General features: G+C 36.4%; 9 protein-coding genes across 16 annotated transcripts; 7 read left to right on the plus strand and 2 right to left on the minus strand.

The window, feature by feature from the left end:
* The first annotated feature begins 1,225 nt into the window (after positions 1–1,225).
* On the plus strand, positions 1,226–7,128 carry ATH9 (ABC2 homolog 9). Its single transcript, XM_059603032.2, has 12 exons — positions 1,226–1,489; positions 1,651–1,805; positions 2,081–2,206; positions 2,449–2,544; positions 2,877–2,977; positions 3,269–3,305; positions 3,813–4,031; positions 4,203–4,314; positions 5,359–5,450; positions 5,549–5,728; positions 6,020–6,133; positions 6,611–7,128. Exons 1-12 carry the CDS (start codon positions 1,306–1,308, stop codon positions 6,806–6,808), a joined length of 1,614 nt encoding a protein of 537 aa, XP_059459015.2. The 5' UTR covers positions 1,226–1,305; the 3' UTR covers positions 6,809–7,128.
* Positions 7,129–10,371: 3,243 nt separating this feature from the next.
* On the plus strand, positions 10,372–13,302 carry LOC132186824 (SGNH hydrolase-type esterase superfamily protein). Of its 2 annotated transcripts, none has more exons than XM_059600912.2 (6): positions 10,372–10,656; positions 11,589–11,706; positions 11,889–12,029; positions 12,481–12,557; positions 12,644–12,793; positions 12,889–13,302. In XM_059600912.2, exons 1-6 carry the CDS (start codon positions 10,613–10,615, stop codon positions 13,100–13,102), a joined length of 744 nt encoding a protein of 247 aa, XP_059456895.1. In that variant the 5' UTR covers positions 10,372–10,612; the 3' UTR covers positions 13,103–13,302. The 2 variants fall into 2 exon arrangements, with proteins under 2 accessions (XP_059456895.1, XP_059456894.1); XM_059600911.2 differs by having other exon boundaries at positions 10,377–10,656; positions 11,589–11,666.
* A 1,485-nt stretch (positions 13,303–14,787) lies between these two features.
* Positions 14,788–17,379, plus strand: LOC132187788 (DNA replication complex GINS protein PSF3). 5 transcript variants are annotated; one of them, XM_088517818.1, is made up of 8 exons: positions 14,788–14,877; positions 14,969–15,020; positions 15,649–15,815; positions 15,914–15,982; positions 16,064–16,164; positions 16,609–16,701; positions 16,829–16,968; positions 17,082–17,379. In XM_088517818.1, the coding sequence occupies exons 3-8, from the start codon at positions 15,771–15,773 to the stop codon at positions 17,189–17,191; spliced, it is 558 nt and encodes a 185-aa protein (XP_088373944.1). In that variant the 5' UTR covers positions 14,788–14,877; positions 14,969–15,020; positions 15,649–15,770; the 3' UTR covers positions 17,192–17,379. The 5 variants fall into 5 exon arrangements, with proteins under 5 accessions (XP_088373944.1, XP_059458209.1, XP_059458208.1 ...); XM_059602226.2 differs by having other exon boundaries at positions 15,697–15,815; XM_059602225.2 differs by lacking the exon at positions 14,969–15,020 and having other exon boundaries at positions 15,697–15,815.
* Positions 17,380–17,882: 503 nt separating this feature from the next.
* Positions 17,883–19,067, plus strand: ELF4 (EARLY FLOWERING-like protein (DUF1313)). 3 transcript variants are annotated; one of them, XR_015912658.1, is made up of 3 exons: positions 17,883–18,405; positions 18,662–18,703; positions 18,777–19,067. XR_015912658.1 is itself a non-coding variant. In XM_059601767.2 (2 exons), the coding sequence occupies exon 1, from the start codon at positions 18,033–18,035 to the stop codon at positions 18,378–18,380; it is 348 nt and encodes a 115-aa protein (XP_059457750.1). In that variant the 5' UTR covers positions 17,883–18,032; the 3' UTR covers positions 18,381–18,405; positions 18,662–19,067. The 3 variants fall into 3 exon arrangements, 1 of the variants encoding a protein (XP_059457750.1); XR_015912657.1 differs by having other exon boundaries at positions 17,885–18,405; positions 18,651–18,703; XM_059601767.2 differs by having other exon boundaries at positions 18,662–19,067.
* A 314-nt stretch (positions 19,068–19,381) lies between these two features.
* Positions 19,382–23,014, minus strand: LOC132187450 (peptidyl-prolyl cis-trans isomerase CYP19-4). Its single transcript, XM_059601765.2, has 8 exons — positions 22,884–23,014; positions 22,727–22,789; positions 22,532–22,610; positions 21,728–21,775; positions 21,603–21,626; positions 20,554–20,736; positions 20,331–20,406; positions 19,382–19,709 (listed from the first exon to the last, which is right to left on the minus strand). Exons 1-8 carry the CDS (start codon positions 22,959–22,961, stop codon positions 19,571–19,573), a joined length of 690 nt encoding a protein of 229 aa, XP_059457748.2. The 5' UTR covers positions 22,962–23,014; the 3' UTR covers positions 19,382–19,570.
* Positions 23,015–25,507: 2,493 nt separating this feature from the next.
* LOC132187449 (phosphoinositide phospholipase C 6) lies at positions 25,508–29,465 on the plus strand. Its single transcript, XM_059601763.2, has 9 exons — positions 25,508–26,057; positions 26,557–26,753; positions 26,958–27,093; positions 27,188–27,436; positions 27,525–27,754; positions 27,866–27,983; positions 28,601–28,753; positions 28,833–28,919; positions 29,039–29,465. The coding sequence occupies exons 1-9, from the start codon at positions 25,752–25,754 to the stop codon at positions 29,327–29,329; spliced, it is 1,767 nt and encodes a 588-aa protein (XP_059457746.2). The 5' UTR covers positions 25,508–25,751; the 3' UTR covers positions 29,330–29,465.
* Positions 29,466–31,795: 2,330 nt separating this feature from the next.
* Positions 31,796–37,914, plus strand: LOC132186727 (phosphoinositide phospholipase C 2). Its single transcript, XM_059600751.2, has 9 exons — positions 31,796–32,324; positions 33,293–33,489; positions 34,112–34,247; positions 34,322–34,567; positions 34,663–34,895; positions 36,071–36,188; positions 36,672–36,824; positions 36,962–37,048; positions 37,324–37,914. The coding sequence occupies exons 1-9, from the start codon at positions 32,019–32,021 to the stop codon at positions 37,615–37,617; spliced, it is 1,770 nt and encodes a 589-aa protein (XP_059456734.2). The 5' UTR covers positions 31,796–32,018; the 3' UTR covers positions 37,618–37,914.
* A 2,649-nt stretch (positions 37,915–40,563) lies between these two features.
* Positions 40,564–47,323, plus strand: NFXL2 (NF-X1-type zinc finger protein NFXL2). The gene is made up of 13 exons (XM_059603087.2): positions 40,564–41,874; positions 41,950–42,063; positions 42,177–42,232; positions 42,545–42,611; positions 43,414–43,506; positions 43,938–44,023; positions 44,126–44,288; positions 44,424–44,597; positions 44,776–44,966; positions 45,163–45,244; positions 45,449–45,652; positions 46,369–46,458; positions 46,546–47,323. Exons 1-13 carry the CDS (start codon positions 40,729–40,731, stop codon positions 46,702–46,704), a joined length of 2,625 nt encoding a protein of 874 aa, XP_059459070.2. The 5' UTR covers positions 40,564–40,728; the 3' UTR covers positions 46,705–47,323.
* Positions 47,324–49,821: 2,498 nt separating this feature from the next.
* Positions 49,822–52,567, minus strand: CCR3 (CRINKLY4 related 3). Its single transcript, XM_059601214.2, has one exon. The coding sequence runs from the start codon at positions 52,385–52,387 to the stop codon at positions 49,994–49,996; it is 2,394 nt and encodes a 797-aa protein (XP_059457197.1). The 5' UTR covers positions 52,388–52,567; the 3' UTR covers positions 49,822–49,993.
* Positions 52,568–60,403: the final 7,836 nt, after the last annotated feature.

Consider the following 60,403-nt stretch of genomic DNA (forward strand, 5'->3'; position numbering starts at 1 on the left):
CCACGGAGAGATGTGTACATCGTCACCCTTGTAACTGAAGGTGCATAGGGTGATCACACTATTATAAGTGTGGTCATCCTCACACCAGATTGTATAATATATACAGGAAGGTAGTATAATTTTCCGTGTAAGTAACCGGTCAAGCGACACAACTCTTGGTGAAGAGTTGAGTTAGGACTCTATAAATAGAGTCCCAGGAGAACACAAATACAATTCCTACAATCTCAATATACGTACGTTAGTTTTACGTACGTGAGATTTGGGTGTTCTTCAAGTTATCTTGATCTCCACAGGATTTTCACCTTAACGGGAGAAATCATTCCTGAGATTAATTATACAAGATCCTACGATCCTTCAGAATCCAACAGTAACATGCATGAATTGAAAGTTACCACTATATATCTATGAAAATTATAGAATGTAGGGATATATGTATGATTAGTATGAACACCTTTAATTATTAAATTATTATGTTGTTATCACCCATTTACACCATCAAAACCTAACTCAATATATATACATTGAGGATCATTTTAGCATAAGCCTTGTATATAATGCATTAAAACTATATATATATTATTGAAACATTTGTCATGTTTTTTCTTTACTAAGAGTGTGTTTAACTTTGCGATTTCAAAAGTATGGTTAACCATGCATTTTTAAATCAAATCGCAAAAAGTGTTTCGTTTGAGAGTATGTTCGAAATATAAATCATGGGTTGAAAATGTTAAAGAATCACTTCTTTTTTTTGCACAACATGCAGAAGGGGGTATGTTTTAAAAATCACGTTTTGAAATTGCTATTTTTTTAAACCGTATATTTTGAAACCGCTGACTCAATTTTCATGACGATGAATAATAGTTATATCATGCACAATTTTAAAAAATAAAATAAAAACTCTAGTAAATGTATGGGAACCGCATGCTCGCATGGAAAGAGATTAGTCAATTGAATAACTTACATTTATATAAGAACCAATTGTTGTATGTGACAGTAGGTGGTGCTTTATTAATCTTATTTCATTTAATTATCCATAAAAATGTGTTTAAACACATTCAAAATTGGGAAAAGAAAAAAAAATGGACAACTCAACTAAGGAACCATCGATTTCTGCTAGCCCAAACCCGGCCCAAAATGCATCAGATATCCCAAGCTGAGTTTGGCCCGAACCCACCCAATGCCGGACGGCCTGCGTTAATGCCTTAAACGGCAATATCCAAGCTCGGCTCCCGAAGCGCTAAGCCCAGCGAGCAAAGAGACTCACGCGCTCGTTTCTCCTAGGAAGAGACTCCAGAGCTCAGGAGCATGGCCACGCGATTCTTGTGGCGCACGGGAAAGAAGCTCGCGGTGGTCTCCGCTGCAGTGTGCGTCGGCGGCGCCGCGGCCACTGTCGCCACCTCGGACGATCCGGAAACGGCGCTGAAGCTCTTCACCGCCGTCCCTCTCCGCCTTGCTCGCGGCTCCGTCACTGCCGCCTCCATCGTATTCGGTAGGCTGAGTTCCGCGTTAGGGTTAGGGTTTGTCAATTCATGAATAATTTGGCTTTCCCTTCAATTATAGATTTATCATACTATTTTGGTGAAGTGGAAACTATAGCATTTCAATTTTTTATGCAAATTGTTTTTGTGTTTTTTTTGGCGGTGTTGTTAGATTATGAATATGCATTGTGGGGACTACCTGAAGGAAGTATTGAGAGGGCAAAAGTTAAGCACGAAGTTCACCTAAGGTCTGCGCGTAAGCTTCAAGAACTGTGTTTCAGAAATGGAGGAATATATATTAAGCTTGGTCAACATATTGGGCAGCTGGTATGCTCTTAATCTGCTAATGCTTCCTTAGGTATCTATGGCGAAAGTTGGACTGGGAGTTCTCTCTATACTGTTAGAGTAGGTATTGGGTTTTTGTAATCATTGAAAAAAAGAAAAGAAAAGAAAGAACAAGAGAATAAGTTCTGGGATTGATAAGTAATTTATTGGTTAAATTAATATTTCTCAGTTGTGGGATTGATAAGTAATTTATTGGTTAAAGTAATATTTCTCAGTTGCATTGAACACCAATTCTTTCTTCTTCGGTTTTTATACAGGAATACTTGGTACCTCAGGAGTATGTCCAGACAATGAGGGAGTCTATGTTGAATAGATGTCCGGTTTCTTCATATGATCAAGTATGCCGAGTGTTCCAGAAAGAGCTTGGAGAGACACCGGATAAAGTATGTTTTATTGTTTAGGTTTATTTTTTGGAAGTTTCTTTATAGGAGTACTGTATGCGTGTAAGTGGGTCAATATGCTCTTTTTGAAAGATTATTCCATTGCACATAAATATTTTAACGTTTCTGGTGCATATGGATTTTTACATGGCTCTTAATCATCAGACTACTTTTATCAATTGTAGTAATTATTTTGTATAAATCGCGCAATATCAGCCCAGTTAATTAAGCCTTCTCATCTACAGATATTCTCCGAATTTGATCCTGCTCCAATAGCAAGCGCTTCCCTTGCACAAGTTCATGTTGCTCGCACGCATGATGGCCAGAAAGTTGCTGTGAAGGTTTCATTTGTTGTGACATTTACCTTGAATAGAAATTATTAATGATAGGTGGAGCCAAGTTTTCATTTGGATTTGTTTGAGTAGTAATGCTACTCTTTACACCAATTTATCACACTCATTTTACACCGTTTGACGTGATGTATTTTATGTGGCTTTTTTGTGTTTTTTTTTTAAGTAACTGACATGGGAAGCCACTTAGAATACGTCACGTTAGTTGATATGAAATGAGTGTGATAAATGGGTGTGAAGAGTAGCATTACTCTTGTTTGAGAGGCAAGTTGTGTTTTTTATGAGGATTATGTGCCCATATCCAAATAATTTCTCATATGCAGGTTCAGCACACTCACATGACCGATACTGCGGCTGCAGATCATGCCACTGTGGATTTTGTTGTGACCACCTTACATAGGTTTTTTCCTTCTTTTGATTACAGGTACTATTGTGGTTGCTTTTGTGCCTGCTGGTTATCCTGACATTATTCTAGATTATGAGAAAATTAGGTAGAGATCATCTAGGTGTCAAGTGCCAAAGTCTGGTACAAAGTTATATAATCTTGGGCTGTAAATGGCCTTTAGGTAGAGATATCATATAGGTCTTCAGCATAAAGTTCTATATATATCAAGTGTATCAAACTTTTCTATTCATGTCTTTTTTAGTAGGAATTTGTCTGGTCTTGAATTGGTGGTTTTGACTGAAGTCTTCTTTTCTTGACTTTCCTATGCAGGTGGTTGCTTGATGAAATGAGCGAAAGTTTACCGAAGGCAAGTTGCTTTAACTGCTATTCTTTTCACTGTTCACTATATGCCTTTATCCCAAAAAGATAATGATTATACATATTTGTGGTTTCCTTATGTTTGTTATACTTTTATCTTCCTTCATAATTGAATTGTGACTACTCATCAAAAAAAATAATAATAATTGAATTGTGACCAAGGCATCTGACCTAACTCTCTCAGCTCATATTCTAAAATCGTTAGCCATATTTTCAAACTATGATTACGTAGTTTGTCTTTTTGAAGCCATCAAACAAGATGGCTTTTCCTCCTTATATTTGAGGTAACTTCAAACTTATGCCGAACATGACCAACATGTTTTGGTGCTAAATCTTTTTGCTGGAGACTTTTAATGTTGCATTGAGGAGAGTGGAACCTTATTGTCTTTTAAATCTAGACATTTATCTGTAGCTTCTCTTATATTAAAATTTGCGCTGTATATTTATTCTTTTGTAGCTGTATTGTCATTTGATCATTTGATATCATGGCCCTCAGGAACTGAATTTTTTGGTTGAGGCGAAGAACAGCGAGAAATGCTTGGATAACTTTCAGAAGCTATCTCCTCATATTGCGGACTATGTATATGTTCCAAAGGTGTATTGGAATTTAAGTACCTCAAAGTTGTTAACCATGGAATTTATGGATGGTCCACAAGTAAATGATGTGAAGACCATTCAAAAACTTGGAATTCAACCAAATGAAGTTGCAAAATTAGTAAGTTCATGGGTTTGATATGGACATAGACAGTATTTGGTTAGAGGTTAAAGACTGTACAAGTTGGGCTTTCCAATACCGAGAATGGCTTACATTTGTCTCATAGAGACATTGTTGAAATGCCAAAGCCACAAAGTAGAAATTAGTAAGTAATTCTTGCACTTGATGCAGGTTAGTCAAGCTTTTGCTGAGATGATGTTCAAACATGGGTTTGTCCATTGTGATCCCCATGCTGCCAACTTGCTAGTTCGCCCTTTGCCTTCAAGTAAAAGCAGTATTCTAGGTGAGGCTTCTCTTTATGTTAAATTACCCATTGAGGGATCTTTTTAGTTCTTAGCTATTTCTGATGATTATATATGTTAGCCATGGCAACTGCAAACCTGCCTAGACCAAACCCCAAGTCCATCTGGATGGGGCCATTGTGGCCCTGATTATTATAGTCACTATGGGCAGATCATCGCATTTGTATTATTATACTATAACAATGCTGTTGAAACTTGTGAGCAAGTAGAATTCTGCAGGAAATTGCTCTCAGCTGCAACTGTAATCCCTTAGAAAATTGATTTTTCAATAATATGATGTTTATAATGAGTTCATCGCATTTGTCTCATTATTATTATTTATTTATTAAAAAAAAAAGAGTTCTTCATTACTTGGTGTGCATGTTCTAGTCGTAAGTGTTAACAGTGAAACAAAATCCTCATAGATGTTACAGATAAATCTGAGAGGATTGGATTTATCATTGAGAGTTTGGATTTTAACATATGCTCTATTATCTAAAATTTGAAATCTCTACTAAATTGAAAGATGTAGAAATGTTATTTACTTGTTCTTAAATTCTTACAATTTTGAGGTGATATGCTGTGAGTAATGAACGCTCATCCCAGGTGATACTCATGTTGTAAAATTTTGCACGATTTGCTATCCTGTTTTTATTGCAGTGGAGAACACTGCCAGCATGTTTACTGCCGCCATTTCTAGTGCTTCTCTGCCACATGCTAGTTGTGGTCCCCATAGGATCTCTTATTACTCTTCATAGCAAACGATGTAACATTTGAATGGTTAGATTAAGCAAAAACTTGGAAAATATTCACAATATAAAGCTTTGCCAGTCAAAGTATTGACTTGCTTTTTTTAGTAATTGTCTCCTGCACCAATAACTGTTCCATACTGCATTTTATGACCCTTGATCTCATATACTTCACCCTACCCTGGTAGCACGTATTTTTCTCTTCACAAATTTTCATGTTTATTCCCTTTTTGTTTGTTGGTTTCAACAAATACTGCACATGGATTTCTTTATGGACTTCTCCCTTCTCATATCTAGGCAAGAAAAAACCACAGTTGATTATTCTAGACCATGGATTGTATAAAGAGCTCGACTTTCATACAAGAACCAATTATGCGGCACTTTGGAAGGTATACCGTTGCTTCCTTAAAAATTGTCTTCCAATCTTCAAGTATAGTTTCCTGTTTGAAGCAACTTTCTTTTTTCCTTGTTTACATATTTGTTGCAGGCACTAATATTTGCTGATGCTAACGCAATAAAGGAAAATAGTGTAAAATTGGGTGCTGGGGAGGATCTATATGCACTATTTGCAGGAATTCTTACTATGAGGCCATGGAATAGGGTTGTTGACTCGTCGGTTGATCATTTGGTCGTACAAGGCACTGATAGTGACCGTTCAGAGCTACAGGTGATCTTCTGTCCAAGGAATCTTTCCCTTCTAATTGTTTCCACCTATAAAAATTCATGCCAGATTTACGTGCTGATTAAATTGCATACTCTCTCTCTCTCTCTCTCTCTCTCTTCCCCCCTCAATGTTGCAATAATGTACCATATTGTTTTGGAGTACTGTTTTTTGACTGAAAGGAACCTGCTATGGTCTTGTGCTGCTCATTCTTAGATTGGGTAGATGGTCTTAATGTAATGATTGTTACTTATTGCTTGACCGTACCTGCCTTCTTTTTCTTTTTGTCTTTTCCAGATGTATGCTTCTCAGTATTTCTCTCAAATCTCAGAACTTCTGAGGAGACTGCCGCGTGTAATTCTGTTGATGCTGAAGACAAATGATTGTTTACGAACAGTTAACAATTCTCTGGTATGAAATATATTCTACCTCTTTGTTGCCCATTACTTAACTGAGGGATCTCTAGGTTCCACTGAAAGTAATTTCTGTTTGCTAGAAGAGCTATAAAATTCAATAGGTGAAGCCAAATCAAACAAAAAGAATGATTTCCAACACTCTTGTTTTGACTACATAAACCCTATTTTTAGTCCAGACTCAGGAACTTAGAGAACTTCTTGTTAATTAAAAATCTTCAAAAGATTTATCAAAAAAAAAAAAAAAAATCTTCAAAAGAAGTAACATTTTGTTTCCTCCTGTAAATGGGTACTTCAGTCATCTAAAAATGCCCTTGGCCATATATTATAGCTCTGTAAAATTCAGTCAAATTCGTGACATGCACAACCTTGAGCCAAAAATCTGCAGAATCAACAACTTAAATGCAATGTGAAAATTGTTTTAATTGTGAAGTAAATAGTGTGTTGCTTATCAATTGAATTGTTTCTTGAGCAGTTGCAGGGGTCGTCTCCACATACATTCCTCATCATTGGAAAGGTCTCATCTGAGGCACTCATTGAGGCAAGATTGTTACAACAGAAATCTCTGTTACGTTGGCTGAGTGTTTGGTTGGACGAAATCTTGTTGGAAGCTCGACTCTTTGGAATGCGGATAGCCTTGTGGCTTTTACAACTCAGGAAGGCTTTGTGTTAATGAAACCAAAGATGGCAAAAACTCTTTTTTTTTTTTTTTTTTTTTAAAAAGGACCCAGATATTCTTTTTCTTTAAATCCCCTCCACCCCAAAATAGGCTCACATATTCTTTGTCTCCGTGGTCAAATCTCAAGCATCCACTTACTGGGCTCTTGATTGCGGATTGACGGATTGAATTTTTTATAGAGAAAAAAGGACCAAATAAACATTTTTTTTTTCTTGGGCACAAATTATATTTCAATCCCATCAATGGGGCGAGTGATAGATTGTAAGGAGTACGATATTTACAAAGGAAATGGAATAATTCATGTATTTGTGTTATTTTGTGTAGCAATCACAGAAATTGAAACTTGTATTTATTCATTTTCACATTAAGGTGTTTATGAATTTAGAATGTTCAAATGAAGCTATCATGTAATGTAATCACAATTTCCTTGTATTGCAAAAAAGAAAAATAGACGTAAGCAATATTGAAGTCTGCCGAGGTGCCTATGGGGGATGTGGAACGGGTTTTGGGCCTTTACATTGCAAGCTTTGTGTTGGCCCAATTTTCCAACAACTAGTAGAAAAAGGAAAGGAAAATGCTCTTCAGACAGACAGAAAAGTGATGATTCAAGTGTCAGCTGTCTTAAAAGATTGTCCTTTGGGAATTGATGGCGATGAGATTAATTGGCATATGCCATACGTTTCGAAGTAAATGGCCTCTGAAGGCTCAGCTAGAGCTACTGCAGGCTTGACTGACTTTTAGTACATCCTATATAGCCTATAGCTACTGTGCGTACGCCCAATCGAACAGCCGGTGCCCGGAGACTTATTAGCTATGTTTACCTCCGGCCAAAGCTGGTACTGTAACCGAAACGTCACTGTTTTAGTTATTGTGCCATTTAATATAGACTTATTAGCTATGTTTACCTCCGGTCAAAGCTGGTACTGTAGCTGAAACGTCATTGTTTTAGTTACTGTGTCATTTAATATGTACAGTGTCAAAAATTGACTTTGTAATATTAATTAATTTTTTTTTTTAAAGCAAAATATTAAAAAAAAAAAAAATTTAATATTACAAAATAAATTTTTGACACTGTACATGTTAGATGGCACAGTAACTAAAACAGTGCCCTTCCAACGACAGTGTCGGCCCTGGCCAGAGGCAAATATAGCTATTTTACAATTTTACCCTTTTAAAAAGAGAATCAAATTGAAATCTCACATTATTAACTCTCGATATTTTTCTGAAAAAGAAAAGAAAAATCGAGGGACGCAAAATGGGATATGCAACAACAAGAAGCCATACAATGCCTCACAGGTCACATCATTTGACATAAAAAACAAAAGAGCGATGATCTCGAGGATTGTAGGAGTTGAGCGAGCGTCATCCGGCCGTTGAGTGTGTTGTTCGGCTTCATCATCATCATATTAATGGAGGGAGCGTTGGTTGGTTGGCAGTTGGCTACCAAACAATCAGGCTATTAGCCTTGCATTGTGTCGTCTCCTTTACCAGATACCCATCACATCTATTATCCGGCCCCGGCCCCTATCACTTTGCATCATTTTCGTAGAAGAATGTTTGATGTTTATACTATTTTACCCCTCTAAATTATGTCATTTTATTTAATAATACGTTAACATATGTTTCTCACATCTATATACTTCTTATTTAAAAAAAAAAGGAGAGACCCATAGCCTTTTTATTTTATTATTTATTTATAAGGGTTTAAAGCTTTTGATCAAAGCATGGAAGAATGCAACGGTACTTGTGACACTTTAGTTTTGTCATGCGAGGTCTTTCCTTTTCCATAAAGAGGCTAATTATATATGATGTCCCCCGAATTTATTCTACTTCACCCACTTCCTTTCCAATCATCTCTAATTATATAATAATAGCGCCAATATATCACGAACAACCCACATTTTTTTTTTTTACATAATTTCTCATAATATTGATGGTGAATTCTAATTATATATATATATATATATATATACAAATCCCCAATTACCAACCCTTTTGAAGAAAAAAGAAAAGAAAAGAAGAAGCATTATTTATGTGATTAAATAACCATTTTTTTATGTAACCAATATTTTTAGATAAGGCTCATCTAAATCAACAAAGTCACAATTTTATCCCAATTAAATTAATGTTGCTTGAGATTTATGCATGCCAATCAAGATATAAATAAGAGCAATGCCAAAAATTATATTTTTGTTTTATAATTATTTTATAATATTAATGTGAAAATCTCAATTGTTTTTTTTTTTTTAATAATAACTCATTCAAGGATTAGTTGAGACTATTACATCAATATTGTGAAATAGTTGTAGGATAAAATTATAAGTTTTAACATTACTCTATAAATAGTATAAAACTTATTGAGCTATGTATTTCAATTTTCACATGTTATACTCATAAATGTAATACTTTGTCAAGTAAATAATTTTATCAAAAGTTTGAAGCGCGTCTAGCGCAATTTTATTGGCTACATCTCATTAACAAAATTGTAGAAAGTGTTTCGATTTTTTGTTAATTTTTTTAATTTTATATTAATATTTGTTTAAAGAGAAATGCTTTAGTGTAATATAATGCCCATTTTTAGTAACATGGCAGATGGACAATCAGAATTGAAATTTGAAATTTGAAATTTTAATTTTAATTTTCTTTCTCACTAAATATGGGTCAAATGTGGACATTATATTGTGTAACATATCACTTGTTTAAATAGACATTTTTAAAACATGAAAAAAAAAAAAAAAATCACAAGCAATATAGTCCAGTTTTTAAAACCGTAATTTTAGGAGCTTTGATTGTATTTTAAAAAAAATATATTTCTATATTAATTATATTTTAAAATCGTTATTTTTCTCGCCAAAAAAACACAGCTCCGGTAATCTTGTAGTATTAGCTGTATTTGGTAATGGAATGGAAAAATTGAGTGTAGCAGATTTGATTGATATAAAAGAAAAAAATAAGAATGTTTTATATCAAAAAAATTTTAAAAAAAAATTGTTTTGTAGTAATTTTTTTTATTTGAATAATCATAAAAAATAATTAATGTAATGTAAAAAATAAGAATATTGAAATTAATTTTAAATTTTTTTTTTTAGGTTTTTGAGTTCGGCCCTTTTCCAAATGAGAAATGCTAAAGGTCCAACTTTTACCCTTTATTTTTTTTCTAAAAAAAACAAAATAAAAAATGGAAAAAATGTCTGAAGCAACCCTATCTATTTTTTGCCTTTCTTTTATTTAATATTTTTTTTAAAATGAAAAATAGTATTTTTCTTCATAATAATGACATTTTCTTGACAAAAATGACATTATTATGAAAAAAATACCAATTTTCATTTTTAAAAAAATACCACATAAAAGAAAGACAAAAAATAGATAGGGTTGCTTCAAACATTTTTTCCATTTTTTATTTTTATTTTATTTTTTAAAAATAAATAAGGCAAAAGTTAGACTTTTGTTTGGCAAAAAAGTTGGGTCCCTATCATTCCTCTTTCCAAATACAGCCTAGGAAACGGGAAGTTGCCGAGTTGTCGATACGGGACAGCAAGTACTACTGTTTCCAACTTTCTACTTGCATTATAAAAATTCAAAAGACCCCTGAAGCATTATAAATAGCGTCTTGTGGTAGTGTGTTCTTCACGAAAGACCGTTTCTTTGATCTCCGAGGAGAGGGAAAAAACTAGCAAAGGAAGGTGGCGGTGCTGGGTTTTTTTGGGTTGTAGACGCCGTTCTGGAGAGACATGGTGGGACCAGCGAGGCATCAGTTCGTTTTCTTTGGATCCTCCATTGTCCAACTCAGCTTCGGCCATGGCGGTTGGGGTGCCACTCTGGCTGACATCTACGCTCGCAAAGTACACTCTTTTGTTTGTGTTTGTGTTTGTGTGTGGTTTGATTCCGTGTTGGTTTCTTAGCCATGTGAATAGCAATGTGTTTACTTTTGAATTACGGATAACATGCCCTTAATCCATGCTGAATTTGCTGTTTATTTATTTTCTGTATGTTAATAATGATAATAATAAAAAGAACCCATTTTGGTTGAGGAACGGTTATGAGGACACTGATTTTATATTTTGTTTAAGAATTTGGGTTTGATGGGTGTTTGGTAAATTAGTATTTTACTGAACTTTTGGCCAAAACGGGTTCATGTAATTTGACTACTTGTATTTGGATAGGGCTTAGTCGAGTCGAATTTGATACATAGGGCTAATATTTCATAGATCTGGTTTGATCGCTTTTCTAATTGGAGATTCTGAACGAGTTCAGATTTATGCCTTTTCTTTTTTTTGTCATTAATAATCGAGATTTTCTCCTGAGGTCAGTGTAAGGAGTACTAGTTTGCACCATTCTTATAACATGTGAAGGAGGAAGACCCAGTAAGAAATTGAAGAGTGGCTGAGATCTTATTGACCTTTTTGTTTAATTTTGTATTTTCTCTTTTTGTTAGTACTGAAGATGAACAATAGTCTGCTGTTATATATGTAAACGATCCTTAATGCTTCTAAATAATCTAAGTATCTTCTATGTCTCCAAATTTCTGTCTTTTGGCCTACGCCGATTTTTGTTTGAATAAACTAGCTGGTATGAAAAAACAAGTTCAAATAAAGAAAGAATGTTAATATGAAGAATTTTATCAAAATCACCCTTTTATGTGCTCTGTTCTCATGTGAGCACACAATCAGTCTTATGTTTGTTTGTGCAATGGATTTACTATTAGTAATAACTTTATTTTTATGCATCCTAATTTTTTTTATGACAATCCTATTTTGTTCATGATTCCTTGTAGGCAGACATTGTGTTGCGAGGGTATTTTGGGTGGAACTCACGACGTGCGCTTGAGGTCCTTGATCAAGTTTTTCCAAAGGTACTATACTTCGAGCGGAAAATACCCTGTTGCCTTTAAGGTATTTAGGTGTTTATTGATGCCGAATTACTCTCTTCCGTTTTGCTCTGATGATAGCATTTCCTATGAACTTAAAAGAGGCAGTGTAAAATGGATTCTTGTTTGCATGCGTAGTTCATAGTTGATGGTATTTTCTTATTACAATGGTGCCCTGACTCCCAACATTACCTTTCTTGGTTCTAGGATGCTGCACTGCAGCCTTCTTTGGTGATAGTTTATTTTGGTGGTAATGATTCTATGGGGCCTCACTCATCTGGCCTAGGCCCTCATGTACCACTTCCCGAATATATTGCGAACATGAGAAAGATTGCGACTCATCTCCAGGTACTTTCTTCACAACACCAATTGATACAATGTTGCCATGTTCATGTGTTCAGCAAATGTATCTGCGTAGACTGTAGACCAATGAAAAAACCTGACACTGTGGCTTATTGGAAGGTTCAACAAACAACACTCTTGTCCAATTGATTCTTGGATTTTCTATTACAAGAATCCTGTATGGTTTCTAATCCTGGGGACCGTTGAAGATATTATATCGCCTCCAGGGAATTGCAAAGGGAAAAAGTGGTTTATTTTTAGTTTCACTCGTTGACGAAGTCTCTCGTGTAAAATGGCACTAAAAAATTCACATTTATGAAACGAATGAGATCAAATCTCTCTCTCTCTCTCTCTCTCTCTCTCTCTCGTGTTAATGTGGGTTTGAAGTATTGTGTATATGTTTTTGTTGAACATTCCCTCTATCTAATGCATGTTCTATTGCAAATTTGAAAATCAGAGCCTCTCGGAGAAAACACGCATCATTTTCTTAAGTTGTCCCCCTGTCAATGAGGCCAAGGTTCGCGGAAACACAAGGTGCTCTCGTGCGTATCTTGAGTGTGTTGTTTCCTGGGTTTTTACAGTAATGTCAATTCTAATACAGGTTTTCTTTCTTAAACCAGTAAAATTTTTAGCGAGCTAGTTAGAACAAATGAGTTATGCCAAAACTACTCAGAAGCTTGTATAAAGCTGTGCCAAGAAATGGGTGTGAAGGTCGTAGATCTTTTTACTGCACTTCAGAAAAGAGATGATTGGATGGATGCTTGTTTCACGTAAGTTTACTTGGCCAAAATTTCTGTATCTTATTTTCTGCCAACACCATCAAGTTCCACAGCTTAATTGTTTTTCTTCCTTCTTTTTTTTTCAGAGATGGGATTCATTTATCAGCTGAAGGGAGCAAGATAGTTGCTAGGGAGATACTAAAGGTGATCAAGGAAGCTGACTGGGAGCCATCTCTACACTGGAAGTCGATGCTGACCGAATTTCCGGAGGATTCTCAATATGATCTTGTTGCTGCTGATGGAGAGACAACATTAAACCCATCGGAGTGGACTTACTACTGGGAGAATCAGTGGGACTAGTTTGTCGAGATGTTGTAGAGCTCATGCAGAGCTGTCTGCTAGAAATTGAAGAATGAAGAAAGATAATTTGAACTTTGATTGTTTTCTTGATTTGTTCTTGTAAAGGTAGATCAAATTGGCAATGTTATATGGATAGAATATTGTGCCAAATCGACTGTAGCCCTTCATGGTATTATAGAATGGATAGAATCTTGTGCCAAGTCGACTCTATAGCCGCATATGGTTCTATACAACATTAAAATAATTACATATATTAAATACATAATATTTATACATATATATTAAAATTTAAATATATAAAGGAATGCGGACGCGGATGTATAATCCACTTGCCTTAAATCTGCCATCTGCATTAACGGATATTGATTTTTGCGGATGTATAATCCACATACCTTAAATCTGTCATCCGCATTTACGGATATTGATTTTTGCAGATGTATAATCCGCATACCTTAAATCTGCCATCCGCATTTACGGATATTGATTTTTGCTATCTACATCCGTATATATAGGATAGTGGATGAGGGTAGTTATTATTCGCTCGCATTTTCACTCTTACTATTAATCCCTTAAATGAAGCTATTTCTAAACCCTCGTTGTTACCCTTAAACTCAAGGGCGGACCTAGCAATAGCCTTGGATTGTCCTCCAAATTTTTAAAATTTCATCTAATTTATTTGTTTTTCATGAGATATATCCTTTATTTATAATAAATTTGTTACCACCTCAATTCTATTTGTTTTATTTTAATTTTGTCCCCAAACCTGAAGTCCTAGTTCTGCTCTTTCTTAAACTAACAGTCTAAAATAGGACTAAGATACATTTCAAAATTGTGGTTTTAGTTACTGTTTTCAAATTCAATTATTAAAACTTTATTATCATATAAATATTTATAACTTTTAAAATATAATAATTATCGCAATGATAATATGATAATCATTTAGTAAATTTTTTTTTACCTAACTTTCCTCTAAATTAGGTTGAAAAAATTAATATAACTTAATTTATTAAACTAAACATCTGTCTATTAATCACACACTAGAAAAAATGTCAATGTTTTTACCTATGTAGTTTAATAAACTGAAACCCATCTACGCATCGGTTTCCGGCAAGCACACAATCGGCTTTTCTTCCGACTGCTGTCATCCGCCTAGTGTGCTCATATTTTTAAATTTTTAGTTGTATTGCTTTGATTTTTCCTGTATTTTTCTTGTTTTTCTTGCTGCTTGTAATAAGGTCATATTCTCTTTCTTGATCTCTTCGCTTGTTATTTTGGTCCAGACCCTTGGGGTTGTGGATGTGAACGATATTCTAGCTTTCGGGTTCAGGAGGATGTGTGCCGGCATGGGGTCCTTTTGATCCCAGGGTTGAGGAATAAGAGCTACCTATGCATTAGTTTGTGTCTGCCTAGTGCAGATCTGTTATTCAAATTGAAGATTAGTTATAGGTTAGCGGATGTTTGACGTCTTTGATGTGTAATCTTTTAGCTACGACTTTGATCTTTTAGCTTCGGCTAAGATGTTTCAGAACGTTATGTTCTGTGATTGTAAGAGTTTTAATACTCTTGATTCCTCTATTAATGAGATAAGAATGATTTTCCTTTAAAAAAAAAAAAAAAAAAAAAAAAACTGAATTAGAGAGAATATAATAATTTCACATAAGGCGCCAAAATAAAAAGAAGTTCGAGAAATTTCATAATCTTTGAGTTTCCCTCCCCATCGCGCCTCTTACTCTCTCTCTCTCTCCGCAAAGCAAAAGAGGATCAAGAATTCTCAGGTAATTCTCTACTTTCTCTTTTTCAATTTCTTCCGAAACTACATTTTCTCAGTTCATTTTATATAAGTTGTTCTAATTTTCTTTGTCTCAGTCTCGGGGAGGTCCTTTCTTTTTGGTATTCTAGGGTTTCTTTCTCACTTCAAGTACGCGGTTTTATTGCTAAAGTTATTATTCTTTTTTCTTTTTTTGGTTCGATGATTTCTGTGGCTCGATTTGGTCGCTTGAACCCGATATATATAGCTGTGCCTATATTTTTCTTTGATATTTCTTGCATGGAACATGCTTCATAAAGTGTAAGTTCTTCTTCGATTGGAACATGGTAATTTGGCAAATTTCCAAATCTTGTGTACGAATTTGATCCAAAGAAGGTGATCTTTATATTCAGAGTACAAATTCATGGGTTTTTAGATCCATACCAATATCCATTTTGAAATTCAAATCGTGGACTTAAAAACAAAATACTTTGCCTTCTGCCTTTTTTTTTTTTGGGAGGGGAAGGGGGAGGGGGGGGGGGGGGGGGGGGGGGGTGGGTGGGTGTTGTGGGAGGAGATGCTGGGAGTTCTACGCAAGGATTGTGAAAATTGTAAGAGCTTTACAGGAGCAGAAAGTGGAAATGGCTTGAAACTGAATTTGGGTCCGAATGTTTTGAAACTCTGTACTAAAGCCTGGAATCTTACAAGTTTTAATCTTAATTTCAGAATGTATGTTAATGTTGGATTTTATGGTTATAATTTTTTCTATGACTTACCTTTGCTGTTTCTACTGATTCAGCAAAAGGGGGTTTCACAGTAACTATATGATTTTGTGCTCAAAAAACAGCAATTGGGTTCCTCATTAAGCTGTCTTTTATGAGTCGAGAGGAACTATAAGAGCAACAAGCAGAGGTTTCAAGAATGGCAAATTACTATGACATCGATGATATTATTACTCAGGAAGAGGTTAACACTTATGTCTTCAATTGCTGGATAGTTTTGCTTCCAACTCTTCTTAATTTCTCAATCTAATACTATTATGTATTTTGTTCATGTGCACACAGTTTGTCTCAGTCATATTCCAGAAGGCAGCAGGTGGAGTGGGAATTGATCCCAGTTCTGAAACTGACTCTGTAAGTTCTATTGAAACTGGAGCTGCACAGGAGTGGATGGTAAATTACAGTTTTTGATACTTTCTTGTGTGTGTTTTACAGGTTGAAGTGGGATCAAAGGTAGAGCTACCTTTCTGGCTTGCTCATGAATTACAACTGAGACAAGCTGTATCAATGAATGTCCCCGCTTGTTTCAATCAAAAGTAATGGTCCTAACAGATCTGAGTGACATTTCTAATTCCCATTTGAAAATTCTAATCTGAGAGGATTATGAGGATTGAGTTATAGGAGACTTATATTGCTTCTTGTATCTCGGCAAACTTGTAGAGGGAATGGAACCTTTGTTGCAAAAGTCTGGCCTATGGGTGCCGAAATTCAATCTGATATTATGCTCTGAGATCTCATTACTAGATCTTTTCTTGTCTGGATTGTTTTCTTTATCCATTGTTAATGAATTGAGTGTCTGGTGGTTCCAAATTATAACCATAACCAGATCATGTAACTATTTTCTGAGCCCCCATAGGACTGGTAGGATTAACCCAGTTGTATTGTTGCAAACACGTGCACTAGTTTCATGGACTGATTTAAACTTTTCGTGTTGAGAGGTGTCATATCTATTATTTACTTTTCTTTTTGTTCTATACCAGGACAAGGCTGGAAATCCAGGCTGATTCTGCATGTGTGGATCTGAGATCTCGAAGTCCATACTTCTATGAATTTGGATGCAAGATAGCACCACTGTGAGTCTCTCGCCGCACCTGTCTTTTCTTGCTTATATATATTTAACGGTTTAGTGTATTCTTTGTTTGCCTTATCAAAAATTGCCTTACAAGAATACAAGTTTTTTCTTTTCATTTTGATGGACAGGGTTGCTGATAGAACCATTGGACCTTTGCTCTTATCTGCATTTAAGAGCAGGTACAAGGAAGTCCTCACCAAGGCACACACTGCAGCATACCCAGCGGCTTCCAAACACTTGACAATTTTGACAAAAGAAGAAACCCATTGTGAGATTCTTTTTTCTTTTTTCTTTTTTCATATTTAAGCATATCTTCTATTCTCTTGACTTCACATGTATGTATTATTTACATTGATAGTCTTGTGGTTATGCATCTTTTAGTGTATGAGGCAGCTCAATCCTCAATGGCAGCCTTTAAGAAGTGGCGGATGGGTGGCCCCAGATTTCAGAGAGCTTCCATTCTAGGAAGGAAGAGAAAATCAAATGAGTAGTCGCTAAACTTTATGATTAATCTCCATCACAATGTAGGGCCTTGTCTGTAAGTGTACGAGATTGGTGCATAAAAGTAATGCCCCGTCTATGAAGTTTTGTATTGAGTATTAATTATGAAAACAGTCAAATTCAGTGTATCAATGCTTTATTAATTAACCAAAGAGCCTAAAGAAGTATTCACACACCATGATGATTGCAATCAAAAGTAGACAATAGCCATATATCTGTTCCAAATTCCAATGGGAATGTTAGCTTTTTGAAAAATGTATTTGATCTCCCATGGCTCTTGTTTATTGATCCTGAGCCCTTGAATCCGGATAAGGATTGAAAGAGGGGTTGGGCCCTGCTTCCACGCTGCATGGTGCATTTGGGCTCTGCAATTAAGTCCATATATCTGTTTAAACTATTCAATTTTTAATTTTTTTTTTACCAAAAAGAAAGGTCCTCTGAATTGTCCTGTCGTCACTCAGAACTAGAGCTGTTTTCGTTTTTGCCTTGAAGTCAAACGCAAAGTAACCACAGTAATATTGCTCAGAAGATATTTTCCGATACGGACAAAGGTCAAGGGATTGAGAGTTCACGCCGTGGCAAAATCAGTTTCCCTTTTCCCTTTTTTACCCCCAAGATATTTATTAAGAAACATGACCCTACTCGCACTCGACGCGCGTGCTTCTTTAGTAGGTACAACAATCCCCTGGTTTTGTTTCACACGCCATCTCTGATCGCGTAACCGACCATCACTTACGACACTAGTGACTTGACCTCTCTCAGAGGGAGAGATGAGATGAGAGAAGAACCAAAACAGAAAAAAATGTGTCTAATCTAGCTCTCTACGCGCACATGTCCACACCCGATTCCTCCCTCTCCGCCGCAGACTCGAGCATGGACCACGACAACAAGACTTTACCCACCAACGCCGGCGAGGAAGGCGGCGACGCCGAGATGTGGGGGACCTTCGACAAGAACTTTCGGCAGGTGCAGAGCGTGCTGGACCGGAACCGGGCGCTGATCCAGCAGGTGAACGAGAACCACCAGTCGAAGATCCCGGACAACATGGTGAAGAACGTGGCGCTCATCAAAGAGATCAACAGCAACATCTCCAAGGTCGTCTCACTCTACTCCGACCTCTCCTCCAACTTCTCCTCCCTGTTCCACCAACGCTCCTCCGCCAAATCCCCCAAGACCTAGAGTCCCGAGCCCTGAAATTCTCCTAGTAATTCCCCCTTCTCTTTATTCATATTGTATGGTCTGTATGATTGGTTTGGAAATTGAGGCCAAATGGGTCCGTCTTAAAAAAGTGTTTGTTCCATGTTTTTGTTGGTGAGAGTCTGTTTGGAATAAGCGACTCTGTTTATATGGGTGTCTCTGGTACTCTGCCGTTGATGTGCTCTAAAGCGGCCCATTCTGTGTTCAAATAAATCTGTAATGCTTATTCAGTGTTGTGTTCTGTTTTACAAGGAGGATTACAGTGGAACAACCTACTTTCCTGTTCAATTCACCAACCCAAAGAGGTATTTATGATCTGTTTGCTCACATGAATTCTTGCTTATGCGCTGTATGATGAGTAATTGCTCTTGTTTGAAGGTGGGGTTGCATGGTTTTGGATTTGATATCTCAAAGCAACAACCTCCGCTAAGAAGAGGTGTTCGAAAGATGCAATGTCGCTTCAAATTGGTTTGTTATATTGATTGAGCTCTTCTTTTGGTTGTTAAAAGCTTATCCATGGTAGATGGGAATTAGGGTTTTCTCAAGTACTGTACTGAGCACAATCACGCAATCATTGTGTGGTTTCACTCTCGTAATGTAATTAATAAGTAGTTCTTGTAATTGTCATCGTTTCAATTGAAATGGAAAAGAATTATTTTTTTGTCAAAATTTTGTTTTATTAAATCTAATGGTAAATGGTATTATGTCATTTAAAAATGATTTAATAATATATGCATCATTAGATGTATGAAGTCTAATCTATACTACGAAATCATTCCTCTATATTTTTAAAGAACTAATACCTATTAAATGGACGTTATACAAGAAAGTACTGGTTTGATTGTTTGCGGCTCAAGGTTGGGGTATTACAAAAACTTGATTATAATGCGTGTTGGAAAATGAGAGTTCCCTTCTCAGCATAAGATAAGCAGGCAATCCCTTCTCTAACAACATATGCACCATTAAAACTGTAAAATTTAATCTTTTACCATAATATAATTCATCTCTATTTTTAAAGAATCAATTCCTATTAAATGGACATTATACAAGAAAGTTTTGGTATTGTTTGCAGCTGAAGGTTGGGGGTGGGGTACTGCAGAAACTTGAATATAATGCGTTTTGGAAAATGAGAGTTCCCTTCTCACTAAGCATAAGATATGCAGGGCAGTCAGTCACATAGTAAGTTCACCGCTGTCTGAAATGACAACCTTGCGATTAGGCGCGCCGCTCCTGCTTCCTTCTGCTTCAATCTTGTAGACAACATCCATCCCAGAAAGCACCTTGCCAAATACAACATGGTGCCCATCCAACCTTTAAAGAAAACCAAATGCAGGAATGTAAGAAAAAATTCCAAGTTTGCATAAATATGGGCTAAGCAACCGATCTACAATGTGCAGAGCACTTACTGGCAAAGTTCAGATGACCATATTACCAAATTTATCTGGTTGAAAATGTCTCGGACAAGATATTCTTCAAAGGAGCTACAGTAATACTTATCAAGTCTGTAATGGGGTAATTTATGGTAGGTTCTTAAAGGGAACTTGAACCTCCTTCAAATCAAGTGTTTGAAAGAAACACTTCTCTCTATATTAATTTTATTCATAAAGTTGATTTAAATAGACTTACAACTGTAACAGTTGATTCCTACTCCAAAACAACTCAAAGACTCCTAAACTCTTATTGACTCAAAAGACCCAAAATATAAAACGACTTGCAATTAAAGGCTCCTACTTATAACTCAAATACTTGAGAGGCAGAGACGAATGACATCAAGTCCTAAGCATAGAGGGACTGTAACATATTGTCAACATAAGCAGCTTCACAACACTGACCTTGGACATTACCAACTTTGTTGGAAAACAAGAATCTGGGATCTCCTATAATGCTATTCTAGAAGTATGATATATAGATTGTCGCAAAAGAGATTATTACCATCCAGTTTTGACAGTGGTAATAAAAAATTGTGATCCATTGGTGTCTGGCCCAGCATTTGCCATTGACAGGTTTCCTGTTAAGAGTAAAAAAGTACCAGATAAATTAGCATTCTTTTCGGCTTACATTTTACAGTATACTTCAGAACCAATCACAATAAACTTTATGGAAGAAATTTTGCAAGGAAGAAACAATTCTGGTGTGAAGGAGGACTTAAGCTTGCCTGGCCCTGTGTGCTTTAGTTTAAAGTTCTCATCGGCAAACTTTGCACCATAGATTGACTCTCCACCTCGCCCATCGCCAAGAGTAAAATCACCCCCCTGGATCATAAAGCTGGGAATTATTCTATGGAATGTGCTCCCTTTGTAATGGAGAGGCTTCCTGCTCTTTCCCATTCCTTTCTCCCCTGAAATGAGAGGATTCATTCAACTTGAAATCTACAATGGCAGTAACTCTTATAGGATCATAGAAAGGCACAGTAAAGGGAACAAGTAGTTATATATAGGAAAAATATTATGTAAGCCCCTTGTGCTTTACCTGATTTTGACTTTTAAACCTCAATTTCTAAATTTGCAAATTAAAGGCCTGAGTTTAAAATCATTTTACACCCAAGACTTCATCCAATTTTATCCAAATAAATAACAAAAATGACATAAAAATATATTTAAGCCCTTCTCATAAAAAAAAAAGTAAAGCAAAAAAAGTAAAGAAAAAAGGAAGCCTGGGTCATTTCCAGCTACGATGGCCGGGCTAGGTGAGAGCCCAGTCACCTCGATTAAGCTCTCACCCAACCATCACCATGTCTAGGTTATCCAACCATGTCTCAGCTAGGCACGACCCAGCCATAATGGTTGGGCTCTCACCCAGCCACGACATCATTTCTAGCTATGGTGGCTAGGCTAGGTGAGAGCCCAGTCACCCCGACTGGCCTCCCACCCATCCATGTCTCAGTCAGGCACAACCCGGCCACACTAGTGGTTGGGCATGACTGTGTTGTGCCCAGCCACCACTGCGACTGGTCATTCCAAGCTTTATCTAGCCCCCCCTTTTTTCCTTCTCACTTTTGTTGTATATATATATATATATATATATGAGCATAATTTTTTTTTTGATGCTTATATATATGAGCATAATTGTATTTTCTTATCATTTTTGTTATTTATTTGATGGAAAAATGGGCGAAGGTCTCCATAATATTTTCCCTTACATATATAAGAAGTAGCCTCCATATGATTAAATATATAAGAAGGTAGATAAGAGTTACTTGGCTACCCGTGCAAAGAGCTCGAAAGTTTTCTGCACAAAGAAAATGTAAAGTCAGTAACTTACTTTAATGGTGAGAGATCTCAATGGAGACAAGTATAAGCAGCGGCTTCCATTATACTTGGGTACCATACCTGCAGTTTTAGGAACTGTATTACCAAATAGGCCTATGACTATGCGACCTGCAAGCAATGAAAATGATGGTTAATACAATGTTTAAAGAACATTCTTGCAAAACGTATAAGAATGTTGAGACTAAATTCATGCAGCCAATCAACAAAATGCTGTCTCTGAAATTCCATGGTAACAGCTTCTGACATGGAATTTCAGATAGCTCTATTTGTTTTACAGGACATTTCTTATAACCACGTTCATCCATAAAAATATAAAGAGTTTAGTCCAATTAAACTTATCAACTACTTAAATGTGTAAATTCATAAACATAACATAAAAACCATGGTCACAGCAGCATGGTATAAAGAATGATGTAAACATTTTCGTGAACAAATAAATACAAAATTGCCCTGGCCCATACACATTGTCTAAATGCTTCCCAAAGCACCCAAAAAACAGCAATGCTGCAACAAAATCTCTTCAAAGGCATCACAAAAGACCCGGACAATGACATTCTATATCATTTCATATGCAGAAGTCATTAACATATCCAATTCGCGGCTTTCATGGTGTAGATTTTTTGTGAATACAAGTTTTTTTTCTTCAAGGAAACAAAACCCTGCAACCAATGCAGTAACCATTTCCACTTCACCAAAGAATCAAATCTGACGATATAAATGCATCATATTTGCAGTATAAGGACAAAAACAGTAAAGGCTTACATATACATTTTTGCCCATGTGAAAAAGATTTGAAATTCCAATTCTGTGGTACTAAACAAAGCACAACAAATAGTCAAACACAGAGACCCACAAAGGCCATACCCATATCTTTTCCACCAATTTTAATATCGAAGAACACTTTGTTGGTCACTTCCTCCAGATCCTCCTCCAACTTGTTTTTCTGATTCACATACTCAAACCAAATAGATATCTTTAACCACCAAATAAAACCCAAAGTAGGAAAAAACAATTCATTAGGCTCTGTTTGTTTGAACAGCAAAAAGATAGCCTCCAAACCTCCTGGGGCTGACTTCTAATAACACTTTCCTCAGATAAGACACCGGCATCGCTTAATCTATTCTGAAATTTGATCCCAAAACAAACGTATAAAAACAAAAAAAATGACGGCTTTAGTTTCATTACACTGAAGATTTTGATAAAACGGTTGAAGTACCTGGATGATAGCTAGGGTTCCGAACAGAATCAGGACCCAGAAAAGAGCTAACGACACCAGCTTTGTTGCGGTGGCCATGTCTTCAGCTTCTTTTAGCTCCGAGCTCGCCTCAGATTCTGGTCCACTACGATATAGGACCGGGTTTTGGGCTTTTTCCTCGAGCTGTCAGATATTTTGCCACGTCAAAATCACATTGAGCTGTAATTTTGCCACGTAATACCAATCTTCGGTTTTTGTTTTTTAAACAGAAATATGAAGGTTTCATTAATTAAAGATCACGAACATAAAACTCTTATATAATAAAGTAAAAAACATAAAATTTTGTAAAAATATAGTCACATGCTATGAGATTATAAAGTCATATATACAAACAAAAATTCTTACAATTAAGTGCTATTTATGACTTCAATCTTTTGCAAACCTATGTACAAATACAGTTAAAGAACTGATCTGTTCCGAACAGACTAGATCTAAGACATGGGGAGTTAAATTTTCAAACAAAATTTATTTAAACTGGCCGTGAGAAATAACCCTCACACCTAATTATTCAGCATTGCTCATGAGGACAGATCGAGAGAAAATAAACCTCTTATTCAAAACAAAAAACACAAATAAACAACTAATAAGCAGCAGTAGCGACCAGAGAGGAGATGAACGGCACAACACAGTAAAAGGTGGACAGATGCATAGCGGAGAGACCGAAATTATTGATCTGGTCGGAGAACACCTACAAACATTAAAAAAAATAAAAATAAAAATAAAAACCAAAAGGAGATGAGAAGAGTAGGAGCAGGGAGTAGAAAGGGAAGGGGAGAGAAGGGAGCGGGGAGAATTTGCTCCCTCCTCCCAAAACAGTTTTATGAGAAAAAGGGCCTAGAGACTCCGGCTTTTTTTAGTAATGAAACATGCTTTAAGCAACCTTTTTTTTAAAAAAATAAAAATAATAATAATTATTATATAAAAAGTCCATATAAAATAAGAGTGATAAATGTAGGGAAATAATAGCTTTACCCAAGAAACTAATATGCCAAATGATTTGCAATATTTTCTTAGGTTTTTAAAAATTCCAATGGGGGTTTTAATTTATCAATATTTTCGACGGTTAACATTTTTTGTGAACTTAAATGGCTAATATGTAAAATTTTCGTTATATGTCCACAAAATATAACGAGGTCCTTGTATTAAAAAAAAATATATAAAAATCCAAATAAAAATTCAAAACTCCCACCTCAAGATATTCCTTACTTTTTGACAAGTGGGATGAAGTTGCATTGATCAAATCAGTTTTAATCTTAACCGAAAAAAAAAAATGAGGCTTTATTTTATGTGTGGACAAAAACTATACGAGTAAATGCTAGGTTTTATTTTTAATTAGGTTATTAAATAATGTGTTATCATCTCATTACTTTATCATTCTATTTACTAAAATATTAATTTTTAAAATAAAATTTGAAAAACCTAACATTTTTTTTAAAGTACACACCTTTTGGGACTTGTAAGAAAGTACCAAAATATTAAGTAAAAAAAAAAAAAACAATGACTCATGCCAATCTCACACGGTGGCGGTGAGCTTTTTTTTATTTTTTTATTTTTGTTGAGAATGTTAGACTTACAAATAAATTTTACAGAAAAATTTTTACAAACTGATGTGGCATAATATGATTAGATATAAAATAAAACCTAATAATATTCTGCCACATCAATTTATAAAATTTTTTCTGTAAAATTTATTGTTAGGCCTAGCATTCCCTTTTCTTTTTTTTTTTTCCTTACTTTCTTATATCGTAAAGGGATATTTTTTTTTGGTTACTTTTTGCTTTATTGGGTAGATTTCAAGAAAACATTTTAATGATGCTAAAAGGGACCCTCCTGGCCTCCACCGATAAAGTAGAACTCACATTACAAATTTTTCCTAATCATATTCTACACAAGATATTTATCAAAATTCAGCTTGTCACCTAACTTCCTTTATTGAGAATTTGAGATTGATCTTTTAGATATTTAATTTGTATTTAAAATATGCATGAAAAATATTTTATATATTATCTTAATATGTAAATTGTAATGATTGGTTTTTTTCTTTTTTTTGTTGAGTGTGTTGATGAATGTGCTTTTGAACATTATATTAATATTCTTAAGACTTTTCATTTCATTATATATATATATATATATATATATATATATATATATATATATATATTTGAAATGTCGTCATATGACTTTTCAAAATTTCCACCTTCAAATTAATTTAAGACTTATGATTAATGCCTTTACTAAGGTGACATTATTTGTAATTCTAAGTAGTTATAAATATCATTTTAAAATGTCAAATTATTGGCTTTATTAAAATGGGATTAAGATTTTTCAATTTCAAGTAAAATTAAGAGACAAATTAAATTTTACATATTTAATCATCTATATGTTACAAAAAAGTTCAATAATTTTAAACTTATTTAAGAAAAATTAAAAATAGTAATTTTAATTGGTATAATGGTCTCATATTTTGTTTCTCCAAGTCATTATAATAATAATGATAACAAAAAGTTTAAGTCTAATTAGTCAAATCACTCAAAGATTGTGCTAATCCACAATGCAATTAGTTAGAAGAAAGAACAAGACAGGATCAGAAGCCTACGAGAACGATGAATCGTCGTCTACTGTCGGTCACGTCCAACGATCCACCTTCAAACACTCCTATATTATAGGCCACCTCGTCACTCTCTCTATCTCTCTCTTCCCTTGGGCCTTGACCTTTACAAATTACAATCCTCGAAACCCCATTGACAAGCCAAGAAGACAGACAACCCACTGAAAAAACGAACAGAGAGAGAGAGTGGGTGAGTGAAAGAATTGTTGGGTTGGAAAGAAATGGCGAGCTACGAGTACAAGATGTTTGGGTTCAGCAGGAAGTTCAAGACGGGCGAGGTGGGTCCGCCGGCCGACGTGAAGGAAGCGTTCTCGAGGTTCGCCGGTGGTGGGGATCACATGTCGGTTGATCAGCTCCTTCGGTTCCTGGTGGAGCACCAGGGAGAGGTGGGCTGCACCGCGTCCGATGCGGGCCGGTTCGTAGAGCGGGTTCTGCATGAGCGTCACGACGCGAAGGAAGGCCTCTCCCTCGCTAATTTCTTCCATTTCCTGTTTCTCGATGATCTCAACGGTCCCATCAAATCTGAGGTTACCTCTCCCTCCTCTCTCTGTAACGCCATGTTTGTCCGTCTGGTCAACGAGAAAATATACGAGTGCTTGATTTTAATTACTTTACGGAAACAAAAACGTTGCATATTATGTGGTTGATCAATGGTCTGGTCTGGTTCAATGAGTTTCTTTTTTTCTTGGAAATATCGTTGCACGACGTTATTATTATAATCCTTTTTCTTGTTTTCCTCGTTTCTGTGTACTTTTCTTAGCAACAAAGTGGAAGCAAAATGATGTTTAGCAATACATATATCTTCGTACTTAGATTTATTTATTTATTTTTAATATAAAAACTGATTGAAGGGTTGATTCTCTATAGCGTAGTTTTTGGCATTATTCAAACAACTTTTTGTGCTGGTTCTCGGACATGAATTTATTGATACGAATATAATTATATATGATGCCCTTTGTCAGATTAGTCATTTGCAATATAGGGACTACTTCAGGTTCGTTTTTAACAGAGTATATGTGATTACAGGTTCACCATGATATGACTGCTCCATTGTCACACTATTTCATATATACAGGGCACAATTCCTACCTGACTGGGAATCAACTCAGCAGTGATTGTAGCGATGCTCCAATCATAAAGGCACTGCAGAGAGGTGTGAGAGTAATTGAACTTGATATATGGCCAAATTCTACAAAAGATGATGTTCTTGTCCTTCATGGAAGGTACAAGCTGATTCTCAAACCCACCTCTACTAGCAATGTGATCGTTTTTTTATGTCTAGACTGTGCTATAAGATCATTTGGTATCTGTATGGACCCAATTGCATTTGAAAGGAATACATTAAAGCACAACACATATAATAGTTTTCTATCTATGCATTATAATGTATCTCATCGATTCCCCATTGTGTGCATGAATCACTGTAGGACCCTGACCACTCCAGTGAAGCTCGTCAAATGTTTGAAGTCCATTAAAGAGTATGCTTTTGTCAAATCTCCCTACCCTGTCATCATAACTTTAGAAGACCACCTTACCCCTGACCTTCAGGCCAAAGTTGCGGAGGTTTGCCTTTTCTTTACCCTCTTTGATTCTTTCGCATTAATATTTGAATTATATGTGTTTCTTTTATGTAAACCTCAAATCATTTTGCATGTAGATGGTCACTCAAACATTTGGAGAAATGCTGTATTATCCCCAGGGAGAATACTTAGCTGAATTCCCTTCACCAGAGTCATTGAAACATCGAATTGTCATTTCTACTAAACCACCAAAAGAGTACCTTGAGGACTCTAAGCAAGTCAAAGATAAGGGCAGTGTTTCGAATAGTGGAAGGGAATCATTTGAAGAAGATGCATCAGGAAAGGAGACATCAGACCCTACGGATGAGCCAGAAGTGGAGGAGATAGTGAGCTAAAATATGATATATATATATATATTTGCATTTTGATTCCCAAAGCATGCCTATTTACATGAACTCTTTTGGTGGATGACAGAGCGACAGTGATGAAGATGATGAAGATGATGAAGACATTAATGTGTGTGATCCCAAATCAAGCAAGCGAGGGGCACCAGAATACAAACGCTTGATCACAATCCATGCTGGGAAACCAAAGGGTGGTCTAAGGGATGCATTTAAAATTGTAGCTAACAAAGTTAGACGCCTTAGTTTGAGTGAACAGACACTTGAGAAGGCCGCCTCAAATCATGGAACTGATGTTGTAAGGTATCTATTTAACTTAATTGGTGGTAGACAGTTGCAAGACATTTTAGCTGTCTTATTGTCTACATTCTCCCCTGGATGATTCATTCTGATATCGGCTCTCATACTTTCTAGATTCACACAAAAAAATGTGCTGAGAATATACCCTAAAGGGACACGTGTCACCTCCTCTAATTACAAGCCACATATTGGGTGGATGCATGGGGCTCAGATGGTTGCATTTAATATGCAGGTTAGGTTCAAATTTTGTATTCAAATGAAAGCATAATTTTTTGAAACATTTGTGTGAACTCTGCAATTTCTGCTGAATTTATATATATTAGCATGGATATGAGAACAAATATTCCGTCATAAGATTTCCCATTTTGTTAAATTTCCTTTATCACATTGCTTTTATGCTATATGAGGGGCCTTTTCTTTTCCTTCCCAATTGAGCTTTATTATCTATGCCAAGAATCAAATCAAGGCACAGCTGGGAAAAAATTGCTTCTCTTCTGTTTTGTTAAGTCATTTGTTGAAGTGAATGCTATTTTAAAAATGACATAAGAAAACTATCATGCAAAAGAGGAAAGATGGTAAAGAAGAGGAGAATAAATGTGTTTGATGTCTCATAAAGAAGGATTTGGAAGGGAAATTTTAAATCATGAAATGAGTGGTCACTGATCACCATTTTAAATTTCAAGTCCATACAAGTAAAAGATGCATCTTTGATCATGCATTGAGGGTGTTCCAATTCGTTGTCTACTTTTGCTTTAAAATGATGTTCAGCACGAAAGTATTCAATACGTTTGAGAATCATCTCATCTCCACTAGAAAATCCGTATAAACATGTGAGTTTTCCTTCACCAGGGATATGGCAAATTACTTTGGTTGATGCAAGGGATGTTTAGAGCCAATGGAGAGTGTGGATATGTGAAGAAACCTGATTTTCTGATGCAGAAGGGTCCATCCAATGAAGTATTTGATCCTAAAAGAACCTTGATAGTGAAGAAGACATTAAAGGTGAGAATATTATCTTAGCTTAGAAGTAAATGTGATTAGTTTGGTGTCCTCTTCTTAAAGCATCGATTTTGATTGTTAGGTGAATATATATATGGGAAATGGATGGCACTTGGATTTTAGCCGAACCCACTTCGACTCATACTCACCACCAGACTTCTATACAAAGGTTAGTTTGATTGTTTCAGTAAACATTGCCTCAATACAAATATCCATCTCCAATACATTTTAGGGTCCGTTTGGTTGCGTGAGTTCATGTATAGTGATAGTGACAGTTCTCTATGGCAGCTCCGCATTGTTGGGGTGCCAGCTGATGCTGCCAAGAAGAAAACGAAGGTTATTGAGGATGATTGGGCTCCTTTTTGGGATGAGGAATTCAAATTCCCTTTGACAGTTCCCGAGCTTGCTCTGCTTCAGATTCAGGTCCGAGAGTATGATAGGTCTGAGAAGGATGACTTCGGTGGGCAGACATGTTTGCCTGTCTCGGAGCTAAGACCTGGGATTCGTGCCGTCCCACTCTACGGCGAAAAGAGCCAGAAACTACATGTAAAGCTTCTAATGCGGTTTCAGTTTGTGTAGGCTTTAGGATAATATGTTCCTGCCACACTGTCCATATTGCATCTTTTACAATGTTTTGTGCTACAGCGGGTGCATACAGATGAACCAGTTGTAATTAGCTAAAAGATAATGGTTCCGTTTGTTAACGCTTTTTCAATGGCGTTTTTGTGTGAGAAAAAAAATGTTCTAATCATATATATATATATAAAAGTCGAAACCCCTCCCAAAAGTGTTTTAAAATTGCGACATGTGCGTGAACTCATTTTTTAAAAAAAACTAAACCGATTTTTTAAGATATAAATTTTTAACTGATTTTTTTAAGAGTGAACCAGTCATTAATTAGTATCATTAATTGTGTTAATTATATTTCAAGAGTTTCTCATACCTAAATTTCATTACAAGAGTTTTTAGGTCTCGAGCCGAGCCCTACTTGAGTACTTTGCTTGCTCAAGCTAGATTTATTTTTTCCAAAGGCAGTGTTTGGGTACTACCGGCCAACCCTCATGCTATGGACGCCCCCACCACATATGCTAGAGATAGCCATCACCCATCGCACATAAAACTGACTTGCCATGGTGCATATTCGTTTGGAATATGCCACCGACTGACCAAGGGTAGACTCTAGTGTTGACTTGGGAAATTTGAAGAAGATAATGGAACTTGCTGAAATAATTGAGCTATTGAATGAGTAATGACTTATGATCGATCATTATTAGATTTTAATTAAAAAATAATTTTAATAGCTACATTATTCTACTAAAACACAAATAAATCTTTAAAATTACTCCAAATTGCTCTCCTCATAAATTTCATTGATGTCTTTTCATGAAGGTTAGTTGGATGATCTTTTCTATTTAATTTGTAGGGTCTATTAATTAGTTATACAACATTTTTCTTAAAAAAATAATAATAAAAAAAGGGACAATAATCCTACGTTTTTCCATATTGATTTTGATACTCTTGCATTCTTTTTTTTTTATTAAAAAAAAAAAGAAAAAAAAAATGATAAGGTATACCACATTTCTTCATCAAAATATATGTGCCTTATCCAGTTTCGTGTAAGAAAATTTTTAAGGGTGCGATGCACGGGATTTAAGTTTATTCTGTAGAGTAGGTTTGAAGGGTTCTGTCTTATAGAAGTTCTCCAACATAATAATAATAATAATAATAATAAATAAAAATAAAAAAAGAAAAAAGAAAAGGTACCCTTCTGCTTATTCATTCCGACCCTTCACCCGCATTAACTTTTGGCCAGAGACAGCCCTACTGATATAAATCAACTCGCTCAAATAAAGACAAGAAAAAAAAAATGTAACTCACCAAGAGAAAATGTTAAGAGAGAGAGAGGAAGAGAAGAAACCGACCGACATCAATAAGTAATGATGTACGTTTTTGTCCCTATAATTATCCATTAAATTTGAACCTTTTTGCTTCCAATAAAATCAAAACCGTCTTTGTGAATAAAACAAAACGTCTAAATGGGAAACCTACCGTCAGCAACAGCTATAAGTATTCATCTACCTAAACGTCAGCATTTTTTATTTAAAAATAAAAAAAGAAAAATTCTAAACTATTATAAAATAGAATGATTATCTAAAATATATATATATATATATATATATATATATATATATATATATTAAAAAATGGTTAAATTGATTCCTATTGTTTGATCTTGTAATACACAAATTCCTTATAAATTATTGTAGTATACTTATATAATAAAATAATTCCTCCATACAAATTACAACACTTTTTCTAACAAAATTCATATAAACTTACAAATTATAAAAAAAAAAAAAAGAAATAGTTTGAGAAGGGGCTAGTAGGCCACTCACAACCCCCTAAGCCAATTGTTGGAGATGACCAAACAATCATATAACCATTGGATTAGTTCACCACCCAGGGGTAGTCAAGGCATGTGACAAAATACCATACGCTAATAACGGGGAAGAGTGACACCCAAATAAATTATTAGGTTAAATACTTTTACTCTCCTCAAATTATCACTCATTTATAAATTGTCCTCGTAAATTATTACTTGTCATACTCAGCTTCCTTTAATTACTATTTTCTTGCAACAAACCTTTGCTTTTAGTCAATCTCGGGCAAAATATGTGTTTTTTAAATGTAAAAAGACGTTAATACTATCAAATAAAAAATACAAAAACTTAAAACTAAACAAAATTAAAAAATTAAAAATACAAAATTATACGTGCTTGTCCTTCCTACTTAAGTATTTTCTTTAATAATATAAACAAAAGTAAAGTTATACTATAACCCTTTTAAAAACAAAAAAACAAAAAATAAAATGTACTACTCATGGGCCCATGGGCCATGATGAATAAGAGAAATTTATTCTTTTCTTGACACTGAAAACTTCACAAAATTATCGATAAATTAAAAATACAAAAACAATTATAAAAAATTATTTAATTAAAAAACAAAAACACGTTAACATATATCAAAATATGCAGATAATCAATGCAAGAAGCAACTTTTGTAGTTGCTCCAACCAGGGCCTCCCACACGATAAAAAAGTCTCTGACACGGGGCCCACAGCGTTTATCACCCATCTTCCCGGAATTATTAACCATCGGAGGCAGGGCTATATTCGCAATCCCGATCGAAATACAAGCCCTGGGACTTGGAGCTCTCACTCTGATCCACATTCACTGCTATTCCTGCTGACTAGGATTTCACTGACGCGATGTCCAAACAGACCTACAGAGTGTGCTTCTGCTTCCAGCGGCGGTTCAGGCTGGCCGCAGCGGAGGCGCCGGCGGAGATCAAGACGCTCTTCGAGCGGTACTCGGAGAATGGGATTGTGACCGTCGATCACTTCCGGAGGTTCCTGATCGAGGTCCAGAAGGAGGACAAGGCCACCACCGAGGATGCTCAGGCCATCCTCGACAGTCTCAGCCACCTCGGTATCTTCCACCGGAAGGGCCTTAATCTCGAAGGCTTCTTCAAGTACCTCTTCTCCGACTCTAACCCTCCTCTCTTGCCTCCAAAGGTAACAATGCTCTCTCTCTCTCTCTCTCTATATATATATATATGTGTGTGTGTGTGTGTGTGTGTGTGTGTGTTTATATGAGTATATTGAGCTCCTTTGGGAAGAAGATAAATGCGAAGTGAAAATTTGGAAATTTTGTAATATCGCAGTTAAAGACTATGTGTTGACTGTACGGACTTTTTTGATTGCCTTGTGTTGGGTTGCGAGGAAGTAGTGGAAAAGGAAAGAGAGGGAAATTGTTGGTGGGATTTGTGGTTCCTGCTCTGTTTGTTTTTGGAAAGAAAGGAACAGCTGGGATTTAGCTTAGTTCAGATTATTGCTATTGGGATTTGCCATTCTGTCACCGGTGGTAATGTGCTCATAATGGCGCGATAATTTCACTGGATGATAAAATTTCGGTTAATCCTTTTTCAGTGAAATTAATGCGAAAAAATAAAAATAAAAATCGTCAAATATGCTTTGAAAGATTAGTGATTGCAACAGCTGCAGAAGGAGCGGTTCCGGAAGAACTAGAAATAACCCGTCCCATAGGGTCCGGGTAGGGAAAAAGTACTCAAATTAGGAAACTTTTTTATCATCAATGTGTTGCTTGAAGAGGACTATTGTAGACCCTTTTACTGGATTTTTGTTTTTTTGACGTGATTATGTGCATGTGCATGTTTGTGGTGTGTGTTGGTATATTTGTTTTTCTTTCCCTGTCTGCTTAGAATTTCTTCCTAATGTATGGTGTGTCTATTGTCTATTCTACGCAAACGGTTACTAGCATATCCTTTAAAACATCTGTGTCTTTTGTGTTCGTCAAATTGATGGCTTTTCTTGATTTGGGATTACATTTTGGTTGTCTCACTTCCTTATAACTACTGGTGAAGCAGATTAAGTTCTCATGCAATTGTTAAGTAATTAAATTGCCACTGTAAATTTTAAACTACGTACAACGCTTTTAATGGTAACCATTTATTGTGATCCAGGTGCACCATGATATGACTGCACCGTTGTCTCATTATTTCATATTTACGGGTCACAATTCCTATCTGACTGGGAATCAACTCAGTAGTGACTGCAGCGATGTCCCCATCATACAGGCTCTGCTGGGAGGAGTGCGGGTTATTGAATTGGATATATGGCCAAACTCCACAAAAGATAATGTGGACGTTCTTCATGGAGGGTATGGTTTTAATGTGCAAATTGTTGTCTGCTTTATGATGGGAGCAAGCTACCTCTTATCTCTGTGAAAATGAGAATGAAATCATATTTCTTGAAGAACCTCTTGTTGGTGGTATCTGCTTTTTAAGTATGGACATCAATTGCCACCCATAAAGGAGAAAAGAAAAGGGATGCTAGTAATGTTGTTGATACTAGGAAAAGATGGTATCATTCTTCATTTCGAATTTTGATACAATCTTTGACCAAATGAGTTGAATTTGGATGACAGAAATTTTGAAAATTTCCTATAAGACTGTCCCTTATCTAACAATTAAAATTGAAGAACATTTGAATAGAAACCCAAAATGGAAAATATGAAAATCCCTCAATGCGACAATAATATGATTTTTCTAATAATTTCCAGTACCAGTTGGCTTTCCCCCCATTTGGATACAGTTTCACAAGTATCTTTGAAGTTCAAAATAAGAGTAGTTAAGCGTATTGCCTCAGATTGGGCTCATTGGAGAGAAAGGATTTATGTAGCTGACCCCACTTAGTTGGGATTAAGACTTATTTGAGTTGAGTTGGGCTTATTGTGTGCTACTCACTATATTCCTAGTTAAGGGATTGCTTTTCTCGTATAGGACACTGACTACTCCAGTGGAACTTCTCAAATGTTTGAAGTCTATAAAGGAGCATGCCTTTACTGCATCTGAATATCCAGTTGTGATAACTCTAGAAGACCACCTTACCCCAGATCTTCAGGCCAAAGCTGCTGAGGTGAGCATTTAATTTTATGTTAGTATTTCAGCACTCTTACTCCAATAATTTACAACCTTTTCACCAATTTCTAGATGGTCACTCAAACATTTGGAGACATACTCTATTCTCCTGGCCAAGAATACTTGAAGGAGTTTCCATCCCCAGAATACTTGAAGAAAAGGATTATCATATCAACCAAACCACCTAAGGAATACCTGGAGGCCAAAGAAATTAAGGAAAATGATAATGATTTGCAGAAGGGTAAAGCAATAGGTGATGAAGGAGCTTGGGGGAGAGAAATTTCAAACCTGAAAGGCTTAACTGTGGCAAATGACAAGGTGTGTGGAGATGTTATATATAGTTTGCTACTTAGCTGATTTGTTTAAGGTACTGACTTCTTATTTTCACTTGCTGACTTAACATTTTTTGGCAGAATGATTTGGATGAAGAAGTTAATATTGAAGAGGAAGTTCTTGATGATGGAGATCTTAAGCCGCAACAACTTGCTGCACCTCAATATAAACGTATAATTACCATTCATGCTGGTAAGCCTAAAGGTGGATTACATGAATGTTTCAAGGTGGATCCTGATAAAGTGAGACGTCTTAGCTTAAGTGAGCAACAACTTGAAAAGGCTGTAGTGACTCATGGAAAAGAAATTGTCAGGTATTAATACAATTTCCTTTTGTGTTTTGTGTTTTGTGCATTTTTTTTTTAAGGCCTTGCATAGGTTCCCTTTTTCTATTGTTACACGAATGTTGCCCATTTATTGGTATTCACACAAAAAGCATCATTCCGGCTGACTTTTTGACTTTTTGCTTTTGTACTGCTTAATGCAAAGAAGTTCAAAGTAATATAATATGCTACGCAGACCTTGAGAGATTAAATAACATTAGGGACCCATCTTCCTCTGAGATGCTCCTCATCTCTTCATGAGATGGATCTCCATCCACGAGACTTGGACATTCCCCTCAAATCTTCTCAACAACACCAATGAAGTCTTAGTGTTCTTTCTCTGATGTGTTTCTCATGTACAGTAAATCTTTGTCTAATAAAAGTTCACCAACATTTATTTAGAACCTTGCTATCATTTTTAGTTTAGGAATCCTTGCTCTCTTCAAAGTGGTAGATTACTTTTGTGGAATGCCAAGTAGACTACTATTAGAAGTCCTTTTAACTGTTAAATCATTATTTCCTGAGACAGGTTTTGGGCTTGACGTTAAATTGTGGCTCTTATTCTTTGACCCAGTTGCAGCCAATTATGTGCTGTAATTGGGTGGTCTCCTGCGACTACCATATATGTTTTCCACTATTAACATGCTTTGACATATGTCATTATTTATTTATTTATTTTGAACTTATCAAACAAAACATATGTCATAATGGTTTGTATCTTGATTGCTAAACAACAAAATTTCCATGTTCTGATAATTGGCTTGCTGTAGGTTTACCCAGCAAAATATTCTGAGGGTGTATCCAAAGGGTATACGTGTTGACTCATCAAATTACAATCCACTAATTGGGTGGACACGTGTTGTTTGTTCTAATAGACTACTATTAGAAGTCCTTTTAACTGTTAAATCATTATTTCCTGAGACAGGTTTTGGGCTTGACGTTAAATTGTGGCTCTTATTCTTTGACCCAGTTGCAGCCAATTATGTGCTGTAATTGGGTGGTCTCCTGCGACTACCATATATGTTTTCCACTATTAACATGCTTTGACATATGTCATTATTTATTTATTTATTTTGAACTTATCAAACAAAACATATGTCATAATGGTTTGTATCTTGATTGCTAAACAACAAAATTTCCATGTTCTGATAATTGGCTTGCTGTAGGTTTACCCAGCAAAATATTCTGAGGGTGTATCCAAAGGGTATACGTGTTGACTCATCAAATTACAATCCACTAATTGGGTGGACACATGGAGCTCAAATGGTTGCGTTTAATATGCAGGTTTGTTTGTTCTTTTTCAATCTTCTGCCAGACAGTTTCTGTTGCTATTACTGTTCCTTCTATAATTTGATTGGGGGGGGGGGGGGGGGGGGGGATGGTCTCAGTGAAGGAAAAGGTGTGAGGTAGCTTGAAACATTCTAATGTGTCATGGTTAGGCGTTAGGTTCCGAAGTTCCCATTAATAATAATTAATTAGATATTTGTAGTAATGTTTGCTTTTAGATTGAGCTATTAGATAAGAAATTTGCTCATGTGCGTGTATGAGTGTGCATTTTATTCCCCACATGGGACTACTATTCTGATAGAGAAGGAAGAGATGCCATTGGATTTGGGACTTTCTGTGATTAGTTGAGTGTCTCTGTGATGCTTGCTGATCAATAAGTTAAAGCAATTTTTTGGTTGTAATATTGTTCTCAGCTGGTGAAAGATGTTCTCACAAAGTGGTTGCCTCTGATACTTACTAAGAATGTTTTCCCTATGACAGGGACATGGAAGATCACTTTGGTTGATGAATGGAATGTTCAAAGCAAATGGTGGGTGCGGTTATGTTAAAAAACCAGATTTCTTATTGAAGAGTGGTCCACATGAAGAGGTCTTTGATCCTAAAGTTACATTACCAGTGAAAAAAACTTTGAAGGTAAGTGCTTTAGTACTGGGGCTTATGACTGGATTTTTAGTTTCCTCGAGTCTTTCAGGGAAGTGCCTTCTAAGATATATATTTATTCTTTATGTTTATGTGTCAACCGAGGTTATAGCTCTCTTGTTATTCAATAGGTCACTGTATACATGGGGGAAGGATGGTATTATGATTTTAATCACACGCACTTCGATTTGTATTCTCCACCAGATTTCTACGCAAGGGTAAGTTGATAGAATCTACAATTTGATTCATACAGCTTTATTCTGTTATAGTTTGATCTATGGTGGTGTAACTGCCCACCTCATCTGCTGTGATTGTTAACAATGACTTCAGTTAAGTTTCACCTTAACAGTGGCCTGTAGCCTTTGCAATATTTGTTGATCTATTTGCTGAACCCACTCATCCCCATTTCTTCCCAGGGTGCCCTTCAGCAAATCATAGTCTTTTTGAGAAGATTTTCTTCATTCAAAATATGAATTTATCAATCTGTATGTAGGTCGGAATTGCCGGTGTCCCTGCCGATTCCGTAATGAAGAAAACGAAGACATTAGAGGACAACTGGGTGCCAAACTGGAATGAGGAGTTTGAGTTCCCACTGACTGTCCCCGAACTGGCTTTGCTTCGGATCGAAGTTCACGAGTATGACATGTCCGAGAAGGACGACTTTGGAGGCCAAACATGCCTACCCGTTTTCGAACTAAGAAGCGGGATTCGAGCTGTTCCACTCCATGGTTATAAGGGAGAGAAGTACAAATCCGTGAAGCTTCTCATGCGCTTTGAATTTGTTTGAGATCATCGGTGGGTCCACTCTGTAATGTATAGCTTTTGAATGTGCTAAAATTCTTTCTAGCAAGAATTTTATGTAGAGGCGGTACATAGTTTTACTTGTTATTATTAAGGCCTGCTGTGTGATATATAAATACATATGTAATGTGTGCCCCTTTGTTCAGAGTTGTGGCGTGGGAAACTGGCACTGTGTTTTCATGAGATAAAAAGATTGGAATTCATTATATTTGTTACCATATGTGAATTTGTCTGTAAGTGAGCTTTTCCATAAATGATACCTCGGAAGATTCTTTGGGAGAAAGTGTTGACTATAATAGTAGTTTGTATTTATAATCGTGTTTGTTTGAGTTGTATGTGCTTATCAAAAGACGAAAAGAAGAAGAAGAAGAAGAAGAAGAAAAATGCCTTATTTGTAGGGATCAAGATCTGCTCCGTTTCAAGTGAAAACAAATTGAATGATGTTGTTGTTTATGCTGTCACAAAGTTTGGATTTACCTGTAGACGTTGAAATCAACAGAGGCAATGGGGAAAGTGGAAAGCAATGAAAGGTTCAAACAATAAAGTCTTGAGAAAGACTCAGATAGGCGCTACAATACTTGCTCTAAATCCTTGGGCCAATTTCACAAACCCAAAAATGGGTGACTGACTATTAGTCAGAGTTCTATCTTTGCTAGTATTAGATTAAGAATAAGAAACTAAAATCATTTAAATTAAAATTCTATTCGAAGCATTTCACACCGTTGATGTGGTGTGTTTTAAGTAATTTTTCTTTTTCTTTTTTAAAAACCTTAAACCTTTTGGATTATGAGGGAACTTAAACCTTTTACAAACACACAAGGTTTAAAATTAATTATGCTTAATTTTTTGTTTTGAAAAAATTAACAATTTTCGTTTAAAAAAATAAAAATTTTCGTTTTCTAAAACAAAATTAAAAAAAAAAAAAGTTTCTTTTAAATAAAAATTTCCGTTAAAAAAACTTTGTTTCAAAAAATAAAAATAAAAATTTTCGTTTAAAAAATACTTTTTTTTTTTTTTAAAAAAAAAATTGTCCTTTTTAAATTAAAATTTTCGTATTTTTTTTTTCAAATATAAATTTTTTATTTATTTATTTATTTTCCTCTATCTCTAATATTAAAAAATCGTTCTTTTCTAAAATTGCAATGTAAAGGATTAGGGAAATAGGTATGTTCCTCTATCTCTAACTCCTACTACAACTAGTAATATTAGGACTTATCCCTTAGATAAAGGATCATGTATCCTAGTAGGTTAAGGAGTTTGTCTCTTAGTTTAATTCTTTTAATCGTTTCTATTTAAAGCCATGGCTAAGAAATAAAAGGCATGCAAATAATTCATCCTAAACTTTGTGTTTGAAAAAATGTTTTAAGTTTTCTCAAAATCTAAAAGGTTTAAGTTCCCTCACAAAGATGAGTTGGAGTAAACACCTTTAAACCTAGTGCCATTAAAACACTGCACCTTGTGAGTAGCAAGAAATCCCTGTTTTGCATTTTTAGCCTCGATCAAAATCTCCACTCTACTAGCTGCTGCTTGATTTCAATGGAGCCTCCTCTTGCTCTTCCAAATCTTCCACCAGATATAATCTTGGAGATTTTAACCAGGACATCGCTAAAGGGTATTGGGCGATTCAGGCTGGTTTCAAAGGATTGGAACTTGATCACGTACGGCTCAAGTTTCATGCACCAGCATCATCAAAGAACAAAAACATTATCCGGATTCTTCATGCAAAGCAAGTCCGAGACCAATCTCATGCCCCACTTTATCTCCAACAACAATTTGGACACCGACTCTAGATCTAACCTCTCCCTCCAATTCTTGCCCGGTCGTGTCAGAATCGAAACCGCCACCAAACAAGGTATTTTATTATGCATCGATTGTTATTCGAAAAATAGACAAAAAATACTTGAATATTATTATGTCTGCAAGCCTAGCACTAAGGAATGGTGCAAGATACCGAATCCCAAACCCCGCTTCAATATTATAGGAACCGGGATGGTGGTACTCGGATCGAAGCCTTTCCGCTACAAGATAGTTCGATTTTTGACACCTTCGGCGACTCTGTCCATCGGCAACTACCATTGCCGATACGAGATTTTTGACTCCAAAACATGTATGTGGAGACAATTGAAAGATGTAATATCGTTGCCCCAAGGCAACTTCTTCAGATTTGCATCCGCAGTGTCAGTGTTCGGTACGCTCTATTGGCTTTTGACAAACGACAATAACAATGTTTTAGCGTTTAATGTCACCACCGAGAGTTGGAGAGTTTTTGAGTTGCCTTTCCCTCTGTGCAACAGAAAATATTTTTGGTTCAGGAAGATCGTGGACTACAATGGCCGGCTTGCGATGCTTTGCATGATATCAAGAACGTCTAGCTGTGGGTTATGGAAGACCTTGGCACAAAAGTATGGAGTCGGAGACAAACAATTAGCATTAATCAACTGCCCCTTCCAAAGGAGGAACCGTATTATTTTCCTCACGCCTTTCTTAGCTCCGATGTTCTGCTCTTATTGGGTGGTCACACCGCCGTGTTATACAATTTTGAGACTTTTTCTTGCATTGTAGGCAAGCGGTTGGAGTGTGGGGGTCACCAACAAATCTTTCCCATCTTTTCGGATTTAGACAAATTTTTGACATGAATCTAAAATATTCAAGTGAATATGGTCGAATTAAGGTTGATGTACGTATAGTTTAGAGGGGAATTGCATAAATCTAGAGATGTATTACTTTCTCTATTTCAATTTAGATTTGAATTTTTAGTATCATTGTTTATGAAGAGGCAGTTTATAAAGAATTTATGTTGGTCTATCATTATTCTTTTTTCAATCCCTTTTTCATTAGAAAAAAAAAAAAAAAAAAAAAAAAAAACCTTAAGCCCATCAAGTAGTAAAAGGATAAAAAAGCACAAGCCCAAAGCCATTCCAGTCTGGTAAAAACGGAAACTGGAACATCTTCCGCGTGCAACTCCAGTTTAAGTTTAAGCACAGGTGACAGGCGCTATTTATAAACCCATCGATCCCGACCATTAACACTAAAAATTCTTTAACTCCTATCTATAAATACCAAAAAAAAAAAACAAAAAATCTTTTAACTCCCCAAAATGACATCAACTAACGACCTCCACCACCAACAACGTATCTCCGACTCCGATTCCGACTCTGATGGAGACCACGGCCGCACTGGATCCGAGACCCTCCGTCACGCAGACCTCTCGAACTCCATTTTCAGAGCCTACTTCGAGACCACCAGCAACAATATCCAATCATCGCCCTCCACGACGGACCTCGCCAAGATCCAGTCCTTCCTAACTTCCTCCTCCTCCGGTGCTCTATCATGCATCATATGCCTCGAGCGCATCAAGCGCTCCGATCCCACCTGGTCCTGCTCCTCCCTTTGCTTCTCCGTCTTCCACCTCATCTGTATCCAGAGCTGGGCCCGCCAGGCCTCCGACCTATCAGCCTTACGCGCCACGCGCCTCCCTATATCCCCCGAACTCGCCGCCACCTGGAACTGCCCCAAGTGCCGCTTCCAGTACTCCAAATCCCAAATCCCTAAACTTTACCTCTGTTTTTGTGGGAAATTACACGACCCGCCCAGCGACCCGTGGGTCTTGCCGCACTCTTGCGGCGAGATCTGCGATCGCCCTCTAAAGCACAACTGTGGCCATCGCTGCTTGTTGCTATGCCACCCTGGCCCGTGCCCGTCGTGCCCTAAGCTCGTGAAGTCCACGTGCTATTGCAGCGCGGTTAACGACGTTCGTCGCTGTGGATTCAAGAAATTCTCGTGCCTCAACGCTTGTAAAAAGCTGTTAGACTGTGGGGTCCACAAGTGCTCTGAGACTTGCCACGATGGCCCGTGCCCGCCGTGCCGAGCGCGTGGTGTTTACAGGTGCCAATGCGGTAGGGTGGAGGAGGAGAGAGAGTGTTGCGAGCGGAGTTTCCGGTGCGAGAGCCCGTGCAGGGAGGTGCTGACGTGTGGGAAGCACACGTGCGGTAAGGGGTGCCACGTGGCTGGGGAGTGCGGGGAGTGCCCGCTTCAGGGGAAGCGTACGTGCCCGTGTGGGAAGAGAGTGTACCAGGGGATGTCGTGTGATGTCGACGCGCCGCCGCTGTGCGGTGCGACTTGTGACAAGACGCTGAGCTGTGGTCGCCACAGGTGCCACGAGCGGTGCCACCGTGGACCCTGCATTGGGACTTGCAGGATCGTCGTTGCCAAGTCGTGCCGGTGTGGGAGCCTCAAGAAAGAGGTACCGAGTTCTATTGGTTTAATATTTTTGAAGTATTTTTTTCGACGTGGGACAGCGTGATTGAAATTAAAATAGGTTCCTTGCTATCAAGATTTGTTGTGTGAGAGGAAGTGTCAGACAATGCGGGACTGTGGACGCCACCCTTGTAAGCGCCGCTGCTGTGATGGGGATTGCCCTCCTTGCTCAGAGGTGAGTTCCTTGCTATCATAATATTTCAGTTCAGCCTTGTTTACTTCTGTTTTTTGACAAATACATGTGATAAAAGGCCCTTTTTTTTTTTTTTTTTTTTTTTGAAATGTCAGGTTTGTGGCAGGAAGCTACGATGTAAGAACCATAAATGCCCATCTCCATGCCATAGGTATGAGACCATTTGCTCATTGCTGTAAGCAACAGGTGAATAAGATTAGATGTTGGAGATATCCCATGAAATTTGAGGGGGAGGATACTTTATGGTTAAGCTAACAAGTTGAATAAGATTAATGACAAAAATGATATAGTATCTTCAAGACTTCTACTTTAGCTAGTACTGTGTCAGGAATGGTAGAGCTATATTTTTAGAGTAGGTTTTGCAAATATGAGAAGCTTATGATTGGTGGATAACTTCAATTTGTATAATCCTGAATTATAAATGAAGAGTGTAGTATGATGATTGTCGGTTTTGTTATTGCAGAGGTGCCTGTGCTCCTTGCCCACTGATGGTGACGATTTCATGTGCATGTGGTGAGACACACTTTGAGGTGTGAGTTTGATCTTGTGGATTCTGTGGTTCTTACTGGGAGCTGATTTGTTTCCTAGTATACTGCTACAATTCATAACATGTTTGTTCTACGTCAGGATTGTTTTTGAGTCTCTGACTGTTGCAAAACAATTGTTGTTTTCTGTTCACATGGATTAATAGCTGAATATTCTTCATTATTTACGTCTCTGTTCTATAGAAGTTAGATAATTCGCATATAGTTGGTAATGTGCTTCATGGCCAACCCTTTTCCATACTACTGGCATGCTCAACATGGTGCTTACTGCATATAATGGCCATTGACAAGGCTCCTCAGTCATCACCTTTGGAAATTCATGAGGGTTGAAAGGCTGCAGTAAAGTTGGTGGCTTTTTCATTTGTGAAGTTGTCATCTCAAACGCCAGACTGTATGAAGCTTGGAGCAGTTAATAAACTTATTAACATTTCATTGAGGGTTTACAACTGTAATAATCCTCTTTATGTATAGTTGTTGTATTGTAGCTGACCCCATGCTAGTGCTCATGTAGGATGTGCTTTGATTACATGTTTTAGCTTTGGAATTGTACAAATAAAGTCGCCAGTTCGTTTTATAATTTTGTGTTTTCTTGTAAGGTTTTGAGATAGGATTCTATATTGTTAAATTTCTCTCTGATTGATCATATCGATTGGCTGTTTGCATATTTTTTGAAAAAAATAAAAGGAAAAAAAAAAAAAAAAAAAGACTTAAATGCATTCAAGGGCTACACGCTTGCTCTTAGTTTAGACTATCTTTGCTGAATACTTTATCATGGATTTTATATCAGGTTCCTTGTGGTACTGAGATGGATCAAAAGCCTCCTAGATGTCCCAAACCATGTCATATTGCTCCTTTATGCAGGCATGGATCAAATTGCAAGGTACCATTTGCTTTGTTCCTATGATGAATGGCTTTATGTTTGCAATTGAAGATATTATAGATTTTTAGATTTCTTAAAATACATGTCAACGTGCATGAAGTATATGAGTGGTCTCCAATTGGAGAGCATACTTGCATTTGCTAACAATCATCATGATTTTTTCTTCCTGATTTTGACGGCCAGCAACCTTCACGATTTCCGTCCCAGTTCTTATAATATGTGGCTCTGATCTTACCAAAACTGAGTATTTGAAATTCCCTCGAATTTTGGTGAAGAGCCGGTTCTTCATATTTTTACAAATTTTTAGGTTTTTATATCTGAAATTTCTATCACTGTTCTTGTTGCTTTTGTAGAAGATGAAATGATAATTCATTACATGTTCTTCCCCAGATTTTTTTTTTTAGCATTGACGATCTTTTATTTTTGTCCAGCCACACAAATGCCATTATGGAGCTTGCCCTCCGTGTCGGTTACTGTGTGAAGAAGAATATCCATGTGGCCATAAATGCAATCTAAGGTTTCCAATATTTTTCAGTTCATGAATGTTATCTTAAAAATCTGACACTAGATAATGTCCTTTCTTTATGCAACTTATACTTTTTTTCTTTTTTGTGTTTAGGTGTCATGGCCCTAAACCTCCTCCTAATCCTGAATTTACATTGAAACCAAAGAAAAAGAAGTCGATCCATCAGAGTGAATGTACACCTGGTTCTCCATGCCCTCCTTGCCCAGAACTGGTTTGGAGGTCATGTGTTGGCCAACACGTTGGGACTGAGAGAATGGTTGGTTGCATTGTTCTTGCTAGCAATAGATAAAGATTATTGCATGCTTCATTTACTCAATAGATCTAAGGCTATATTAATGCCGTTTTAGGCACATTTTCCTCGTAAAGTTTCAATGTTTCTTTCTTGTATCAGATGGTCTGCTCACATAGATCAAAGTTTTCTTGTGAAAATTTGTGCGGAAATCTTCTTTCTTGCTGCAACCATTATTGTACTAAAACCTGCCATGCCCTGAAGAACCAGCATGCGACACCCATCCAGAGAGAAAGAAGTGAGACTTGTGAAGAGTGTCATCTTCCTTGTCAAAAGGTGTTTATACTTCTATTTCCTCCATTCCATTATACTTTTTTCTTTTTCATTGTATGCCTTTTACTAAGTGACCTTTTACTCTTGTATACCTGAGTGAAGAAGAGAAGTATTTCTGCAGCCTCCTAACCGATTCTTGAAACTCACAAGTTGCCTTATTATTTTAAATGTCTTCATTCAGGAGAGGAGGCCCACATGCTCTCATCCTTGCCCCCTACCATGTCATCCTGGAGAATGTCCTTCTTGCAAAGTCCTTGTAAAACGATCATGTCACTGTGGTACAATGGTCCATGTTTTTGAGTGCATATACTACAATGGCTTGTCTGAAAAGGAGCAGATTACTGTTCGCTCATGTGGCGGACCTTGCCATAGGTATTTCAGAGACATATGGTCATGTTAGGTTATTATGGAATCATGCTTATTAATTTACTTATATACTTTTTAATTAAGTAAACTAAATGGAGCCGTAATCTGGATTCTCTATATTCTTTATTATTGTTATATTTCCTTCTTTTGGATTAAGAAATAAAACTGAAACATGGGCTTAGAGGTACTATTGGTTGTGCAGGAAGTTGCCAAATTGTACACATCTATGCCCAGAGACTTGTCATCCTGGTGAATGCCCTTCACCTGAGAAGTGCTGCAAGAAGGTATTAATTTTAATCCCTTTACAGAGAAGAGCGTGTCATTTAACTGAACATGTGGATGTGATACCTTGTTTTCGGTCCTGAATGCTTTTTTAATATTATGATACAAATTGTAGCATTTCAACTAGCATATCATAATTTGATATACCTTGCCAACTACTTATCCAAAAAAAATTGATTTACCTTGTCAACTAATTCTTTTGCAAGGTTTTTGTTCGTTGTAAATGCCAAACCTTGAAAAAAGAGTGGTTATGTAAAGATGTCCAAGCAGCCTATCAGAATGATGGTTGTGATCCCAGAGATATACCAAAGAATCAGTATGGACTTGGACGTCTTTCTTGTAATTCCGATTGCAAGAGTAAAGTACAAGTTGGTTCAGAATTACAGTTACGCAAATCTAAAGTCGTGGAGGTAATATGCTTTTAATCTTTCCAGAATTTTTAGTTTTCCTGTTGCATCATGGATTCTGGCTGGTATTTAGGACTGTAGGGATACTTTTTACTTGAAAAGCTGTCTCTCTGCTTTGTTTTCTTGTGTCTGCTACAAGATTAGATTGTGAATTGATTCAACCAGAGTCACCAAGAAGCTGTAGTTTGGCGGGAGTGTTGCCAACATAAACACCTCTCAAGTAGCTTCCTTGTTTTATATTTACCAGACATAGGAACTATTAGGTTCTTCGGTTCTACTTACTAGGTTTTCATTGATTGCCTGCCTCCTCAAACTATTTGCAACTTGATATAGCATTCAGTTGGCACAACGTTTGGCCATGTACTGGAATATTTCTATAATCGCAAAAATGAATATAGAAAAACTGTAATCATGCAATCTTGACTTGTAAAAAGATCTGTTAGCACTGATTTCTCCGTGGGGAACATAGGAAATAGTTGGAATACCAAAATGGAGTCCTTTGTCTCTTCCTGCACAATGCATCACCCGAGTTTGGATGGACTTTCTTGTTCACAGTAAAATGAATGCTCCGACGAATATCCATTAACCATCTGAAAAAGTACTGTGCTTAACTTTTCATACATGAAATTTTGCATACTTGTGCATACAAAATTCATTAGCTTCTTGGCAGATGAGCTCTATTAAGGTGAAATCTGACACCATTGTAAATTTCTTTAAAGGAAAAGGAGCCGGATACTCAAAAGAATGTACCAAAGCGTCGAAAAAGACGAGAACACGTACAAGAAAACAAGCAAATCTCAACACTGCAGGTTTGTTATTATTTCAAGATAAAAAGGTGAACTCTTCCAAGTGCTCCTTTGTTTGTTTACCAACAGCAACTGTTCTTTTTTAAACAGAAAAGTGTAGCGGCTATAAAGTGGCTTCTTCTTTTTGTGGCCCTTGTGATGGTCCTGATTGCTGTAGCAATTTATGGTTACAAGGGTCTCGTGTGGCTTTCTGATTGGATGAATGAAGTTGAAGAGCAAAGACAAAGAAGAAGAACCCCCCGGGTCTAACCATTCTCCTGGCTTTTTTTCTTTGATACTTCATGTGGGTAGATCTACATTAGAGTCCTTCAGGCATTGATCACTCGGCAAACATTCTTTTTATGGTCACTCTTCATTCTTGTGGAGAAAGTTTGAAAGTGGTCAAAATTTTGGCATTTTTTCCTTGTTAAGGTAAGAGAAATGCTAAATACTTGTACTCTTTGATGTGACACTGCCAATTAGTCATTGTTAAAAAAAAAAAAAAAATCAAGATCTAATTGGTAGTGCCACATCAATAGAGTGGAATAAAAGTGCGGCGTATAGCATTACTCTTAAATTAATAGTAAAAGTAATACTAAATATTACACTTTCACCTTCATCCCATGAGGCTGATAGACACTTTCACATTAGCTCAATAAAATATAAAATGAAGGTGGGATGAGAGTATAATAGTATGTGCTATGTAGCATTACTTTTAATAGTGTGCACCATAGCATTGGTAAATACCAAATCATTACATAGTTCTTGTAAAATGTGGCCTTGAAGTTGGTGGAAAAGCATGGCGTGAAAATTTTGGAGTCATTTGAGATTGCAACCAATATTTTTTGAAAGAATTATCAAATTGGAAGAACCAAACAATTTTGTCCAATTTTTGTAGTTCACTCTCTCGATTCTTTCTCGTAATGTTTGGCCCTCAAGGTAATCACAATTCTTTAATCATTGCAAGGCAAGGTAGGTGACTCTTTAAGTGTAGAGTAAGGTAACCGAGGGTTTTTCTTTTAAAGCATTTTTATAATTAGACATAGAGATTTTATACGCTACACTTTTATTTCAAAATTATTTTATAATGTTGACGTGATAGTTTCAAGTAATCTTTGAATTTTTTTTGTTTTTTCTTTAACAATTACTAATCTAAGGGTTGTGTTTGGCAACACCCTCCACTTTTTTTAAAAAATTTTATTTATTTATTTATTATTTTTTTATTTCTCTCAAAAAAGTTTACCAAACTTTCTCAACTTTTCTCTCATAAAAACAAATTCAAATTTCCTTTTACCTTTATATATATATATATATATAAACTTTTTATTACTTTTTAAACAAAAAGTCAACAACAAAACTGTTTACCAAATCTTCAATAATATTTCTGTAACATGGTTCTGGACTTGGTCAGTCGTAATTTTCTTTAGGTTCCACAAGACCAGCAGCCCCGTGTGAAAGGTGCATGTCGCCTGAAAGCAACACAAAGGGAAAGAGGGGGGGTCTAAGCATTTGTTGTCAACATCGTGGGTTCTTGGGATTTTACATGGACCGTAACTCCATGATTCTGAATTTCTTTGGTCAAACTTGTCCCAATATTCAAATTATTAGGTGATAGATTATTAATGTTATACACTACTTTTCTTTTCTTTTCTTTTTTTTTTTTAATTTTTTTTTAAAAATATTTTAAATTTTTATCTTACTTTGTTAAAGTCTTTGATATTTTTTTTTCTTCCAAAATTAGTCTAATGCTTTTCTAAGAAACCTTCAAACCTAGGTTGAAGAGTCTCATAGTGTCCCTTTGGTTTAGCGGTTTCAAAACTTGCGATTTGAAAAATTAGCAATTTCAAATCGCAGTTAAATGTTTGGAAAAATTATGATTTAGTCTTTAAAATTGTGTTTTCAAAAACACTTTTTACTTGCTATTTGAAAACATTGATTATTTTATTTTTTAAAACTATCATTTTTATTAAATGCACTCTCAAATAAAACATTTATGAGATTTTATTTGGTGAAAGCAAAAACCTAGCGGCACTAGCCTACTCCCATGTCGCCTTTTGCTCTACTATATGTGTCCAATTTGAGGTCGTTGAATCCACATGCATCATGGTGCCTTTTAGCTTGATTTTCACATTCTACACATGCTTTATTTGATAAAACCTTTTTCTTTCATCCTTAATTTTTGTTTTTTCTAAACCCTTTCAAAGAAAATATATATATTAACAAATAATCCAAAACATAAAACACTTAATTTTTTTTTTTTTTTTTAACATGTCCGTACAAGAGGGGGAGGGGGATTCAAACTAATGACCTCTGCTTCATTAGGCATAATCTCAGTCGATTGAGCTACTTCTTGAGGACAAAACACGCAAAATTACTTTCATTTTTATGTCATACAATAACATATTTATTTTATTATTATTATTATTTTTTTAAAAAAATATCCTCTAAAAAGCATTAAATATCCAATGAGGTTGTTTGGGCATAGCTCAATTAAAATTGGCAAGAAATGGATGATTCATCACTTTATTCATGTGCAACGGTGGGGTCTTCCCTAGCAATTCATAATTAATTGCATTTATTTTTTTTGTTATAAAACAACTTTAGCAAGCAAAGTTACCTCCAAATTTGTGCATATTCTTCACCAAACACCTTAATAAATATGAGCAGAGCAATAGAGGGGGAGGTGGTGGGTCACCAGCCTTCTTAGATGTTATTGAATGAATTTATACCGTTATTAATTTGTATTCCCTACACCATATCACCATTAAATGCCAATGCTTGAATATTAACGTTTCAGAGGCACCGTTAGATTTAATGAATTTATTCCCTGAGTTGAATGATACATATTTTGGCATCCCATGAAGCCGAAATCTGTACAATTACTTTTTCACCCCTACCATCGGGCAGTCTTCAAATTTTGTAAGTAACTGTGACATATTTTGCGTGACACTTACCACGTCAATGAATGTTGTTACATCAACTTTCAAAGAAATCTTTTTTCATTAAGAAGCTAACTAGATTTAGATTTAACCTTATTGATTTTGATGTGAATGAATATTCAAAGTCAAAGTGAGCCCGACGTGTAACGCGTAGAATGGTGCAGTTTCTTTGAAAAGGTCGGACCACTTTCCATCTACCCCTTTTCCTGGTTGCAGCAAGATTGACAAAATAAGTAGACTTTGCTTGTGGGCTCACAACAACGCCCATATCACATTGAGAGTGAAGAATACTCTTGGAGCTTTTGTGTGAACGAAATTATTTGGTCAAATTTGGAAAGCGCTGTTCCCGACCAAGTCAAACATATTGCTTTGTATGAAAAAAAAAACAAAGGAAGGCTCTCAAGGACTTGAAAATAAAGGAGAAAGAAAAGGTTCTTTTTTGCTTGGAAATGAATTCAGTGTGCACAAAATCCTACACTACAGCTCAATGTTAGATCAAACTCCTAAACTTTACAAACAACAATTATACCCAATATGATTATCCAATCATTAAAAAAAATTGAAGGAAAAAATTTGTTTTGCTTTTTTTTTTTTTTTTTTTTTTTTCCTGGTTTGGAATTTCATTCTGAAGCAATGGAGATTATACCGCTTGAGATGCTGCCATGACTGTCATCAAACAGAGCCAATGCCCTGTCCAAATTGGCTACAATGTCAGCCATGGTTAGCCTCTCCTTCCCTTCCAAATGCACACAATGCATTGCAGAGTAGGCCATCAGCTCCACTGCCTCCACTTCATGCATTTCCGGCGTTCCAACTCTGGAGTCCAGGATCTTTACTAATTCTCCGGCCATAATGATCGGCACTGCAAAATCCACCACGCTTATGGGTGTTCTTCCGTCGTCACCGCTCTTGAATATTGCTCTCTTCCCTGTCAAAAGCTCCAATAGTACTACTCCAAGCCCATAAACATCACTCTTTGCTGTTAACAAATTTAGACCATAGTACTCTGGATCAATGTACCCAACTGTTCCGGCTGCTTTCATCGGTCTATACTCCCGATCGGATTCCGGCCCCATTAACGACAATCCGAAGTCGGATACTCTTGCTGTCCAATTCGCATCGAGTAATATGTTAGAGGACTTGATGTCTCTGTGAATTATGGGTGGGACTGCATAATTGTGAAGATATTCAATCCCTCGGGCAGCATCTAAAGCGATTTTGATCCTCATTTTCCAAGAATTCAAAACACTGCTACTCTTTTCCACGTTGTTCTTGTCATGTAAATGATCATAAAGAGCACCATTCTTCATGTACTCATAAACCAGAAGCCTTTCATCCTTCTCCTCGCAATACCCAACAAGCCTAACCAAGTGTTTGTGATGAAGGCGGGACAAGAAGGCCAGTTCTGAATCAAATGCGCTCTCTTTCTCTTGGAATTTCTTCATCTTTGAACCTGTTTCGCCCCTTTTGATAGCGACCTCGCGCCCATCTGTTAATTTGCCTCTGTATACAACACCAAAGCTTCCAGCGCCAAGCTTGTTCTCTAGGGAGAAATTGTTGGTGGCAGCTGCAAGCTCAGCTAGTGAAAATTCCTCCGCCCTGTCTCCATGCTTGGACGAGGTTCCGCTCCTCTGCCGCCTCATTAGCCTCGAGCCCTGGCGCCTAATGGTGCACGATCTCGAAGGCGGGCTATTGTTCGAAGTTACGCCATTGTTAGAACTGGCGGCTCTGGTGATTGTGGGCTGCACTGAATTGTGCACTTTCTTTTTCCCAAAACAAACACCAGTCCACAAGCAGTAGATTATTGTGCAAATACCCGCAAAAGCTCCGACGGATCCCACAATGCAAAACGCCAACAAACCCCTTCTCAAACCTCTGGATGTTGATGGTCGGGGTGAACCTGTTGGCCCTGGTGGTGTTTGCGGCGGCGGCACCGGCGGTACGGGCAATAAACAAGGCTTGCAAATATTCCCAAAACCAGAACAGAGCCTCTGAGATTGTGAATACACACCACACCCACTACAAGATTGATTATTACACGGCCCTGGAAGAACCGGAGGCAAGGGAGTCTCACCCCCTGAATTAGGCCACCCAGGTCCCCAACATATAACCGACAAATTCATCGACGTTAATCCACAAGTAAAATTCGATCCCGACACAATCGTTTCAAAGAAAACACCTTGTATCACATTCACCGAATACTCTCCGCCGCCGCCCCAACACGCCACCGATCCATTCAGTTTCCTCATCCCACAACTATGGCTCTCCCCAAGCGCCAACGTCGAGAACTCCCCCGCCGACGTGTTCGAAGGCACATCCAACTGCCCAGAATCGTTGTTCCCTCTGCAAATCACAAACCCAGTTGAATTCAATCCGCAAACGTGTGAGCCACCCGCTACAATACTCTTCATCGACATGTTCCCAAACTCTTTCTGTATCTGATTCGCTATAGTAGTATTGCTTCCCCAACACTGAACCTGACTATCGTTCGCCAAAATACCACAAGAGAATCCAAACCCAGATGAGATTGACACAAACCCATCTGACGCAGATGGCAGTTTAAATTGATCGTTAACTCTCCAGCAATTAACCGAGCCTGTACCAACCACCGTGGCGCAGACCTGGTCGTCGCCATACGAGAGGTTCTCTAATCGAACAGTGTAGTTTAAGTAAACCCGCTTAAAGGCGAAGTCGGTGCTGGAAAAGTCGGTGGTGTCCCAGCAGAGGAAGGAGTATCCGCCGGAGCGGAGGCCGCAAAAGAAGTTCCGGCCGCCGGTAATGGAGGAGAAATTGATGTTGGGATCGATGGGGATGGTTTGGCCGCGTCGGTAGCATTCGATGCGCTGGGTTGGCTGCGAGGCGACGATGCCGCAGACGGTTCCGGTGCCGAAGCTGACGGCGAGAGTGGCGCCGGAGCCGAGGGCATGGGCCGAGGTTGTCACGGCGAGGATGACCAGGATAACGACAGTGACCGTGTCAGCGACGGTGGCGGAGGAGAAGGGTAGTTTCGTCATCTAAAGGAGTGGTCTTTTTGGTAATGGGTGGTGGATTGGAGTCTGGCCAGCTTCATTGGCCTAGTTGACTGAGAGAGAGAGAGAGAGAGAGAGAGAGGCGGGGGAGAACAGAGCGTGTCTTTAAGACAGAGAAAGATAAAGAGGCTGAGAGGGAGAGAGACAGAGGCCTAGGCTTTTTAGTAGCGGTGAGAAGTCTTGGGTTGTGTTTGGCAGCTTCGTGTAAACGGTCTTTGTATGGGAGTATACTTGAGTGATTGCTACCAATTTTGTTGCTCAATTCCTAGCATTTCGGACAATAATATAAAAGTTTTTATAAGATTTGTCATGTAGGATAAATTTGAAAATATTATTATTTTAATTATACACGTGTGTTTTAGTTTTCATTTTTTGGGTTTTTCTTTTCGGATTGAGATTCTCTAGAATTTCTTTTAAATTTGAAATTTTCAAATTCATAAATTTCTGCCGTTCATCTAATCTAAACGTCTAAAATAAGTTATATTTCAGTATTTAATAAGGAACTTCAAGGAATTTAACAAGGAATAGGATTGTTTCCGGTCCATAATGGACTGGAGAATATCCAATTCATGAGATTTCTTCTTAAAAATTTTAAAGTTACAAATAGCACACATATCCTACTACAAAAAATATATATATATATATATATATATATATATATATATTAAAAAAATAATAATAATTAATAAAAAAAATAAGGGGTGGCTGGCCATAGGGGGTGGCCAGACCACCCCATTTTAGCTGGAGGTGGCTTGAGAGCCACCCCAATGGCCGGCCAAGGGTGGCCGGACCACCTCATAGCCCATGGGGTGGTCCGGCCACCCCCTAAACCCAAACTAAAAAAAAAAAAAAAAAAAAAAAAACTCGTTTGGCTAGCCAGGGATGGCCCGACCACCCCAAAAGGCCGAATGATTTTTTTTTTTTTTTTTTAAGATCTGCACCACTGCGGACCATCGCCAAGGACCATGGGGTGGCTTCGGCCACCCTAGACCTTCAGTCCGAGGTGGCCGAAGCCACCCCTAGTCCCAACTGGGGTGGCCAACCACCCCTTAATTTTTTATAATTTTGTTTTATAATTTTTTTAAAAAATATATAATATTTTATTATTAATGAAACATATGTCCTATTTATGGCTTTAGGCCTGGCCATTAACTGGATATTCTCCAGTCCAAAATGAATTGGAAATGATCATATTCCATTTAATAAGCCATGCTTCCTCATGAAATGTTGAAACATGATTTATTTTAGAAGCTTAAATGAGATAAACGGCTGTAATTTATGAATTTAAGAATCTCAAATTTAAAAGGAATTATAGGGAATCTCAATACCTTTCTTATTAAGATTAGGTCTTCTTTTTCCAATTAGGTTTGGTTTTCCTTGTTAAATTAGGAGGTGCCTAACCTAATTTGTCCGGCGTTAATTTGTCGTTTTGAACTAAGTGTCTGAAGAGATAAGTCCCACCAAAGAAGCAATTTAGGCATCAAATTACTGAAAATTCAATTCTACATTTTAGAAATAGATAGGAAACCTACTGTTTGCTACCGTTATTATAAAAGAGTACTGACTAGGCTTTTACTATAAGTTTCTTATACATTAATTATCTGTCAATTTACGTGTCATTTATTATATAAGTTATTAAATAATTTAATTTATTTGTCAAATGTTATTGACTAATTTTTTTACCATGTGACACTACGAGGCACTCACATCGACTACTACTTAAATTTGTAAGAAATTTATTATTGCTCGAAGCATTTTCCTATAAACAGTAATATGCATTAAATTGAGACGAGCTCTCCTCAATTTTACACTTCCATTGAATTCTTAAATTTGAAGAAAACACAAAATAATGCCTAATTGACATTTCAATACCAGTATAATTGAGAAGCAGTGAATTATCATGATCAGTGAGTGGAGAAAAAACAAGAAATAATGAAACTTAAGATGGAAACAATGACGTGTAGAAAAGTCTGTATGTTTTAAAATGATTGGAAAATGTATATTTATTTCTTTAAAAAGTCGAAAGGGTACGTACTACTCTCTTTTCAAAAATAATGGGTTACAAATTAAGCATTTAATAAGTGTTTGTCTTGTTTACTCACTTCCATTAATATCTCATTGTTAGACATTAAGTATTTGTGTTTTCTATGGAAAAAATAAAATGGTAACTTGCTAAGTTATAACTAATCTTTGTTATTGTTATAAGTAAAATGAATAACATATTGTTTTTTTTTTGAAAGAAACTCATCTCATATATTATTAAAAAGCTTGCTCAGCAAGTACATTACCATGGATACAAGATGGGTAATCCCGAATCCATAGCTTCTCCTCCCTAAGGGAAATTGCAAATTTTGCTTACTTATGGGCAATGTCATTTGTTTCTCTGAATACATGGCTGGCTCGCCACTTCAGTTGCTGTTGAAGATTTTTCCTACCCTCCTCCACCAACATGCAGTAGCTTCCCCTCCAAATACCCACACGGTTCATGGCTTGAACGACCTCCTTCGCACCACCTTCAAGAGTACTTTCCTTCACTCCCAACTTCCATACTGTCAAGGCCTCTGCTGACAATATGAATAACATTTTGTTATATAAGTTATATTTATTGCTTAAATATGACATTTAGCCCATAGCGAAACTATTCTATTATCACATTTAAAGATGAAATAATTATTTTTTTCATCCATTATGAAGGTTAAGGTCAATAGTAAAAATAATGTTAGAAATTATATTTTTATTATTTAATTAGTGTAACTAATAATTAAATAAACATTTATTTTACTTTAAAGGTTTATTTGGCAATTCCTAAAAGATACTAAAGTAATATGTGTTTATCCCTAATCACGGAGATCAATTTTCCCAAAATAAAATTGGTTTTTACTTGGTAGTTGATTTTCCATCAAGAAACCAAATAGATCCTTCAGGTTTGGTAGGAGAATGAGGGACACAGTGGGTACTCGCCGCCATTGACAAACGCGTAACATCGCTGTCGTTTAGGCGCCCAGTAGACGAAGCACGTGCATGTATTATCACCAGAAGCATCAACATAATAAGCAAATGTGTATGAGACAGGTTTTAATACTCCATTTCACATTGGAAAACTGAAATAGTTCTAAAAATAATTTTACATTTTTTTATTAAACGAGAGCTGTATAACTAATTATTATTGGAATAAAATTTTAGGAGAGAATAAAACTGAAAAAAAAATAAAAAAATTAGGGTAAAAATAAATTTTAGGAAAATTTACTCTAAAAAACAAGTAACTTTAGCGACGTTTTCTAAAATTTTGGGAGCAAAGTTGAACGTGGATCCACCCTGTATAGACTTTGTCATACGTTTTTTTTTTTTTTTTTTGACATGTCTACACGAGGGGGAGGGGAATTTGAATTAGAGACTTCCGCTTTATAAGGCTTTGTCTCCAGCCGATTGAACTACCTTTTGAAGACGTCATACATGTTAATTGTATTAAAAATACATCATGAGGCTAAAGATAAATGTTAATTTGATAAACTAAATTTGGAAAAAGAAATTAGTGCAATACAATTTGGATTATAATTGAAAGCCTAGTGAGTCAACGAGCATGAAATTCATGGCGGGTGGGTGTTGGTTAGAGACTAAATACCAAAAAAGGGAGAGAAAAATAGAAAGGGAAGAGAAAGAAAAAGGGAGGAGGTGGGTGTTTCGTATTTGTTTTCATTTGTAATAACTTTCCTTAGACCAGAAAATGGTCCAATCACGTCTACGAGAGACCCATAAACGGTAGGCTGGTCAATGGAAACCTCCAGAAACACATCCCCCCATCTATTTCAATATAACACTTCTCCTTCCCCCCATCTCCATCCCAATATAAGAGATGAGAGACGGGTCAGGGTGCGGGGTCGGAGTGTCTGGGCAGGTGAGCTTTGCACACGTGGTTGTTCAAAGAGTTTTTCAACACATTAGGCCCTGCACCCATTTTCTCATTTCCTATATGAATTTTATGAAATTTGGGCAAAAACATTTCATCGGGTCTATATTGGCTACCATCCTTATTCTTCTTCTTCTTCTTCTTTCTTACCAATTAGGAAGTTAATTTTTTCAATCTCGAATAAGATGGGCAAAGTATAACGTACACAAGCTCCACCTACAAATGAACAGATCATTTAGTAACACTCTTATAGCATTTACAATCGGCTATTCAAAGGTTATTATAGCTAATTGATATGTAAATTTAGGTAAAAATGTAGCTGGATCTGGCTAATTATTTTTGCTCAAAAATTAGTGAGCTGCCTAGCCTGTTACCATGCTCACCAAACATTAAAGAAAAAAAAAAAACATGTAGGTGCTTTGAAAAAAATAAATCTTTAAATAAGTAGTGAAAGTGAATAATTAAAATAGAAGATAAATAAGTATTTTGAAAAAAAGGAATAGTTAAAATACTATATATATAAGAAAAAAATTTACCAAACCTAGTGTGAATGGTGTAACCCGTTCAAAAAACAAGTATTGGAATGCAATGCAAAATAAAATAATGGAAGCATTGTGAACATTGCACAACTCGTGTTTTTGAAATACATACACGTACTTTTTTCTGGGTATGTTTCACATTTATCTGTTAACCACAGCATGCATATTATTCAATCATTGAATCAAATATATATATATATATATATATATAACGTAAACCAGGGAAAATTGATGGCATTTATGACGTTTGGGTGGTCAGATTAGTTGAAAAATTCTAGAAAGACAATACAATCTTTTGTTGATATTTTCAAAGAGCTGTTGAGTTTTGTAATCGGTCTCTCTTTGCTGCGGGAAGAATAATGGGCATGTCGTCATGTCGGACCTTTTTGGTGTTTTCCACGAGTGAATTATAATAGCTTGGAAAAATGATTCTCAACATATTTAATGGTAATTTTATAAATTTAAAAAATATGAGAATAATTTTTTTTTAGGGGTAATAAGAGAAGAATTAAAAGATGTATAACACGTTACTCGTACCACCCATATCTATACTTACCTTTTATAGTGGTTCTAGTGAAACCATGTTCACATCATATCCTAACTTTTACTTGTGAGTTATCCCATGGCAGCTTAAGTTTAAGTATTATGCATCATTTAAATTAAGAACGTGGTGGAATTGAGCATAGTTATTATCTTTAGAATGTAATTTATTGGTTTGTGAGTGGATTCTCTGTTACGCGAGTTGGATAAAGATCGGATTAAGAGACCCGTTTTGGAACTTAACATATAAGTTAAATGCATTTTTAAAAATGCAAGTAAGAATCACATATTCTAAAGATAGATTTCCGTTTCCTAGACTAAATTAAAAGAATCTCATCCATTTCAATTTAAAGAAATAATCCTTCAATTATGTAACCTTGTCAAAATTTAAAAGAAACCCCTTTGATGCGTGAAACTTGTCAAGTATTATGACCAAATTCAAAAGAAACAATTAATGCTTCTTCATTTACCTGCACATCCTTTTTACTTTTCATACCTAATAGATTCTGATAAGGGGTTTCTTATGAAAACAGTTTATGATTGAGTCATTTATTTCAAAATGTGCGGTTGAAAAAGGAGTTCATGAAAAAACGTGTGTTTTCAAATATATATATATATATATATATATATATATATATATATATAATGAAAATGTGAATTTTAAGAAGGGGTTGGGCAAATTTTATAATAAAGTGCAATGTTTTAAAATATACAACTTGACTCAACTCTCACTTGACATTAGCTCAAGTGAGATTGTGGCATGGCAAGGGGCAAAAGCTTTATGCGACTATTGCACAACATTGACTTGATCGAGTTTGCAGGAATTTTATAGAAGCGGGTTTTGTCATTTGAGCTAGAGGTTTGTAGCCCTAATCCTATTAGAAGTCGAATAGGACGGCGGACACACTATATATATATATATTTTCATGATCATATTCTAAACTGCTCACTATGAGAGTGAGAGAGCATCATTGTAAATCCTAATTTTTCTTCTTCATAGTGGAAAACTATAGCAACTCTTTAGACGTGGCCCAACCCTAACCCCAAGAGCTTAAACTTGAAGATTTTATAATATTTTAAAACTCTTTGCTTGAGTGTAGTAGTGGGATATACATCAATCTAATTAAACTATCTAAACAAATACATCTCCAACTAATTTGTAAGTCTAAAGCTGTGGGGTGCTTTTCACCCTAATTAAGAAACAAAAAGAGGTGCTTTCATGGTTGGTAGGAAGATTCCTAATCAAAATTAGGGAACCTCATGAACAGTTCAAAAGATGTCAGAACAAAACATCAACACCACATAACATGTTCTTTTGGAAGGGTTTTATTTAAAAGAAGAAGAAGAAAAAAAAAGAGAGAAAAAGAATGTAAAGGACCAAATTGTTATGACAGCAAAATCAATCAAAGAGACAACACAATCGAGTGGTAGAGTATAAACAAAGGTAGCCAAGAGTAGGAGAATAAAACAACTAGTACCCAAAGGGCCCCGGCTTATCAGTGTAATCATAGCTGCTGTGCAAGCTTAGAACATTGCGGATATACATCCAGTAGAGTATTATTTTGATTGATGTAAAGGTAGCTTTGTTTAAGACCAATTGATAGAGTCAAATATATATAAAACATTCTTAGCATTCAAGACGGGAGAAATCAAATACAGTATCATGGCTATTATCTGGCCTAATACTATCTCCCATTGGAGAATCGAGCCTATTATCAGAGACAATATCATAGCCTCTAAGGTTCCTAGAAATGCAGAAAACAGAGCTTATTTTGCAGCAAATAAATTCCTTTGGATACAACTCTACTATTTCACCACTATTTTACTATGTTGACGTGGCATTGCCAATTCACCATTAGATCGGCCATTGTTAAAAGAAACACGCCATCATAGTGAGAGAGTGATGTGATATATAGCATTACTCATTTTGTAATCCTTCTTTATTTTCTACGTTAGCTCCTATTTGTCGCTCCCTTTCCCTCTATTTCGTAAGGAAAAAAAAAAAATACACACTGATTTGTAATGTAATATTTAGTTTCTTAAATCTATAAGAGTTTTTTTCAAATTGAATTGAAAGAATGCCAATCTATTAAATTGTCATTTGTTCTTAAAATATGTGATTCTCACATGCTACTTTTAATAAGAGTAACATATGCATTATCAAAAATGTATGTAAAAATTATGTGCTTTACGGGCATATGTCAATTTACTAAAATCCTCCAACCGAGTTTGGAAGAAAACTTTGTCCGTCAATAAATGTGTTTTTAACGGATACACAATATTATGTCAACTTCTTTGGTTGATGCATCCACCAAACAACATGATTATGTGTTTTTTTTTTTTTTTTTTTTTTTTCTTGGGCAAAAACCATAACGAAAATGGTTCTAAATTTGCTGCAAAGCTCAACAAATTTGATGATAATTTTAAAACTCAGGTTGTGGAAAACTTGGTATTATAGTACTCGAGGCAAAAAGATACGTATCTATCCCTGGATTCACAAAATCCAAACCATGATACTAAAACATGAGGGTTGGGGGCATGAGAACATGGGAAACGATTTTCAATGACAACTTTGAAAAAAACAAACACAGAAAACAAAGGGAACTTACTTAGCATAATACATAAAAGGGGGCCGGGGGAGAGAGATAGATTAAAACTTAAAAGAAGGCTGTAAAAGGCTCATTTGGTAGGCCTGAGTTCCTAACATGATGTCGGACTGCTAACTAATCTGATTACTCATACATCATTAACAAACTTAATAAGGCTGCCGCCGACCATGTGGCCGTGCACAATGCCCTCCTTGTGCCCCATTATCCGGGACTGCCAGATCATTCCCAGATGCACAAGTTCCTTTGCTACTGCCTAATTGTTAAGAGAAGAGATCCGGGTCCGAAGCCCCCAAGAAATGCGGGCATTTTACGGAATTTAAATCCTCAAAAGATTACTTTTTTTTTTGGAGTCTATAGCCTGCCCCCATCTATTCGAGCTGTGATATGGTGGAACTCCCCAACAGAG

The sequence above is a fragment of the Corylus avellana genome, chromosome 6 (genome assembly GCF_965113065.1).
Source record: "Corylus avellana chromosome 6, dhCorAvel1.hap1.2, whole genome shotgun sequence".
Taxonomy (NCBI): domain Eukaryota; kingdom Viridiplantae; phylum Streptophyta; class Magnoliopsida; order Fagales; family Betulaceae; genus Corylus; species Corylus avellana.

What these genes read in the sequence shown, in the direction of transcription:
- LOC132187788 (XM_088517818.1), top strand. Translation starts at nt 15,771, where the DNA reads ATGGCAAATTACTATGACATCGATGATATTATTACTCAGGAAGAG. An exon ending in ATATTATTACTCAGGAAGAG is followed by an intron (nt 15,816 to 15,913) that starts GTTAACACTTAT and finishes ATGTGCACACAG; the next exon opens with TTTGTCTCAGTCATATTCCA. An exon ending in GGATGCAAGATAGCACCACT is followed by an intron (nt 16,702 to 16,828) that starts GTGAGTCTCTCG and finishes TTTGATGGACAG; the next exon opens with GGTTGCTGATAGAACCATTG.
- ELF4 (XM_059601767.2), top strand. Translation starts at nt 18,033, where the DNA reads ATGTCCACACCCGATTCCTCCCTCTCCGCCGCAGACTCGAGCATGGAC.
- ATH9 (XM_059603032.2), top strand. Translation starts at nt 1,306, where the DNA reads ATGGCCACGCGATTCTTGTGGCGCACGGGAAAGAAGCTCGCGGTGGTC. An exon ending in GCCAGAAAGTTGCTGTGAAG is followed by an intron (nt 2,545 to 2,876) that starts GTTTCATTTGTT and finishes TCTCATATGCAG; the next exon opens with GTTCAGCACACTCACATGAC. An exon ending in TGAGCGAAAGTTTACCGAAG is followed by an intron (nt 3,306 to 3,812) that starts GCAAGTTGCTTT and finishes CATGGCCCTCAG; the next exon opens with GAACTGAATTTTTTGGTTGA.
- LOC132187449 (XM_059601763.2), top strand. Translation starts at nt 25,752, where the DNA reads ATGGCGAGCTACGAGTACAAGATGTTTGGGTTCAGCAGGAAGTTCAAG. An exon ending in CATGGAACTGATGTTGTAAG is followed by an intron (nt 27,755 to 27,865) that starts GTATCTATTTAA and finishes CATACTTTCTAG; the next exon opens with ATTCACACAAAAAAATGTGC. An exon ending in TAGTGAAGAAGACATTAAAG is followed by an intron (nt 28,754 to 28,832) that starts GTGAGAATATTA and finishes TTTGATTGTTAG; the next exon opens with GTGAATATATATATGGGAAA.
- LOC132186824 (XM_059600911.2), top strand. Translation starts at nt 10,546, where the DNA reads ATGGTGGGACCAGCGAGGCATCAGTTCGTTTTCTTTGGATCCTCCATT. An exon ending in TTGATCAAGTTTTTCCAAAG is followed by an intron (nt 11,667 to 11,888) that starts GTACTATACTTC and finishes TCTTGGTTCTAG; the next exon opens with GATGCTGCACTGCAGCCTTC. An exon ending in AGATTGCGACTCATCTCCAG is followed by an intron (nt 12,030 to 12,480) that starts GTACTTTCTTCA and finishes TTTGAAAATCAG; the next exon opens with AGCCTCTCGGAGAAAACACG.
- CCR3 (XM_059601214.2), bottom strand. Translation starts at nt 52,387, where the DNA reads ATGACGAAACTACCCTTCTCCTCCGCCACCGTCGCTGACACGGTCACT.
- NFXL2 (XM_059603087.2), top strand. Translation starts at nt 40,729, where the DNA reads ATGACATCAACTAACGACCTCCACCACCAACAACGTATCTCCGACTCC. An exon ending in GTCATCTTCCTTGTCAAAAG is followed by an intron (nt 44,598 to 44,775) that starts GTGTTTATACTT and finishes GTCTTCATTCAG; the next exon opens with GAGAGGAGGCCCACATGCTC. An exon ending in TGTGGCGGACCTTGCCATAG is followed by an intron (nt 44,967 to 45,162) that starts GTATTTCAGAGA and finishes TTGGTTGTGCAG; the next exon opens with GAAGTTGCCAAATTGTACAC.
- LOC132187450 (XM_059601765.2), bottom strand. Translation starts at nt 22,961, where the DNA reads ATGGCCACCGCAACAAAGCTGGTGTCGTTAGCTCTTTTCTGGGTCCTG. An exon ending in TACAGTTCCTAAAACTGCAG is followed by an intron (nt 21,627 to 21,727) that starts GTATGGTACCCA and finishes TTCTTTGTGCAG; the next exon opens with AAAACTTTCGAGCTCTTTGC. An exon ending in ACCACTGTCAAAACTGGATG is followed by an intron (nt 19,710 to 20,330) that starts GTAATAATCTCT and finishes TTTTCTTTAAAG; the next exon opens with GTTGGATGGGCACCATGTTG.
- LOC132186727 (XM_059600751.2), top strand. Translation starts at nt 32,019, where the DNA reads ATGTCCAAACAGACCTACAGAGTGTGCTTCTGCTTCCAGCGGCGGTTC. An exon ending in CTCCTCTCTTGCCTCCAAAG is followed by an intron (nt 32,325 to 33,292) that starts GTAACAATGCTC and finishes ATTGTGATCCAG; the next exon opens with GTGCACCATGATATGACTGC. An exon ending in TTCAGGCCAAAGCTGCTGAG is followed by an intron (nt 34,248 to 34,321) that starts GTGAGCATTTAA and finishes ACCAATTTCTAG; the next exon opens with ATGGTCACTCAAACATTTGG.